Source organism: Strongylocentrotus purpuratus, unplaced genomic scaffold, assembly GCF_000002235.5.
Source record: "Strongylocentrotus purpuratus isolate Spur 01 unplaced genomic scaffold, Spur_5.0 spur5_scaffold_5, whole genome shotgun sequence".
Lineage (NCBI taxonomy): Eukaryota > Metazoa > Echinodermata > Echinoidea > Camarodonta > Strongylocentrotidae > Strongylocentrotus > Strongylocentrotus purpuratus.
This window is the reverse complement of record NW_022145611.1, coordinates 35,604,949-35,665,896: the sequence shown is the minus strand read 5'-3', so window position 1 is coordinate 35,665,896 and position 60,948 is coordinate 35,604,949. Positions and strand designations below refer to the sequence as shown.

Genomic DNA, 60,948 nt, shown 5'->3' with positions numbered 1-60,948 from the left:
ATTTTCTTTGAAGTATCTTTCAATTTGAACACAGACCGATTTTTCTAGAATCTTTGATGCTACGCTTAAAACACTAATAGGTCTATAGTTGCTAACATCAGTTTTATCTTTCTTTTTATAAAGTGGAGTCACTTTTGCTATTTTCATATCCTCTGGAAAAGTACTCGTCAAGATAGATAGGTTCATTAAGTAACTTAGAGGCTTAAATAAAACCTTCGCACCATCTTTTAGAAATTTAGCTGGAATCAAGTCTAACCCAGTACTTTTTGATACATTCAACTTACGTAACTCTTTGAAAACAAATTGTTCACTGATTGGTAATAACTCGAAGCTGTTTTCACGTACACCTTTTCTTTCGTAAAAGTCACGAATACAATCATTGTCTGCGCTGAAAAAGTCTTTGGAAGGGGGGAGTTTGTCTACTAATTTGGCAGCCACATATTTTGTGAAATGAGAATTGAATTCATCAGCGATGGCCATCTTATTATGACATAATTCCCATCAATTTTAATGACAGATTCTTGTTCTTTTCGCTTCTTATTTTTCAATCCTAAGCTTTTTAGATTCTGCCAAAGTTTTTTCGAATCTTGTTTATTTTCTTCTATCTTGTTTTGTAAGTAAACGAGTTTAGCCTTTTTCACCTCTCTTTGGACCATATTTCTTAATACTCTGTATCTTTTATAGAGCTTCTCATCTTTTGCTCTTTTCCTCCATTTTTTGTATACTATATTTCTCTCTTGAATTAGGGAAAGAATATCTTTAGTCACCCAAGTTTCTGATCTTTGTTTTATTCTTATCCGTTTCAGTGGCGCTATCATATTCAAATTTGAGATAAAAACATGTTGAAATATTGACCATGCCTCATTTACATCTGTACAGTCAGTTATTCGTGACCAATCAACAACAGATAGTTGAAGATTGAAAGACTCTTCTGTATATTTTTTCATGGATCTGATATCATTAGTCCTGTGATGACCTATAGCCAGTCTAACATTTTTCCGTGTACAGAAAGTAAAATAATGGTCGCTAATACCTAGATCAATGACACCACTTTGACTTATTTTCTTTCTTTGGTACAACCAACATGATCCAATAGAGAAGAACATGTAGGTGTAACGCGTGTTGCCTCTTTAATGAGTTGACTAAACCCATGAAGACTCAACAAGTCAATATATTTTTTAGCCAGTGGCGATTTGCGAAGAAGACAAATATTCATGTCTCCTAAAAGAATTATTTCGTCATCCTTCTTTAATGTATCAAGAATATTGGACAATTTCTCGATAAACAAATTGTTTTTCGGAGATTCGCCCCTGGTATGTTGGGTTGTATGTACCGGGCGTGTGTATGTATGAATATGGAAGGAAGTAAGAAAGTCTTTTATGAAATAAATTTATTTCTCGGTCTTTTAGCTTCATTTTCGTTGATTTCTAAAATTATTCATTATCGCGTGAAGTCAGGTCATTTCCCTCAAAATTGCTCTTCAAGGTGTGCCCTTTGAGATTTGTGTACCGTACGTCCCCCGACCGTCCCCCAAAGTTGTTTCGTCTGTTAATCACAAACAAAGAAGCTACCGGAAGATCACCAAGACTCCCTTTTCTTAAGTAAATCGCTGATGCTGATATAGCGCCTCCAACTGTTACAACAAGACATCGTATACTGTCCAATTTATTCGTTCTAAGATGTAGAAATAATGAATATGTAGACCTCTACGTTTTTTTTTTTTTAATTCTTTTTTTCTTATACGATTTGCCTTAACAAGGTACCATAATAATTTGTTGACAAAAATTCAGTCAAGAGAAATGGCGAATAAAGACGTGAAACCGGTATCTATGGATCAAGAAATAGAACAACTCACAGGTATTTAAAGCGAATTATCCATAAATTACTGCTAAGCTTATGAAATGAAATTTGATGAACGATATAAGGTGCAAATATAGATCTAAGTTAAACAATTGTACTGACTCGGCTAGCAGTAGCAGCTCGGCCTCGGCTCAATTTTGTTTCTTGTGTGTCGTATTGACTGTGACCTGTGTGTGTGTTTCGTGTTACCACCGCACTGTAGGCCTATTCGGCAAACCATCAAGCGCAAGCCAGGAATTGAACGATCCTGCCATTCGTTTCTGCTGATGTCGAAATTACAGAGAATAAGACAGGGCGCTAGTTCAGATGTCTATCCAGTCTTTGACCCGGAATTCCGACGTGGAGATACCCTAGTCCCTACTAGACCTACTAAAACATATCGAAAATCGAGAGAGGACAGTTGGCTCAGTCGGTAAAACTAAAGGGTCTGCCCCGGCCCCCCCCACTCAGAGGTCGGAATGACCGCATGCGTGTTGCCAAAATGTCCGGTAAAGGGGTACTTTTCGTGCGACAAAGACCGGCCCGAGAATTGTAAAAAAAGCGTGTATTTGACTTTTCACCCGGAGATTTCTTTAAAAAGGTTTTTTTTTTTTCTTTTTTCTCTCATCTCTTTGGACTCCTGAGAAATTATTCCGAATTTAGGGGGGTACAAAGAGCATTTTTCCTGATTGAGGGGGGTCTCCAAGGCAGGAAAAGCCTGCGAAAAGGGGGGTTCGAAAATGTTGGCAGTCCTCAGATAGGGGGTGCTTTCAAAAAGAGGGAACAAGCATATGCATACCCTAAATAACACTGAGTGGGGGGGGGGGGGGGGGGCGGGGGGTCTGCCTGTCGAACCAAAGATCTCGGGTTCATATCCCACCTAGGCGGATGACTGAAGCCTGTGTCGTGTGCGAACATGCCCCCCCCCCCTTGTTCATAGACGCAGGCTATGTTAAGTGGAAAACACTTCATCCCTCGGATAGGATGTTAAATGGAGGCCCGTGTAGAGAAGAGTCACTACCTTTGCATGTTAAGAACCCACTGCACTATTTGTATTAGAGTAGGGGGTTTGGGCCGGGAACGCCGGTGTAGTGGCCCACCAGCACACACCGCAGTATAGTACGATAATACTCTGTAAAGAGGTATGTACTCAAAATGGAAGAAGAAGAAGAAGACTAAACCTTCATCAATTGTTCAAATAATGGTCATGATTTAAAAGTTGTTATGTTTCTTACCTGTTTCGTGTCAATTTTCTTTTTTTCTAAAAACAAAGACTTATTATATACACGGGATTCACGGCAAACTACTGCACAATACAATCTCATACCATACTGACGATGGGGTACGGGCGGCGCGGGCTCGCGCGTGTGTTAAGTGAGCAACCATCATGATGAATTGCTTAGATTGCAGTTGCTAACCTAACACACGCGCCTGCATGGCCAGCTATAATTAGCATGGCAGCCATCTTGGAAAAAACATTGCAAAAATATTAAATTCCTGCCTCCTCCTTTTCTTTTCTTTAAAAGTCTGGATGAGAAACACGCTATTTTTGTATATTTGGCCTTATCATTTTTAAATATCTAGACAAAGGATTTGAAACCTTTGAAATTTTTTCCTGAATGAATCCTATTGTAGTTAGTATGTGTCATTTCTTTTCTCTCATTTGTGAATTTGAAGATAAAGAAAGTCATCATCAAGTAAGTTTGTAATATACACATTTCATTTTTCCTTTAGGCATGGCAAGGGATGAGGCAATATTGGCACATCAAGATAAAATTGAAAAAGAGGTATGTATCAAATTTATACATTTAATATTTACTGTGCTACCATGTTTACAAATGATGATAAATTATATATATTTATTTCATGGGACACGTTTTTGATAATGTTCCTCCTATTTCTTGTTGTTCTGGTTATTTTCTTTTATATTCATGATCTGTTTTCAAATCGAGGAAGAGCGAAAGATATTTTGATATAAGAAATAAAATTATTATAGGAATAAGGGCAATAATTTGCCTTCAGAACTGAATGGATTAAGCATCTACATGTACATTATATACACACCGAATTGCAGAATTACATGGATTTTGTAGTCATGAAATTGGAGTACCAGCAGTCCAGTAAAGCCTTTACTTCTTAGTATTCTTGAAGTGTGATAATTTTATTTTTTATTTTTGCAGTAAAATTGAAACCATTATTGACTCTAAGGTGATTTTTTTTTGTGTATTTGTGATTTCTCCTCTTCATCATAGATAAAAGAGTCCACCCAACTTGTTAGTGAGAAAATGCCACTTTCTGTTCTTGCAGATGAATTCAAAAGTGATCCTGTTTACTGTCAGAAAATAGATGTAAGTATTCATGTGCTATTGATTCTTCTTATCTTTGCCCGTCATCATTATCTACTTTTTTTCCTCCTCCTTTTCCTTCTTCTTCTTCTTCTTCTCTTCATCTTCTTCATCTTCTTCTATCTCTTCTTCTATCTTGTGCAAATGCAAAGAAATTTCTCAATCTCAACTCATTATGATTTTATGGAATGTGTTTCTTTTCATGATCATCAGGACCTTTTGACAACACACAGATTTATCAGGAAAACTAGAGGAGATGGAAACTGTTTCTTTCGTGCTTTTGGATTTGCCTACTTTGAAACTCTCCTAACAGACAAAGTGGAGCTACACAGGTGAGATAGTTCATGACTTTGTTGCATCATAGTAAGATATATCTGTATTTTGTAGACAAGAACCAGTGATATCTGTATCAAGAAAGTTTCGGGTACTGCAAAACATAAATAATATTTGCATTTTTTGAAAATTGTAAATGTCATTCTTGAGAATTTTTTTTTATTTTTTAAATAAACCATTTTATTCCTGTTGAAATTACATGTTATTTACCATGAGGTGGGAAGGGGTCAAATTATTCCCCTCAAGCAGGTGTGTAAGCCTAACATGGTTTTTCAGTCCATACTACCTTTATCCAAACAGTACCCTTTAAAATATGTTAGCTATTGGGAAGATATACACCAAACAACTTTTGGTTTAGGTCTCACTCTCTCTTTCTCCCTCTCTCTCTCTCTCTCTCTGTCTCTCTCTGTCTCTCTTTCTCTTTCTCTTTCTCCTTCGCCCTCCCTCTCTTTATCTCTCCCTCTCTTGTAATGGTTTGTTGAAAGTGGCAAATAAAAACTATGCAACCATGATAGTTTTATACTGGAAGCTGCTAATATGTTTAGGAATTTAGTACCAATAGGCCTAGTCGTTTTGCGCTTTAAGTGCCAGAACCTGGGTCAGTTGGTTGAATATTATTTTCTTTTTTCCCGTCAAAACAGCGACCGATGCCCCAAAAATCAAAACCGGGAACATAGCCCAAATCTCACTGGTTTTTAGCTGGTGCACTGCATTGTATATACAAATACACAAGGCCGGGGTCTACCTGTAATTGTTTACGCTAGCAGGATTTTAAAACTAGGGCAGAATGAGAAGAGTGACGAGTGAGAGTTTGGGAATAATTAAAAGATTTTATGCATTTATGTCTCGTTTAAACAAACAAAATACATATTTTTTTTATTCATTTTCTAAAAAATGGTTTTAAAAAAAGAAAGGGCAATATAATATTATTTTTGAACGCCTTATAGTAGCATATAATAAGTATCATTAATTCCAGATTTATTGATTTTTTTTACCCCCATATCTTGGACAGGTTTATTGGCATTGCAAAGAAAAGCAAAGAGGAGCTGATTTTATTAGGCTTTCCTGCCTTCACATTAGAGGACTTTCATGACACAGTGAGTGATACAGTGTTAGTTTGATAACCATAATTGAATTTATTAAATCAAGAACATTTATTTATCAATATTTAGTTACATTAATCATCCTCTTTTAACAATCATATTCACCAAATTAATCAAATCAAATTATAATTTACATTTTATGATGCAACGTTTTTTTATTTTTTTCTGTACTGTAACATAATCAGCATGTAGTGGCTCTGAAGATCACATTAGGATACTATACATGAATAACAGTATATAGCTCTGAATTTTGGAAGTTATGTGAATATATATTGAAGCTGCTTAAATATGTCAGAGATACACATCATGATAACAGGATGAAACAATAGTGTACTTGTGCAGCTTTATCAATACTTCACAAGTTCACACTTGGATAATTGCGATTGTTCTACATATTAAAAAACACATTCAGGAAAGTAATGTTACTTGTGTTATATAACAGTTTATGGAAGCAGTGCGGTCAATCCAGGACAAACCAAGTCTAGAGAATCTAGTTGAGACGTATTGTGATCAGGGTATATCAGACTACCTTGTGGTCTACTTCAGACTTCTAACCTCCGGAGAGCTGCAGAAGAGAGCAGATTTCTATCAGGACTTCATTGAAGGGGGGAGGACGGTCAAAGAGTTCTGTAGCCAGGTAAGCAGTCCTTCTAAAAGTTTAACATGATGCTCACTCATCAAGCATGATTGCCACCATCAAAGAGGAGTAATCATCCATCTTAAAGATAAACTTGAATTCTGGTAAAAAGAGAAAATGAATTCTCACAGAATCAAACAAAACTTACACTGAATGTTCAAGATTACAAATGAATGTCATTTGCCAAACAATTTTGGTAGAAAATGTATACTGGCTGAGTAATGAGCATAGAAAGATAAGGAATCAAGGTACGTAGGCCCGACACCATTTGTGTAGTCCCATATACATCTTTCTGTGTACAGTGTTTGTCACTTTACCAAGACTGGGCTAAATGTATTATGATTTTGATGACTCCAGAACCTTGCAGTACACACCAATACTTACATGCTACATGGTCAACTTTTTCTGATCCATTCCACACCTTTTCTTTCACAATGCAATCGCATGACCAGAACTCAACTTTATCTTTAATTTTCTAAATAGTTGTTTTGATGGTAATTGTCCTTGTGGTGTAGTTTTCCTAATTGATCTGTCAGAAAGATATTTGATAAGGAGGGGGGGGGGGGGGGGGGGGGGGGGGGAGGGATTTTAGTTGATGTCTATGGAGACAGGGAATGGTTAGTAGATTGTGCAGAGGGCTAGTTTTCTGAGTGGTAATTTCACTAGGAATTGAATCAGAGAAATAGCCGTATGAGGGGGTGGGGGTAGTTAAAGAGGTATTTGTGTGGGTACAGATGTTTTGATGTGGTTACTAAAGCATTCACTGAACTGTATATATCCTGACCTTGGACAGAATACTGTTTTGGCAATAAGGTAAACATGTATTCCCCTTTGTGGTTTTGTAATGTGCAAGTAGCCACTGTGTTCATTTACAGTGAATTGTACCAGGAAGACATGGCCTTGTGAATAGACTTTCAAGAGGGAAATATGAAAACCAACTGGCTTGATACAAAACAATATGCCTTTATTTTGTCCTGTATGCTGTAGACTTTCAGTGAAAAATCACAATAACTATGGTGTACAATACCCATATTTTCTTGTCATTATCGTTTTGTACAGGAAGTGGAACCCATGTCCAAAGAAAGTGACCACATCCACATCATCGCACTGACCAATGCACTGGAAGTGGGCATCAGGGTAGCTTATCTTGACCGAGGTGAAGGGGGAAAGGTCAACTGCCATGACTTCTACGAAGGCTGCATACCTCAAACCACCCTCCTCTACAGACCAGGCCACTATGATATACTCTACTCGTAGTCACTTGTCAATGCTCTCTCGGCAGAGCTAGTCGTGGAACAGGAATAAACTCTTACAAGGAACAGCTTCATGTGACTGTTGCAAGCTTTGTGTAACCGACCCTGATGCATTGCTCTACCATGGGTCTACCAAGCCAATGAATGATATAGCATTGGATTTGGAGAATGTAATCTGGATGCATGTTCTCAACAAGTATTGTTAGAAAAGAAAGATTATTTCAGACTTGGAAGGAAGTTAATATATATTTATATGCCAAGTTGCTTACATGAGGGTTCAGTGACACAAAGACATAACTCCATATTTGCCAAAATGAGTATTTGATATCAAAATGTTCCCAAACATGTGGGCTTTCCAGGAAACACAAAGCCTAACTCCACCCAACATCCCATTGAAGTTAATAGCTAGTGAAACATAGACTTAACTCCGGGCCCAATTGGTCAGTGACACATAAACCATTTTTTCTCAAAATGGCCAAAATGGAGTTACGTCTTTGTGTCACTGACCCCTCGAACAGCTTCTTAAAAAAATGTGTAGAGCATTGAACTGAGATTTTGAATGGCATTCATCGTAATTTGATTAAATGAAACAGAGATTTTGATTGATGATTGACTTCTCCATAGATATGGAGATTCACTTGTTAGTATGAGCACTGAGCTAGATTAATTGTTTCATTATTATTTCCTTTTTGTAATTTAATAATTGCCTGTTACCATCAATGTAGTATAGATTACGGAGTTGTTTAAACACTCACAACCTTCAACTTTTCAATACACTGTTACTTTAAGTTTGGCAAGTGGTCGATTTCAAAACAAGTCCTTTTTCTGTGTAGTGACACTTAAGAGAGTGTGGTGAAGAAATGTAATTCGTCTTTGAAGATGACAAAACCAAGTTTGTTTGTTGAGACCATGATTGCAATGTTAAGGTAGTGCCATTGGAACCTTAAATCTTACATTAACATCAAGGTGACATGTACATGTGATGCACTTAAAGGTAAAGACCAGTATTGGAAACGCCCCAATTTAAAAAAATGAAATGGAAGCTCTCATTACCAATCATGTGAAAGAATATGTTTTGACTAATACATGATGATAACAAATTTGCCGGGAAACCGCCTACTAATTCATATATTTGGTAAATTTGTTTCTCTCATGGTCTGTGAGAGATATAGGGTAGTCCCATATACATCTTTCTGTGTATAGTGCTTGTAACTTTACGAAGAATGGGCCAAATTTCTTATCATTTTGATGATTCCAGAACCTTGCAGATGCTAGATGATTAACCTTTTCTGATCGATCTGATCGATTCCACAACGTTTCTTTCACAATGCAATCGCATGACCATAACTGGTCTTTACCTTTAAACTTGCACAAGATAAGCCTTTGAATTTTATTGTCAATTGTGTCTCATATATTTTAATAAAATCAGTCTGCCATGGTAATTTTGTATGACCCAAATGTCTTGTGATAATTGCTTCTTGGTTGATTTCTTCCTCCAATGGAATATCTAACTTTAACCATGGACCAAACATTACACCTGACCCAGACCCTAATCTTAGACCTAACCATATGATAATCCTCTGATGAAAAAAAAATTAAAAAACAAAAAACTGTACAATAGCTCATTTAAGAAAACAAGCATTTTTTTTTCTCTGTCTAAGATTTAAGATGCAGAATTTTGAATTTCGGCAGTAAAACTTTATGTGCCACTTGAGGGGTTAAAGGAAATATGACACAATAGTATCATTCAGTTGAGGTTAGTAAGTTGATCATGAAAACCTGCTCCAATTATGACCAATAGTTTGAAGGTCATTTAATATGCTAACCAAAGGTTAAAAAGCTGGTATTACATTGGATTCAGTGATACTCTGATGCTCAACATGACGAGAATGAAGAGTGATATTCCATTGGTATAGCAAAGACTCTTGAAAGTCTTGAAAGTTGTGTTTCTTCAATGTACATGTCAATGGGATCAGTACAACTATACTGGGTGGATGTGTGAATGGTGCATATTATTTGATGCTCGGGAGGGCATTAACTTTCTCAAGACTATGATGGAGTGTGCAAGTTCGTCTGCCTTTGAATTAACAACATAGTATATAGGAACATGACTCTTAATGTTTGCTATTCATGACTTAGAGAGAGGAAGCTTGTAAAAGAAAATTTCCTTTTATTCTAGTTTGTGTTTTTTTTCTTCAATGTATTAAGTAACATATTGTATGTGTATTGATTCTTTCAAATTGTTTGTTATTATCTTTTCAAAGCCAGAATGGCATCAACTCTGTGTGAAGGCCCTTCTGGCTCCAAAAAGACAATATGTTCTAAAAATATAGTGGCATTTGTCCCCGCTTCATAGATTGACTCCTCCCCCCTCCCCCCCCCCCCCCAAAAAAAGAAAGAAAATAGAAAAGTTCTTTTATCTATAAAAGAATTCTCTTCAGGCAAAAAAAATGTTTAACAAAATGAAGTTTCCCTTAAGTGGCTTATAATGAATGAATATTGCTTTTGGTGCTATGTCAGAATGCTCCAGGGTCATCATGAACAATCCTTGAAAGTAGATTCATATTTTGCCATAGCTATTGAAGATAGGGTCCAAAGTCTTTGGTTCTCAGATTGCTTTTAAAACTTTTCTCTGACATCCTTTGCAAGTAAGGCTCAGTAAAGTAGTTTAAGGTATAGACCAGTTCTGGTCATGCGATTGCATTGTGAAAGAAACGTGGAATCGATCAGAAAAGGTTGATCATCTAGCATATCAGTATTGGTGTGTACTGCAATGTTCTGGAATCATCAAAATGAAAAGAAATTTGGCCCAGTCTTGGTAAAGTTACAAACACTGTACACAGAAAGATGTTTATGGGACTACGTGATATCTATCCAGTCCGAATAGATATAATAATTTACAAAATATATCAATTAATAGGCGGTTTCCCGGCAAAATTTGTATTACGTATTAGTCATAACATATTCTTTCACATTATTGGTAATAAGAGCTTTCATTTCATTTTTTGAGAGGGGGCGTTCCCAAAACTGGTCTTTAAACAATAGTAATGAGAGAAGCATAATGTACCTAAAATTGCAATATTTGCCCATTATTTCAGATATGTACTAGAAAGATATTTAGGACAAATTCATTGAATAATTTACCCGAGCATGCACGAAATTGCAACTAAGTCAAAGACCAATTCGGAGTAAAAAAAAAATCAACTTGTTTGATTTAAGCTAGTAATAGTAGTATCAGTACGTTTATTGATTTATAGCCAATTGTTTTCAGAAGTCGGGAAAGTGTTGTTTAGAAAACATTTTTTTTCTTTTTCAGGAGGCCCGTACTTGTGTTAAAATAATCCTAGCCTTTAGCCACAATTATAAGAGCAGATACACAGACAGACAGATAAGGTGAATGTAATTTTCATTTTACAACCTTGCACACAGAAAGTATGGTAAAACCAAAAACTTTCACAAATTCCATGAGTGGTTCAAATGCATGAGAGTTTCATTTCTTGAAACGTTTGAATTACCAATGTGAATTTTTGAAGTTTCCGTACAAGTTCATATTCTTGAAATTCTTGTTTTACCATAAATTGTATATGATTTAAATGGTTTCTTCCAGATTGCTAGAGCTATGAATCTTGATTGCATTTCATTCATTCTTTTCATATGCTTGAAATATGTTTGTCACTGTTGAAAACCGAACGTTGTGCCATTCCTTGGTAGAACTAAGGTTGTAAAATGATTGTAAACGGGGAAAACACTTTCCAATGTCACTGATCTGCTTTTGTGTACATGTCTTGTATTGTCCTTATCGTAGACGTTGCCATGTATTTGAGTATCAAGCAACTTTAACATTAAAAAAAAATTGTACTTTCATGAAAAGAAACAAATTAAGCTCTGTTATCTGTAATATTGTACATTTGTTGCTACATTAGCCTGTGTCTCCCCCTTCTTTCTCTCTCTCTCTCTCTCTCTCTCGCTCTCTCTCACTCTACCTCTCTCCTTTCATGAACAAGCATTGAATAATGTACAATGACTCCATTTCCCCAATGCATCCACCACTGCAGAGATCATGGGTTATGCACAGGGGCGTCTCTAAAGGGGGGGGGGGGGGTGCGGGACCCCACCTGTCAGGATATTGTCGGTGAAAATTTCGCTGCCGTCGGGAAAAAAGAGAAAAGAGAGGGAAAGGGAAAGAAAAGAAGAAGAAAAAAAGAAAAGGAAAAGGAAGGAAAGGGAGGAGAGGAAAGAAAGAAAAAGAAAGAAAAGGAGAAAAAGAAGAAAAACGAGAATAAGGAAACAAAAGAGGAGAGGAAAGAAAGAAAAAGAAAGAAAAGGAGAAAAAGAAGAAAAACGAGAATAAGGAAACAAAAGAAACGGGGATGCAAGAGAGGAGAGAGAGCGGGAGGTAAGAGACTGAGAGAGGAGGGGTGGGAGTAAATGAGAAAGGGGGTTGTTGGGTAGAGTCGTCTCGTCGAGCGAGCAAGAAAGACGCGCATAAATATGTTGCTGTTTCGGATCAGCTGTGTCGGTATTCTTGCTCGATCCTCGTGTACTATATCAATGCAGAAGTTTGAAGTCGATGAGATGTATAATGTCGGTGGGTTTTACTTTCCTAGAATATCAGCTAAAGAAATCAGATGTTTAACATTTTCGGGGAGACTTAATTCAAACAAGGTTTAAGAGTCAAGAACGGTACAACGTATTGTCTTCTTTCTCTAATATTTTAATGAAACGCCAAAGCTTCCGCGCTTCGCGCGGGAGGGGGGGGGGGGGGGAAACTGAATTCAGACAAGGATTAAGAGTCGAGAACGGTACAACGAATCGTCTTTTTTCTGTAATGATTTCATGAAACATCAAACCTTCCGCGCTTCGCGCAGGAGGGGAAAAACTTAATTCAGACAAGGATTAAGAGTCGAGAACGGTCGAACGAATCGTCTTCTTTCCCTAATAATTTAATGAAACGTCTAAGCTTCCGCGCTTTGCGCGGAAGGCTCTTCACCCACCCCAAGGGAGCGCGCTTCGCGCACTCTTCAAGTGATTTGCTTGCTCACTACCTCCCTACAATAAGTTCCTAGCTACGCTCTTGTATTTAAATATATAGCTATGATGCTGAATGAGTTGACGAAACAATTCGTATATTTATGTCGTCTAGGAAAATGACCATTTGCGCATACGCAAGTACTATAGATATGTGTGCCCATGCCTTGAGCCATAATGCATTGCCGTCCAGAGGATTTTTTTATGTTGGGGACCGGGGTAAAATGCAATAAATTATTGAAAATTTATTGCATTTTCTGTGTTTTTTTTTAAATTTATGGAAACTGCCCCCTACCCTAGCCCCCGCTGCGTACAGTCATGGTTCAGTGACAAAGCAATGGCCTCGTAACTGTGAGGCCCCAGGATCAAAACCGTGTCGATGTGCTATATTAGTGCCCTTTTGTGGGGCATTAATCCTCATTACTGTCATTTATGACTTGAGAGCGTAGGTCCCCTAGTTAATAAGCATAGTAGCATACACATGCTTTAGCAGTTCCGCAAAACACACATTGGCAAGTTATTATTCAATAAAATCTGAGAATGTATACTATTATCTATATCTATTGTTTTTAAATAATTTTTAAAATAATTCCATAAATTGGGGTAAAACTAAAATATTCCACCTTCATGAGCGACAGTGTACTTTCACTCAGGATAAGAAGAAAAGAAAATGATGATGGTGATGCTGAAGGCTGAGTACGATAATTTAAATTTGCCGATAAAGCCTAGTAAGGTATTTGCAAATCTATCGACAACAGTCATGAATTTGCTGGCAGGATCACCCCTCTCACTACAGACATAGCTATAGTAAACCTTTGACATCGTGACACGTCGGTCCATCACAGCTTAATCCCGTCTCCATCGCCCGTCTTTATTTTCATAAATCTACACTCACGTCAATCTTAATTTGGTAAGTTGATTAAGGTGCGTTGTTAGTTCATAGTTTGTGAGTTGTATTTGTTTGAAAAGATGTGAATTTGAGAATGATTTCATTTCTTAACGTATGATATGTATTATCATTTCGCTGATGAATAGCAAGGGCTGTCTACAGTAAACCCGAATCCACTATCGGTGAAACTAAAGATACATAATGGAAACCTTCTTTGAACGAAGAAACTAACCTTTTGACAACGGTGTTTCCTTATCTTTATATCTTTATAAAAAACGAAACTTCATAGTCCTTTCCAACTATCTGAAAGAGCATTAAAGCCTCCAAGTATTATGTTTTATGCCACAAAAAGACTACTTCAGCGCTCTGATATGAGGGGTTTTAATCTATAACAAAACTTATTTGATGACGATGATAATGTTAGTGATGATTATGTTGGTGATGATTAACATAAGGCCTAAACAAACGATATTGTATTGCCCGTTAGGTGCCAAAACATGGGTCGTTCGGTTGGAAATCTTTTTTGGGGGAATTATAATTTTTTTTTTTTTGGGGGGGGGGGTATCCCTCTTTGGGCTGATATTTTTCAGTTTTGAATGCTTTTAATACATTTTATTCTAAAAAACGGGTTTTAGAAAAATAATTAAAAAGCCGACCGTATAGATTTCAAGATTTTGGGGTCGGTCGCAAAGGGCAACAGCCACCAACATCTTTTTTGTTATGCCTAATTTATATAATGCCATGTTTCTTTTGAAAACATTCAAATGCGCAGACATCAATAAAATGATTTAAAGTCGAACTTTTCGAATTATTCTAAGCAATTTTTTGGGGGGCGTCACCTGTACCTGAGAGGCGAAATTCGAACTGAATCACTAAACCCTTGGGTCTCTCCTGCCGGTATAACTGAACCGAGATGTGCAGGTCAGCGTGACCAGTGAACAAATACAATTATGCTATTGGAGCAGCAAAATTATGCCAAACCCCCAGACATCCAATTTTTTAGGAAATATTTAGCGGCGGCCTAGAAAAACAATATAGAAAAGTGGAATGATTTACCATCATAACTACATGTACTTGAAAAATGTATTAAAATTATGCCAGAATTTTGCTAAAAACAGCCTACTGCCAGATGCTAAAGGGGTCAAAATTATACCAGAAAGCATAATTACGCCAGATCTTGCAACGTTGGTGCAGGTGGACAAGTACACTGGGGTTTCCCCTTACATACGAAAAGTGCAGTGGGTTCTTAATGTGTAAAAGTGGTGACTCTCCGCGATTAGCGGAAATTGTTTCTGAATAGTTGATACACATCACTATTTCTACATTATTATCTACTTGCTCTTTCTCAGCACTGCTTTCATCACTCTATGATCATCTACTTATCCTATTCATATTAGAATTAAATTCGGTTTTCACCAATTATAGTAATAGCGGTGTTCATGCCATGCCGGATGCCGTGTCGTGCACGATTCATTGCACTTCTGGTCGCCATGGCTTTCATTCTTTATCATCTCGTTTCTATTTATTACTAATGCTGAGAAATAATGATTCAGTGAAAAATTCCCTTTTTAACTGTTCTTATTTGGGGGGGGGGGGGTGTAGCTATAAGCAAAACAAATTAATATTATTTGTGAAAGATAGTGGATTCAGTGGAAAGGATTCAAAATTTAATACTTTAAAGGTTATACATGTACATAATTTCGATTTACACTGTTTGCCAAAATGTGTGATATAATAAATCCCGGGACATAATGTCGGTAATAAAAATACAATGGTGAGTATTAACCAAACTCTCTTTATCGCTAGTTTGTATTTCTTTTAGAGTGTATTTTCGGTATTTACATTTCCAAAGTTCTTTACAGGAAGCCATTAGAAATTTATCGAATATGAACCCATAAGCACACAAAACAAACTTTCGACTAAGTTCCTCTTTAGTAACCTTCTTCCAATCGCATAGTATTGAATTGAATTGAATTGAATTGATCTTTATTTAATTCATCATAAAAATATCATAACAAACATATATAATACAAAACATAGCGTACAAGTTAAAATAACATAAATGAATGTGGAGACAGCTAGGAAAGCCAAAGGCTATATTGGTGCTGCCACCAAAACAGTAATAAAGTATTATACACTATCAGTGGCGGATCCAGGGGGGGCCGAAACGGCCGCGGCCCCCCCCCCCCTATTGGCGGCGCAAAAAAAGAAAAAAAGAGAAAGAAAAGAAGAGAAAAAAGAAAGAAGAGAAGAAAAAAAAGGAGAAGAGAAAAGAAAGGAGAAGAGAAAAGAAAAGAAAAGAGAAAAGAAAGAAGAGAAAAGAAGCAGAAAGAGAGAAAAAAGGAGAAAAGAAAAAGAAGAAAGGCCCCCCCCCCCCTCCTCCCTCCCTCCCACTCCGGGAATCTCCGATAAAGGGTAACTTTTCACGCAACAAAGTCCGGCCCGTAATACACAAAATCCGGCCCGTACTGACTTTACACACAGCTCTCATTTAACATAAGAAAAAGAGGATCATGGGGGACCAGCAGACGCCGATTGGGGAAGTTTTCTATATAGAGGGAGCAAGTAGCTACAAGTAGGACAGTGTGCCTTTAAGAGTCGAGAATGGAACAACCAATCATCTTCTTCCTCTAACAATATCATTAAACTATGAAAAGTCAAAGCTGCCGCGCTTCGCGCGGGAAGGGGAAAGACTGAATTCAAACAAGGATTAAGAGTCGAGAATGGTACAACGAATGGTCTTCTTTCTCTCATAATTTAATGAAGCGTCTGAAAATTACGCGCTACGCGCGAGCGGGGGAAAACTGAATTCAGACAAGGATTATTTTAGAGTCGAGAATATAACAACGAATCATCTTCTTTCTCTAATAATTTAATTAAACTTTTGTCATGAAAGAGGCTTTAACCCCCCCCCCCCCGATGAAAATGTCAAAAATTGTACCGGTATGGTGCTTCTAATATGACCTTGTCAGTATTGGTATGTTGAGTTGAAAAAATGGTCTGCACACTTTCCAAATTTCCGGCTCCCCTATTGGAAAATCCTAGATCCGCGCCTGCCTTAGGTACTGGTCGTACAATCAAGCTTTGTTTTAAATTGCCGTATAGTTTGGAAATTAAGAGGCAAACATCCGCCTGCAAGATTGTGTCATATTGCCAGGAGAAAAAGACATGATAGATAAGAGTGCGAGAGAGAAAGAGACAGACAGAAAGAAAGAGTCAGAGGGGAGGGTAAGGGCAGGGGAGTGGGATGGGAGTGGGATGGGGAGGGGGAGCTTAAAGGAAACCTAAACCCAAAGAATAAGTGTAGGTATTCTGAAAAATGAGATGTATTCCTGCCCTTTGATGTACAATATTCCTTACGAAAATGTACAAGATATATATAAATGACGATATTCCTGGCATGATGTGATGCCTGTCAGCATGACATGGGCGCAGCCATTTTCTTAAAAATGTGACGTATCTGTTGAAGTTGTACATGTATAATGCACCAAGCTTTAGTTGGAAAGAATTTTTAAATCAATAATGAAACCTTTACTTTTCAATGAAAAAAAAAAACAACTGAGATGATAGAAATTATATAAGGTGAAAAATAAATAAAAGGGGCACAATTGTAACAAATTTATTTATAAATACTACACTATAGCAGTTGACAAATCTATTTCATTTATGAGAAACCTTCAACCCAGAAGAGCACTAACTAATTTATGCAATTTGCGTTCTGGCAATTATAGTACAAAGGATAATAGCAGGTGAATGAAATGCTTCATCACCACACACGTCTGGGAAAGAAGCATCCATAAATTTGAATACATTTACTTGATAACCGACTTCGCATAATACGTCACATTATCAAGAAAATGGCGATGCCCATGTCGTGCTGAGAAAGTGTACTTTATTTTTGCTTTATACCTCTCTCATAAACTTTGGTGGGGAATCTTTTAGATGTATGGGTAATAACATAATAAATCTCTCGGAATAAGTAACGTTATTACTTGGGGTTCGGTTTCCTTTAAGAAAGATAAAGAGAGAGGGAGAGGGCGAGAAGGCGAGAGGGCGAGAAGAAGAAAGATCGCGGAGACTATTAAAAAAAAAATCAATTTAAGGCACTTTCAAAAGCTTAAAGCATCACAAATTGAAATATAGAAACATTACAATTGCATGATGACCTTCAATACCCCCCTCCCCCTTTGGATCTTCCATCGAGCTAGGTTCTTACGCCGGATCATCTCTATACTAGATAATCCACTGTTTAGCACGGATACATACAGTGTGAGTCAAAAAAAAAAGTTTACACCTAGATAGTTGCTAATTATTTCAAAAATCATCTATGAACAGTATATTATCATACATCTTATGAAAGATTGTTTTATCCCATATCATTTAGTATCATTTTTGTGTGGTATGTGTTCACGCTTGGATGAACAGGAGGCATTGTTTGCGAGAGTGCAAAAATCGACTTAAATGCGCCAAAGTTTCTTATGGGATGTTTGAATAAAACAATTGGGATTTGGGTATTAATTCGTTCTTTGCAGATCCAAATAACACCCGTAACAAAATAAATCATGCCACACAATATCAAATATCAAATGTATGTGTGTGTCACTTTGCTTCTGCAAAAAGCCTATGCAATGCATCTTATTTGATACATTTAATTCATCCTCTATTACTCTAATACATCACATAAGCAACTTTGGCGCAAGTCGATTTTTGCACCCTTGCAAACAATGCCTCCTGTGAACACATACCACACAAAAAGATACCAAATGATTTGGGATATAACACTCTTTCATAAGATGTATAATAATTTACTGTCCATAGATGATCTTTAAAATAATTAGCCATTTTCTAGGTGTAAACTTTTTTTTTGACTCACACGGTTTAGAGCTAAGGTGCTGTGGTCTAGTGGATAAATCACCAGACTATAGATCACAAGCTACAGGGTTCAGGATCGACAAGTGGACATGAATTTTCCTCGCCCTTCCCTCTTTGTTTTCTGCACTTTTTCTCGTAAAGTTGGAATAAGTTTGTCCTTCGCCTTTTCATGAAATGGTTCCGCCAATATGGTTTGTATAAAGTTAATATCTTCTCCGAACTTTATTGATCAATCTAAAAAGGTAAAATATTGATCTATAAGGTTATGAGAAGTCACAAACTTATAAATCATATTGTCGGAGGTTTATTCAGGATGAGAGGTAAGAACATGTATTCCAACTTCATATGCAACTGTATATTGTCAATACTACGGATAAAAATAAAACGTACCAAAAAATTATTCTTGCTGGCTGTATGTCGTTCAAACAATATTGAGTGATTGATTTAAAAAATGAAACGGATTTCATATTTTCTTTGTTTGTCATGAGAATTCATAGTATCACGTGGCACTTATTGATGTATTTTCTTTTAACGTCCTGTTGCATGCATCACATCTACAAAAGGTATTAGAAATGGTACCCTGCATGTCTGCAAATGATGAATTTGATTTTAAAAGTACAGGTACATTCATATCCTGTTTACAGATATTCGTTTGATTTCGTCGATAGATTTACCATATATCTTACATTAAAAGAGGATTATGAATGGGCCTTGGCCTTGGCCTTGGCGGGGGAGACCCGAGGATCTGGCGCGGGCGGGTGAGTTCGCGCGTCTCTGGTTTCTCTGGGAGCGGACATGTGCAGATTTTGATGCACTTTGTTGATGGTCCATTATTTGATTTATACTGGGAATCTCGCTCAACAAACCTAGCTTTTCTGAGGTTCCCCTTTTCCCCCTCTCAGTTAAGTCAAGCAATATAAAATATTTTCTCTTATTCTCAAACTTGAATGTACTCTGTAAACTTATTTGATTACGAACATACTTGTCAGTATTTCGTTACTTCTATAATTCATTTGTTCTATTATATATTGTATTATTGTATGGTTTATATATGTCATTTAATTTGTGGATATTTGAGTGAAAAATAAATCAAATCAAATCCAAAAAAAAAAATTAAAAAATGATGAAACTTGTAAAACAATCTTCCAACTTGAATCTGTAGATATTTATGTCTTCAACCATATTCAATAACTGTCATTAGAAATTGCCGTCATTACTATTTCGTCTCGTCATTTACACTTTAATAGACGGTGGCTGCGACCTTGTGTAAAATAAACTAATATAGATGGAGACTATGTAGTTTGATTATTGGATAAATAAACGCACTATTAACAAAGAGTTAAATATTAGGGTTCGAACCCCTGCCACAGCGCGAATGTCCTTCGGCAAAACATCAATCTACATTTGCCATCCTTCACCCAGGTGAAATAAATGGGTACCCGGTAGGAAGAGATAGATTGCTTCAATGCTTATCATGGCCGCAGGGCTAAAAGCCGGTGTTATAATGTGATCGAGAGTAGTATACATATTATTGAAAATATCCTGCGTATAACTATAAACCTCTTCAAACAAAAACTATTATAGACGTCTATCTCATTCGTTTTATTTGTATACGTCAGGAAGATGTGCGTGAAGCCAAGCTCAGACAATATGAGTTGGACAATACATGGGTATGTGGAAATACCCGTACCATTAAGCAGCATATAATAATAATAATAATAATAATAATAATAATAATAATAATAATAATAATAATAATAATAATAATAATAATAATAATAATAATAATAATAATAATAATAATAATAATAATAATAATAATAATAATAATAATAAATAATAATAATAATAATAATAATAATAAATAATAATAATAATAATAATAATAATAATAATAATAATAATAATAATAATAATAATAATAATAATAATCTTTTATAGTCCATATTTTGTAATCTTTTATTAAGTTAAACCGAAAATGGAAATTCTTTTTGCCCAATTGATCGTGAGCCCGGCAGCCACTGAGCAGCGCCAGATCGACATTGCTCTATCCCTTATTGTTGAACGCCAAACAAGGTCTTTTAACGTCTTTTGATATGACGCAGCCGGGTTCGAACCCTCGACCTCCCGGTTGTGATGCGGACGCTCTACTGACTTAGCCAACACAGGTACATGGACAGGGGCAGGGGCGGCGATCCTGGGCCCGATAGGGGGACACGTCGCCCTGGAAATTTAAAAATACAGCTAGAAAGACATATAGCGGAAAGAATTATTGGGCTTAGGGATTTTCTAGAATGCATAATTTCAGCATTCAACATTGCAAAATCTCGCTTGGTCGCTACGCCCCGGCCCTCGCCCGATAACACAAAACTATTAAATGATATGATATGATATGACGCTCCCGGCCGTGATTTATCCATGGTTGGTGTAATAGATATTTTTTTCCTTTCGTTTCTACTAACCTAATTGTGTGCTATCACAATCATGATTGCTTCATGTTCCCTTTAAAGCAGGCGTGTAGCCAAGGGCGGTAGGGGCAGTAAGAGGACATAAGACAAAAAAGGAGCAGACAAAGAAATATTTTTGAAAATTCCGAAAACGGTACAACGAATCGTCTTATTTCTCTAATAATTTAATGACACGTTAAGCTTCTGTGCTTAGCGCGGGAGGGGGAGGGGACTGAATTCAGTGAAGGATTAAAGGCAGGCTTTACTACTTCAGCCAGAAGGGGTTAGACCACCAAGCGAGCCAGCAAGGTCACTGTGACAGGTGGCTATCTCATTAACTCAGCTCTCATTTAACGTAAGAAAAAGAGGATCATGGGGGAACAAAAGACACCGATTGGGGAAGTTTTCTATATAGAGGGAGCAGGTAGCTACAAGTAGGACAGTCGAGAATGGAACAACCAATCATCTTCTTCCTCTAACAATATCATTAAACTATGGAAAGTTAAAGCTTCCGCGCTTCGCGCGGGAAGGGGGGGGGGGGAGGAACTGAATTCAGACAAGGATCGAGATTCGAGAATGGTACAACGAATCCTCTCCTTTCTCTAATAATTTAATGAAACGTCAAAGCTGCCGCGCTTCGCGCGGGAAGGGGAAAGACTGAATTCAAACAAGGATTAAGAGTCGAGAATGGTACAACGAATGGTCTTCTTTCTCTCATAATTTAATAAAGCGTCCGAAAATTACGCGCTACGGGCGGGCGGGGAAAACTGAATTCAGACAAGGATTATTTTAGAGTCGAGAATATAACGAATCATCTTCTTTCTCTAATAATTTAATAAAACTTTTGTCATGAAAGAGGCTTTAGCCCCTCCCCCCCCCCCCCCCCCCCCGATGAAAATGTCAAAAATTGTACCGGTATGGTGCTTCTGATATGACCTTGTCAGTATTGGTATGTTGAGTTGTAAAAATGGTCTGCACACTTTCCAAATTTCCGGCCCCCCCTATTGGAAAATCCTGGATCCGCGCCTGCACTATTTTGTTTCAAGACATAATGCACAACCATCATAATGGATTTTTTTCCTTCTAGGTGTGACACATAAATTTTAATTTCATCTCACTTTAAGAAACAGCAAAGTAGAAATGAAAGCTATCTTGAACATTTACAGAACATTCTTCCATGTTATTAATTACTATGCTTCACAACTACTTATTTCCATACATGTATTACCGTAAGATATGTCAATGTTTGTAAAATGTATTATGCTTTGTTATTTTTGCATTGAATATGAATAAAGTCAACCAATTAATCACTCATTTGCAACAAAATGCAAATGTTTGAATTCGAAAAGACATATTTTCAAACGTCATGAAGTTTTGACCAATGCCGAGCATATAAAGGGCTGGAATATTCTGCAAAACCTGCAATGGAGTTAGATGTGACCATGGTGTAAGATACCCACTTTTCCATCACAATACTCTGTGGCGACAATATTATTGTAACGAATTTAGATATGTCTGTATCATGTGCACAGTTCATTATTATTTCGCTATATATTGTTGCTTGCTGTGCAAGTCAAACTAGTCCTTGAGTAGCTTTACGACGTTGTATTTCGTCCTCGAGTAATTCTTGCATTTCGATTGCGTAAGCCCAGGGCCACGCTCGTCTAGAGAATCTGTCCTCGTCTTACATAATGGCAAGGACAGATACTCAGTCGCGTGCGGCCCCCAACTGACCCCGAGCGGAGGCCAGACTATGTCCTCAGTTTGAGGACAGACTCTGCCATTTAGCTCGAGGTCGGGTTGTGTCCTTGCTTGAAGGTTGGCCTGCTACAAAATAGTAGAAATAAAGCTCCCTATATAAAGCCAGGGAATCTAAAATCGAGAGACTTGTTAGACCATCTTGAGACTTCTCCTCGGACTCCTTTCTGCCGCTTTCCAAACCTTATTGAAAGTAATAAACGACGAATAGAACCGAAACTCACGATCATACTACTCCATTTCTTCTGTCGCATTTGTTTTGCATACACGCATGAGTGAGAGAGATATTGAGCAAGAACTAAGAAGAGACAATTAAGAGTTCGAGAACGAGAGCGGTCTGAATTAAACACTTGTAATAAAATTTCGTTACATTATTTTAGGGGAACATATTTTTTATGGTGCTCGTACCTGGTCAATACAAAAGAAAAACATTGGGCACACCTACAGGGAGGTGATGTTTTGACCACGTCAAACACGTATAATCCAAAGAAAACAAATGAAAAGATGTAGCATTGATATTTGTGAAACTAATTTGTATCTTGGTCTTTTTTCTGCTTCTTCTTTTTTTCCTTTTCTTTTCATGGTCCTCATCTTATTGGAGGTCATTTTCTTTCATTTTTCCCCTCTGTTTTGGGGGTTGCATTTTAGCATTACATATTGGCGTCGAATGGCGGAAATTGTTTTTGAATAATTATTGATACACATCTGATGTGTATCAATTATTCAAAAACAATCATTGCCATATCGACGATTCCTACATTATTGTATACTTTCGTTTTCATTTGTACAGACAGACAGTTTTGCTTCTAAGAAAGCTTATCATCAATGATTGTTCCCATGTATTTGTACTCATGTACCTGCTCGATGACGTCTCCATGAATACGGAGTGGCTCATGTATTGTATTGCCTTTCCGGAAGTCAACGATAATTTCTTTGGTTTGACTGGTATTCAGTGACAGGTAATGGTTGTCACCCCCAAAAAAACTCTTCAACTTGGGAGATGTATTCATGAGTTTCATTGAACAGATAGCCTGTTATCATCATCATTCGGTTTTCAACAATTATACTAATAGCGGTGTCCATGTCATGGCTCATGAATTATGATGATTATGTTTATGTCGTGCACGATTGATCGCACTTCTGGTCGTCATGGCGTCATTCTTTCTCATCTCGTTTCTAATTTATTTTTATACCAATGCTGAGAAATAATGATTATATTTTGGCAGGCTTGCAGTTCTGTTAAAAATTCCCTTTTTAAAGGTATTTTATGTCTTCTTTTTTTTCTTACCGGGCTGGGGGTAGGGGAACTATTAGTATTTAAACATGGATGAATATTATTTGTGGAATATAGTGGATTTAGTGGAAAGGATTAGAATCCAATACTTTGACGGTTATACAATATTTCGATTTACACTGTTTGCCTAAATATGTTAAAGAATAAATCCCAGGCCACAATGTCGGTAATAAGAGTACATTGATGAGCACTAACCAAACTCTTTCTATCGCTAGGTTGTATTTCTTTAAAGTGTATTTTTGGTATTTACATTTCCAAAGTTCAGGAAGCCATTAGAAGTTCATCGAATAAAAAGCCATGAACCCATAATCAAACAATAAACTTTCGTTTAGAAAAAGTTCCTCTTTGCTATTTAAACCTTTTTCCAACGGCATAGCATTATTTGGTTTTAAGACAAAAAAATTAACATACCAGTAATCATATAATTAATAACCACTGATACCAAGTTATTTTATACTGCTGCTTGAATGTGCTTGTAAAATCACCAAGCTTGTTAATCCAGAACACATCTAGAGATTACGCTACTGATTGATGTACCTTAAGCTTCCTGGAGCTTTGAAAATAAAAAGTCAGGAAATGCTTAAACAATATTTAATCCTTTATCTCTCGGATATTCGATAATTATACAACACTAGCTGTATGCCTTTATTACACTCCCCTCTCCTCGGGCACACGTAGATATAGGCGGGCACATCTACAGAGAGGTGATTTTTCGACCATGTAAAACACGTACACTCGATCAAAGAAAATCAATGAAAATATTTATTTTTTTTGTGAAACTCATTTGTATCTTTATAATGAAGCTTTATTTCCTCCTTTGCAACTGTGATATTCAATATACAACACTAGATGTATAATATAAATTATAACCCTCCCCTCTCCTCGGACACATGTAGAGGTAGGCGTGCACATGCACCTATACTCTAAAAAAAAATATAAGAGTTTGCACCCTTTACATAAAAATGAACCCAATTGAAGGAAAAGGGGTTAAAAAAAGGGTGCAATATATGATTTTGCACACTTCCCACAAAAATGAACCCTATCGACCAAAAAAGGGTGCAAAATAAAAGTTTGCATATTGCTTGCATATTCATGATAACTTTACACGTGTTCACATAAAAATACATTTATCATGATTTGTTAAGCAAATTATGACAATGCACATCAATTTTGCGATTTGTATTTTCCTTTGGCAATCATTAACCAATAGATTATTTTCTCTAATCATGTTACACTTACATTCACGTTTTAGCAATAGATATATTGATAATATGATTACTAACCAAGAAACAACATGCAGTTTCAATATGTATTTGTGTACGAGCATGGTTCATGAGTATTCCTCGAGTATGGGTGCAAGATTGCACCTTACATAGGGTGCAGGATTGAACCATTAAAGGTAAAGACCAGTATTGGAAACGCCCCAATTTCAAAAAATGAAATGGAAGCTCTCATTACCAATCATGTGAAAGAATATGTTTTGACTAATACATGATGATACAAATTTTGGAACTCATGGAACTCTTCCTATAATTGTAAGGTTTCTCTTCCGCCAATAAATTGTCTACTATTCTCTTTATCTTTTCTAGTTTCGTTTCCCAATTTAATTTCACCACTAAATCTAGGTTAGTGTCTATATAAACTCCTAAGTATTTGATACAGCCATCTGTCCAATGAAGGCCAAAGGCTTAAAAGTTCCATTTATGCTTTGTAGGACCCAACCATTTCAAGATTGTTTTATCTTTATTGAGCACTGGACCAGCAACGCTTCCAAATCTGTCTAATTCTTCCAAAATATATTTCACAGATGATTCTTCTCTGAAAAATATAGAAGTGTCATCTGCATATTGCAGAATTTTCAACTCTTTCTGATTACCAGTATTTCCAAAGGGAATTCCAATCCTTTAATCCTGTTATTCTTTCTTATTCTATCTGCCAGTCTCTACTTCTAAGATAAACAACATGGCCGATAGAGGCTGCCCTCTATCGGCTGTGTATGATCGAATCTCTTTGTCTTATTCCTCTCCTTATCTCCAAATTTCTCGTTCTATTGAGCTTTCAACTTTATCATACATGAATTTAATCCAGTCAGACAATCTTCAATAAATTGAAATTCTACAGTATCGAATGCTTTTCAAAAATCGATCAGCATATATTCCAGAACATCTTGCGTGCGCCTAGTATGGAGCCCCTCATTCTACTTGATTTTCATGTATGATGTTCGCAGGGGCGTAAATCCGTACCGAGGAGTGGGGGGGGGGGGATGATCGGCGATAGCCATCACATACTAGCACGAGCACACGTCCACAGTAATATACGCAAGCGCGCGCGATCGCGCACGCACAAACAAACAACGCACACGCACACACAAACGCACACGCACACACACACGCACACACACACAAACGAACAAACAACAAACACTATTAGAGAAAGAAGACGATTCGTTGTACCGTTCTCGAAAATAATCTTCGTCTGAATTCATTTCCCCCCCCTTCCGCGCAAAGCGCGGGAGCTTTTACGTTTTATTAAATCATTAGAAAAAGAAGACGATTCGTTGTACCGTTCACGACTTTTAATCCTGATCTGAATTTAGTTTTTCCCTTCCCCGTCCGCGAGAAGCGCGGAAGCTTTTACGTTTCATTAAATCATTAGAGAAAGAAGACGATTCGTTGTACCGTTCTCGACTTTTAATCCTCATCTGAATTCAGTTTTTCCCTTCCCCTCCTGCGCGAAGCGCGGAAGCTTTTACGTTTCATTAAATCATTAGAGTAAGAACACGATTCGTTGTTCCGTTCTCGACTTTTAATCCTCATCTGAATTCAGTTTTTCCCTTCCCCCCCCCCCCTCCCGCGCGACGCGCGGAAGCTTTTACGTTTCATTAAATCGTTAGAGAAAGAAGACGATTCGTTGTACCGTTCTCGACTTTTAATCCTCATCTGAATTTAGTTTTTCCCTTCCCCCTCCTGCGCGAAGCGCGGAAGCTTTTACGTTTCATTAAATCATTAGAATAAGAAGACGATTCGTTGTACCTTTCTCGACTTTTAATCCTCATCTGAATTCATTTTTCCCCTTCCCCCCCCTCCCGCGCGAAGCTTTTACGTTTCATTAAATCATTAGAGAAAGAAGACGATTCGTTGTACCGTTCTCGCCTTTTAATCCTCATCTGAATTCAGTTTTTCCCTCCCCCCCCCCCTCCCTCCCGCGCGAAGTGCGGGAGCTACTAAGTTTTATTAAATCATTAGAGAAAGAAGACGATTCGTTGTACCGTTCTCGACTTTTAATCCTCATCTGAATTCAGTTTTTCCCTTCCCCGCCCGCGCGAAGCGCGGAAGCTTTTACGTTTCATTAAATCATTAGAGAAAGAAGACGATTCGTTGTATCATTCTCGACTCTTATTTTTTTTTAAAAGGGGGTGGGTTTTTTTCTCTCTCTCTCTCTCTTTGGACTCCTGAGAAATGTAAAAAGGAGGTTATAAAATATCTTGAATATCATAGAAAAATTGATCAAATCCCGGGATCAAATTCCTGAAATTACTGCTAGCTTTGAAAGCTCATTCAGGATTATTTCATTTTGAAAAGTTAATCATTGGCCCCCCAGTCCCCCTCGATCGACTAGAGCTCACCTGAAATGGGGGGGGGGGGGGGGGGTTGTGGTACATTTAGCAGTGTTCCGGATTTCGGGGGGGGGGGTCTCCAAGGCAGGAAAAGCCAGCGAAAAGCCGGCGAAAGGGGGATTCAGAAATGTTGGCAGTCCTGAGATAGGGTGGGGGGGGGAACGAGCATACGCGTACCCTAAATAACACTAAGTGGGGGGGGGGGGCGGGCATCTCCTGTATATGATTGCACTTTTTAAGCGCTCGCGCGCTGACGCACTATACGTCTGGGCTATAATAATACCTTGCAAAATAACGACAAATTATTCTGAAGTTTATGAAGTGCAATTGTTCGCGCACGTCGCGCAACTATTCTTAATGATAGTGACATACTGTATACGTGTAGGCTATACAGTTATACATACATTAAAAAATAACTAATTTCTCATGCATTATGCTGAAATTGAAACAATCACATTTTTTTCTTCTTCTTCTTCTTCCTTTTTTTCTCTCTTTTTGTTGTTGTAATATCAGGGGGGGGGGGATGTTTGTACAGGCCATCCCCCTACTTCAAGCCAGGGGGGATGCAGCCCCCCCCCCCATCCCCCCGGGATTTACGCCCCTGGATGTTCGGTATTACTTTATGTAGCCTATTTGCCATCACTGATGCCATTATTTTGTAATCGTAATTTAACAAAGTAATTGGTCTCCAATTATTTAAATCTTCCATCTCTTTCTTTTTGTGGATCAATGTAATAACTCCTAATCCTTGTGTTTTTGACATGATCTTATTAACACGAATACATTGACAAGCATAAACTCAATATCATTCCAGAATTCTTGGTAAAATTCTGTAGTCAAACCATCTCCATCCGGAGTCTTATTTGTAGGCATCTTAATTGCCGCTTTTCGACATTCTGTATTAGTCAACAAACCTTCATATAATTCTTTCTCTTTCTCAGTGAACCTGTTTACCGCGGTACATTCAAAATACTTTTTAACCTCATCTTTTGGTACATTTTTACTAGTATATAATTTTTCATAAAATAAAACAATCTCATGCAGAACATCAAATCGTTTCGTTACAATCTGTTTACCTTTTCGAAGTCTGGTAAGGGTTTGCTTTTCACCATTTTTATGTTCTAAGAGACACGTTATACTAGAGACATGTAAACAATTCTATTGCCGCGGGAGAAACGTGAACACTGTATATACCTGAGCTGAATAACTGGAAAAATATAAACGTCTGGGAAGCAGACTAGCATCATAAAAATGGGACTAGGTGTTGTGGCGTGCGCCTGTAATCCAGCCAACAGTGGAAGTTACAAACTGAATCAGCCGAGGACGCAGGTTCGAAACTCACGTCTTTTGGATGGCGACGTTTAAAGGTCGGTCCCCATGCAGACGTAAATAATCATATCTGGTTGATACACGTCTGTAAAAACCCAATATACACACACACACACACACACACACACGCACACACACACACACACACACGGACGATTTAATATTGTAGCAGACTTGAAGGTTTTACCCTAAAGGTTTTAATGCACGACAAGGAATCAGATTTCCAATAGGGATGTGCACAACTATTAACATTCATCTCCGGAAGAAACAACACGCAAAATTAGGCATTTTATACATTGTTTGTGATTGTATATGTTATGATAGTCGAAAAAGGTTATAAAATCAAATGTAAAACGGAAGCAATTTTTTTCTTCTTAATTGACCCATCGGGAATCGAACATTCGAACCTGGGACGATTGAATAGGAGGCAAATACTTTAACCAATGGACCAAAATATTTATCATAGACTTAACATGCAAAAGCTGACAAACCGACTTGGCATAGTCGCAATTTCAACTTTAAATTTAAAATTTAAACATGATCCCATCATCAGATCTAAAAACAAAAGGAACGTCCCCTATGGCCCATAGTCTCAGCTAAATTGTATCTAAATTCGGGAGAAAATGAAGCAAACATAAGCGAGATACTGCTCAAAGAACAATGTCATGTAGATTCATGATGTGAACGAAATTCACCTTCCGTAGGCATAACACGTAAATTAAGAAAGTTCTGACATGTCGTTTTTAATTGAAATGTTCACTATGATGACGTCATCAAAATGAAAAATGGTGGTGACTGATCTGGTAGTGTATTGTCTTGGCTACAACATGTCAAAAAAAGGTTGAAGAAAATCGATCAACATTTACAATCAATTTTCCATAAAAATGCTGACGTCATAATATGCAAATTCGTATTCTGAGTTCCAAGGCCATTATGAAAATGTCACGATGTACTTAAAGACCAAATGAGACATGAAATCATATTTCCGACTCATACTCATCCAAATATTTAAAAAAAAATTGGGTCCCGGTGCATCCCAAAGAACTATAATGGATTTTGTATAGGCATGTTTTTGCCTATATATGCTATGTATTACAAGAGCTCGCGCGTACGGACATTTATCTTGAACGGACGCTCATTCCGTTATTAATGGTCATAAAAAGATAAACATGGTATCAAATTGTTCGGAAAAATATGAGGAATATCCCCCTCCCCCCAAAAAAATAATAAATAAAATAAAATAAAAAAAATAGATTTGTAATACTTGTTTGGAACAAGTATAGGTGGGCTGATCCAACAAAAAATTGAGACAAAATAAAGGGTACATTTGAGCTTTTTGTCTCATCTACAACATACTCGTTCAGCGTAAACGAAGCTAAAACGACGTAGATATTGTTCGCGAAAGACGGGAATGTAGAATCGAGTTTTGAGAAAAAGTCATGTCCCATAGAGAATACACGCAAAATGTAAAAAATTGACATGCCTCCTTTAATAGCAAAAATACGCCATGATGCCTTTGTCAAAATGAAGGATAGTAGCAACTACATTTGTAGAAAACTGTCTCAGCTAGAACATATCAAAATTTGGAAGAAAATCGATCAATATTTACAGAGATACAATCAATTTTCCATAAATATGCTGACGTCATAATATGCAAATTGGAATTTTGAGTTCGTAGGCCATTATGATTACGTCATGAGTTAATTGAGGGTCAAATGAGACATGAAACAATATCATCGAATCATACTCTATTAAAATATGAAAAAAAAATTGGGGTCATCTTGCATCCTAAAGAGCTACAATGGATTTTGTATAGGCATGTTTTTGCCCATATATGCTATGTATTACAAGAGCTCGCACGCACGGAAATTTATGTTAAACGGTCGATCAATCCGTTTTTAATAGTCATAAAGAGACAAACGTGGTATCAATTTGTTTGTAAATATATGTGGAATATTATGAAAAAAAAAAAAAGGCAATTCTATGTTGTGCAATAGTTTTACGCGCGAAAACGCGCGCGCATGCGCGTGTGCGCGATTTTTTATAAAATGCTTAGAATGGCCTAAAAACGTATGCAAAATTATTTTGAGACGATTTTGAGCATTTCAAAACTTTTGCGCGCGCATTGACGCGCGGACGTACGCGCACGCGCGCGTTATTTGACCTGAAATTGACCGGACGGATATTGACCTTGATCATGATAAATATGAATGAGAAATACCTTTTGGTTATGAAGATATGATCATGAGTTGATTTTCGTAAAATTTTACAAAATGGCGCCTAGATGACGTCATCAGTGAAGGTCACTGTTGAAAACGTATTGTGCTTTGTACATATGCCTATACATATGTGTGCCAAATTTCAAGGCATTTGATTGAGCCATTTCCAAGTTATCTTGCCAACAAAAAAGTGGTTAGAAATAAGAAAAATATATAATAAACTAGACATAATACTTGTTTGGAACAAGTATAGGTGGGCTGGTCAACTTAAATTTGAAAACAAAATAGAGCAAAATTAAGCGAGATACTGCTTAAAAATTCTTAAAAAACACTATCACGTAGATTCATTACGTGAACGAAATTCACCTTCTATAGTCATAACACGCAAATTATGAAATTTCTGACATGAGGCCTTTAATCAAAATTTTCACTCTGGTGACGTCATCAAAATGAAAAAGGGTTATTATTGAACTTGTAGAGAATTATCTTAGCTACAACATATTGAAATTTTGAAGAAAATCAATCAATATATACAGAGATACAATCAATTTCCCATAAATATGCTGACGTCATAATATGCAAATTCGTATTTTGAGTTCCAAGGTCATTATGATGATGTCACGATACACTTAATGGCCAAATGAGACATGAAATCATATTTCTGACTCATACTCTTTTCAAATATTGAAACAGAATTGGGGTCCAGGTGCATCCCAAAGAGCTATAATGGATTGTGTATAGGCATTTTTTTGCCCATGTATGTTACGTATTACAAGAGCTCGCGCGCACTGACATTTATCTTGAATTTACGCTCATCTTGTTAATAATGGTCATAAAGAGATAAACATGGTATCAAATTCCTTGAAAAAATATGAGAAATATCATGAAAGAAAAAAAAATGGCGATTCTATGTTTTGTAATGGTGTTACGCGCGAAAACGCGCGCGCATGCTCGTACGCGCGATTTTTTATAAAATGCTTAAAATGACCTTAAACGTATGCAAAAATAATTTGAGACGATTTTGAGCATTTAAAAATTTTGCGCGCGCACTGACGCGCGGACGTACGCGCACGCGCGCGTTTTTTTGACCTGAAATTGACTGGACTGATATTGACCTTGATCATAATAAATATGAATGAGAAATAATTATTGGTTATGAAGATATGATCATGAGTTTATTTTCAGAAAATTTCACAAAATGGCGCCTAGATGACGTCATCAGTCAAGGTCAAGGTTGAAAACCTTACCGTGCTTTGTCCATATGCCTATACATATGTGTGTCAAATTTCATTTTATTTAATACAGCCATTTTTAAGTTATCTTGCTAACAAAAAAGTGGTAAGAATTAAGAAAAATAAACTAGATTTGTAATACTTGTTTGGAACAAGTATAGGTGGGCTGATCCAACAAAAGATTGAAACAAAATAAAGGGTACATTTGAGATAGCTTTTTGTCCCATCTACAACATACTCGAAGTTCAGCGTAAACGAAGCTAAAACGACGTAGATATTGCTCGCGAAAGACGGGAATGTAGAATCGAGTTTTGAGAAAAATTCATGTCCCATAGAGAATACACGCAAAATGTAAACAATTGACATGCCTCCTTTAACCGCAAAAATACGCCATGATGCCTTTGTCAAAATGAAGAATAATAGTAACTGCAATTGTAGAAAATTGTCTCAGCTAGAACATATCAAAATGTGGAAGAAAATCGATCATTATTTACAGAGATTCAATCAATTTTCCATAAATATGCTGACGTCATAATATGCAAATTGGAATTTTGAGTTCGGAGGCCATTATGATGACGTCATGAGTTAATTGAGGGTCAAATGAGACATGAAACAATATCTCCGAATCATACTCTATTAAAATATGAAAAAAAATTGGGGTCACCTTCCATCCTAAAGCGCGACAATGGATTTTGTAAAGGCATGTTTTTGCCCATGTATGCTATGTATTACAAGAGCTCGCACGCACGGAAATTATCTTAAACGGACGCTCAATCCGTTATTAATGGTCAGAAAAAGATGAACAAGGTATCAAAATGCTTGAAATAATGTGCCAAATATGATGACAGAGAAAGTTTGGCGATTCTATTTTGGAAAATACCAGTACGCGCGAAAACGCGCGCGCATAAGTGCTCTCGCGCAATTTTTGAAAATGCTTATAATGGCCTGAAACGTATGCAAAATTAATTTGAGACGATTTTGAGCATTTTTAAATTTTGCGCGCGCATTGACGCGCGGACGTACGCGCACGCGCGCGTTATTTGACCTGAAATTGACCGGACGGATATTGACCTCGATCATTATAAATATGAATGAGAAATACCTTTTGGTTATGAAGATATGATCATGAGTTGATTTTCGTAAAATTTTACAAAATGGCGCCTAGATGACGTCATCAGTGAAGGACAATGTTGAAAACGTTATTGTGCTTTGTACATATGCCTTTACATATGTGTGCCAAATTTCAAGGCATTTGATTGAGCCATTTTTAAGTTATCTTGCTAACAAAAAAGTGGTTAGAAATAAGAAAAATATTTAATAACTAGACATATAATACTTGTTTGGAACAAGTATAGGTGGGCTGCCATCTAAAATTTGAGACCAAATTGAGCAAAAATAAGCGACATACTGCTTAAATATTCTTAAAAAACAATATCATGTTGATTCATAACGTGAACTAAATTCACCTTCTATAGGCACAACACGCAAATTATGAAATTTTTAACATGAGGCCTTTAATCGAAATTTTCACTATGATGACGTCATCAAAATGAAAAATGGTGATAACTGAGCTTGTAGAGAATTGTCCTAGCTACAACATATCGAAATTTGGAAGAAAATCGATCAATATATACAGAGATACAATCAATTTTCCATAAATATGCTGACTTCATAATATGCAAATTCATATTTTTAGTTCCAAGGCCATTATAATGATGTCACGATACACCTAATGGCCAAATGAGACATAAAATCATATTTCCGACTCATACTCTATCCAAATATGAAAAAGAAATTGGGGTCTAGGTGCATTCCAAAGAGCTATAATGGATTATGTATAGGCATGTTTTTGCCCATATATGCTATGTATTACATAGGCTCGCGCGCACGGAACTTTATGTTAAACGGACGCTCATTCCGTTTTTAATAGTAAAAAAGAGATAAACATGGAATCAATCTGTTTGTAAAAAAATGTGGAATATCATGAAAGAAAAAAAATGGCGATTTTATGTTGTGTAATAGTTTTACGCGCGAAAACGCGCACGCATGCGCCCGGCGCGATTTTTTTATAAAATGCTTAAAATGGCCTAAAACGTATGCAAAATAATTTTGAGACTTTTTTGAGCATTTTGAAATTTTGCGCGCGCACTGACGCGCGAACGTACGCGCACGCGCGCGTTTTTTGACCCGAAATTGACCGGACTGATATTGACCTTAATCATGATAAATATGAATGAGAAATGACTTACCGTTATGAAAATATGATCATGAGTAAATTTTCAGAAAATTTCACAAAATGGCGCCTAGATGACGTCATCAGTCAAGGTCAAAGTTGAAAACCTTACCGTGTTTTTCTCCATATGCCTATACATATGTGTGTCAAATTTCAAGTTATTTTATTGAGCCATTTTCAACTTATCTTGTTAACAAAAAAGTGGTTAGAAATAAAATAAAGAAATAAAGGCAATTTTAACGAAAACATAAGGTGGTCTGTATTATATACAGCCCACCTGATAAATAAATAAAGGCAATTCTAACGAAATTATAAGGTGGTCTGTACGATATACAGCCCACCTGATAATAAAGAAATAAAGGCGATTTTAACAAAAATATAAGGTGGTCTGTATTAGATACAGCCCACCTGACTAGACATATAATACTTGTTTGGAACAAGTATAGGTGGGCTGGTCAACTAAAACTTGAGACAAAATAGAGCAAAAATAAGCGACATACTGCTTACATATTCTTAAAAAACAATATCATGTAGATTCATAACGTGAACTAAATTCACCTTCTACGTATAGGCATAACACGCAAATTATGAAGTTTTTGACATGAGGCCTTTAATCAAAATTTTCACTATGATGACGTCATCAAAATGAAAAATGCTTATTACTGCGCTTGTAGAGAATTGTCTTAGCTACAACATATCGAAATTTTGAAGAAAATTGATCAATGTTTACAGAGATACAATCAATTTTACATAAATATGCTGACGTCATAATATGCAAATTCGTATTTTGAGTTCCAAGGCCATTGTGATGATTTCACGATACACTTAATGGCCAAATGAGACATGGAATCATATTTCCGACTCATACTCTATCTAAATATGAAAAAAAATTGAGGATCCCGGTGCATTCCAAAGAGCTATAACGGATTTTGTATAGGCATGTTTTTGCCCATATATGCTATGTATTAAAATAGCTCGCGCGCACGGACATTTTTCTTGAATTGACGCTCATCTTGTTATTAATAATCATAAAGAGATAAACATGGTATCAAATTCCTTGAAAAAATATGAGAAATATCATGAAAGAAAAAAAATGGCGATTCTATGTTTTTTAATGGTGTTACGCGCGAAAACGCGCGCGCATGCTCGTACGCGCGATTTTTTATAAAATGCTTAAAATGACCTTAAACGTATGCAAAAAAAATTTGAGACGATTTTGAGCATTTAAAAATTTTGCGCGCGCATTGACGCGCGGACGTACGCGCACGTGCGCGTTTTTTGACCTGAAATTGACCGGACTGATATTGACCTTAATCATGATAAATATGATTGAAAAATCACTTTTGGTTATGAAGATATGATCAAGAGTTTATTTTCAGAAAATTTCACAAAATGGCGCCTAGATGACGTCATCAGTCAAGGTCAAGGTTGAAAACTTTACTGTATTTTGTCCATATGCCTATACATATGTGTGCCAAATTTCAAGGTATTTGATTCAACCATTTTCCAGTAATCTTGCTAACAAAAAAGTGGGTCGAAATAAGAAAAATAAACTAGACATATAATACTTGTTTGGAACAAGTATAGGTGGGCTGGTCAACAAACATTTGAGACAAAATAAGGCAAAAATAAGCGACATACTGCTTACAAATTCTTAAAAGACAATATCATGTAGATTCATAACGTGAACTAAATTCACCTTCTATAGGCATAACACGCAAATTATGAAGTTTTTGACATGAGGCCTTTAATCAAAATTTTCACTATGATGACGTCATCAAAATGAAAAATGGTTATTACTGCGCTTGTAGAGAATTGTCTTAGCTACAACATATCGAAATTTTGAAGAAAATTGATCAATATTTACAGAGATACAATCAATTTTACATAAATATGCTGACGTCATAATATGCAAATTCGTATTTTGAGTTCCAAGGCCATTGTGATGATGTCACGATACACTTAATGGCCAAAAGAGACATGGAATCATATTTCCGACTCATACTCTATCTTAATATGAAAAAAAATTGAGGATCCTGGTGCATTCCAAAGAGCTATAACGGATTTTGTATAGGCATGTTTTTGCCCATATATGCTATGTATTAAAAGAGCTCGCGCGCACTGACATTTATCTTGAATTTACGCTCATCTTGTTAATAATGGTCATAAAGAGATAAACATGGAATCAAATTCCTTGAAAAAATATGAGAAATATCATGAAAGAAAAAAAAATGGCGATTCTATGTTTTTTAATGGTGTTACGCGCGAAAACGCGCGCGCATGCTCGTACGCGCGATTTTTTATAAAATGCTTAAAATGACCTGAAACGTATGCAAAATAAATTTGAGACGATTTTAAGCATTTAAAAATTTTGCGCGCGCATTGACGCGCGGACGTACGCGCACGCGCGCGTTTTTTGACCTGAAATTGACTGGACTGATATTGACCTTGATCATGATAAATATGAATGAGAAATGACATACCGTTATGAAAATATGATCATGAGTAAATTTTCAGAAAATTTCAAAAAATGGCGCCTAGATGACGTCATCAGTCAAGGTCAAGGTTGAAAACCTTACCGTGTTTTCTCCATATGCCTATACATATGTGTGCCAAATTTCAAGTTATTTGATTGAGCCATTTTCAACTTATCTTGCTAACAAAAAAGTGGTAAGAATTAAGAAAAATAAATAATAAAGAAAGGCGATTTTAACAAAAATATAAGGTGGTCTGTATTAGATACAGCCCACCTGATAATAAAGAAATAAAGGCGATTTTAACAAAAATATAAGGTGGTCTGTATTAGATACAGCCCACCTGATAAATAAATAAATAAATAAATAATAAAGGCAATTCTAACGAAATTATAAGGTGGTCTGTACGTTATACAGCCCACCTGATAAAATTATAATATTTACTATATTGAAAAAGGGAGAAGTTATATAGACATGTAAACAATGATGATCATGACACACACTTAATTGGTTTACAAGTTATCTGTATGAGAGATACAAAAAAACCACAGTCCATGGTATATCATCTGAGTCTTTACCTATTCAATCTGGAATTCCACAAGGGTCCATCCTTGGACCTCTTCTCTTTATTATGCACATCAACGATTTACCCTTGATACTAAAAAATTGCAAAATAAATATGTATGCTGATGACACTATTTTATATTATGCTAGTAATGACTTTTCTGAACTGGAAAACAAGGTAAACAAAGATTTTAAATGTGAAAAAATGGCTTGATGTCAATAAGTTAAGTTTAATATAAATAAAACAGAATACATTGTACTAGGAACAAAAAATCGTCTAAAACTAGCTAGTAATACAAATTTGAATATTAACATAGATGGAACCCCTCTGAAAAGAGTTACTACGTGCAAGCATTTGGAGTGATTGTGGATGAAACTCTATCATGGACAGACCATATTAAATCTGTACGAAAGAAATGTAGTAGTGGATTGTTTATGTTAAAATCAATACGTAATATTGTTGGTAAAGATACATTGAAATTAGTATATAATGCATTGATTTTATCCCACCTCTCCTATATGGGGAAACTGTGGAAAGTGCCTACAAAATGATCTCCAAAAAATTCAAAATCGGGCAGCTCGAATAATAAATGATACCCCTTGGGATTCATCGGGACACTTCAACCTTAATAAACTTGGATGGGATACGCTTGAACAGAAAAGGAAAGAAAATATCGCTTAAATGACTTTCAAAATACTTAATAAAAAAGCCCCTTCTTATCTAATTGATAAATTTTCGTTCAGAGAAAGACCATATAATACGAGAAGTGGCAATCTATGTGTTAAGACAATCCAGCCTAAAACGGATATTACCAAACGCACATTTGTGTACAGAGGCGCTTGCCTATAGAACTCACTACCACACGAATTGCAAGCTGCACAAACCAAGTACAGTTTCACAACAGGACTTAAACGAATAACCAATTTATAATCATATACAGTATACTATGCTCAAATATGTCTATGAACTTTCGAATGTTTCCTTCTTATTTTTGATGTGTCCATTTGTGTGTCGTTTGAATTTAAATTGTTGTGTATATATCTGCTCGGGTATTTTTAAATTTCCATATGATGTAATATAGTTTCATTTCATTTTATCCGAAAATGATTAGATAATAGAGTTTTATCTGCTGTGCTTGTTATTTCAATTCACTTTCAAGTGTTCTTTTACTGACTTAAATAAATAAAATTGTAATCATATCCATAATTGTAATAATACCGTATCTTAACCAGCCACATTTTACTTTTTTATGTTTTGTTTATATCATTTCTGGCAGTTTATATGCACTAGTAACAATTCGTATTACCTATTTTAATTTGAAGTATATATACAGTACTTTTGTTTGGACACTCATGATTATTGTTATTCATATTAATATACGTTCTCGGCAGTACTATTCTATCGTTATCTTTTTAGATATTTATCTTGATTATTTCTTGTTTGTTTTAAATATGTCATTTGATGTACCATTATCATTTCTATGTTCATTCGATGTATTTACATTGTTTCACACGGCCCCAATGGAAATCAGTCTTGTAACTGTTTGGGCTTTTTTAACCGTGTATAAATAAAGATATCAATGATCATGATCATGATGATGATGATCTTGATAGTAATGGTGATGACGATGATGATGATGATGATGTTGATGATCATCATCAACAGACCATGATGACACCTGATTGAAAAAATGAGGGGACATTTAGATAGCATATAGTCTCAGCTACAACATACTCCAAAATCAACAAAAACCAAGCGGAAATAACGGCGATATTGCTCGCAAAAGACAGGAATGTAGAATCCAGATTTGAGAAAAAGTCATCTCCCATAGGGACTACACGCAAAAAGTGATGGATCAAGTGATAATAGGGTAATACTAAAGTAAATATGGTTGTTTATAACATTATTTGCGATTCTACGTGTTTTAATATTCAAAGGAACGGTACAGTGAAAGGTCAAAAAGACAAAAAAAAGTGAAGAAAAAAATTGTTGGGTGACTTCCGGACTCGAACCAGGGACCTCGAGGTCGGAAGTCAAGTGCGTTACCGATATACCAAAACATTTCCCATAGCAATTACACGTAAACGGAAAATGAAATTCTCAAAATGTAGGCATGTTTTTGCCTATATATGCTATGTATTACAAGAGCTCGCGCGTACGGACATTATCTTAAACGGACGCTCATTCCGTTATTAATGGGCAGAAAAAGATGAACAAGGTATCAAAATGCTTGAAAAAAATGTTTTAAATATGATGACAGTGAAAATTTAGCGATTCTATGTTGCAAAATGCCATTACGCGCGTGTGCGCGTTTTTTTCTTGAAATGCTTAAAATGGCCTAAAACGTACGCAAAATGAATATGAGACGATTTGGAGCATTTTTATTTTTTGCGCGCTCGCTGACGCGCGGACGTACGCATATGCGCGCTTTTATTGACCTGAAATTGACCGGACGGATATTGACCTTAATCGTAATAAATATGAATGAGAAATGAATTAGGAAAATTCTGACATGTCGCCTTTAATTGAAATTTTCACTATGATGACGTCATCAAAATGAAAAATGGTGGTGACTGATCTTGTAGTGTATTGTCTTGGCTACAACATCGAAAAAAGGTCGAAGAAAATCGATCAACATTTACAGAGATACAATCAATTTTCCATAAAAATGCTGACGTCATAATATGCAAATTCGGAGTGTTGGCACAGTCAGCAGAGCGTCCGCCTCACAACCTGGAGGTCGTGGGTTCGAACCCCGGCCGCGTCATACCAAAAGACGTTAAAAGATGGGAGTTGTTGCTACCTTGTTTGGTGTTCAACAATCAGGGATAGAGCAACGTCGATCTGGCGCTGCTCAGTGGCTGCCGGGCTCACGATCAATTGGGCGAAAAGAATTTCCGTTTCGGTTTAATAAAATTATTATTATTATTATATTTATTCGTATTTTGAGTTGATGTAAGGGAACACATTTCAGCATAAAAGCGGTTGTGTAGCAGGGGCGTACGCAGGGGGGGTGTTTTGGGGGTTCAAACCCCCCCCCTTTGGTATTTTAATGTATGTAAACCCCCCTAAAAAACCTAAACCCCCCCCCCCCTTATACCCACGGCTAACCTAAATAAGGTGACCTTACCCCCCCCCCATACGTAAAAAAATGTCAAATTTTGAAATTTTGAGACAAAAAAGAAAGAAAAAAGTGTCCTCTTACCCCCCCCTAACCTAACCTAAATAAGGTGACCTTACCCCCCCCCCCATACGTAAAAAAATGTCAAATTTTGAAATTTTGAGACAAAAAAAAAGAAAAAAGTGTCCTCTTACCCCCCCCCCCCCCCCCCCCCCCCCCCCCCCCCACTGAGCGACTTTTCTGCCGGCTGAGTCGTTGCGATTTTTTTTGGCCTCCAAAAAAAAAAAAAAAAAGTGTCCGCTTACCCCCCCCCCCCCCCCCTCCCCCCCACTGAGCGACTTTTCGGCCGGCGCGATTTTCAAATTTTTAAAACCCCCCCCCCCCCCTTGAAAAAATCCTGCGTACGCCCCTGTTGTGTAGTATACAAATGATGCAGAGGTTTGAGTGCGTCGGTAGGGATTGTGTGCACAAAGTACCTTTGAATGGTTTGAACCCACGAGGCGCAGCCGAGTGGGGTTTAGACCAAATTCAAAGGTACCGCGTGCACACAATTCCACCGACCCACGAATTGAACATGTGCATCATCTGTTTTATAAGATGGGGCCCAAAAAATTGTCAAAAATACACAATTTTGTTATTTTACAGATTTACCGGATGCATGGCAAAATCATGCGTCCAGTAATTTTTTTTTACCGGACGCATGATTTTAACTTTAAAAAAAAAATTGTCATTGCACATTAAACTGTAAACTTAGAAGAAGAAGAAAGAAAAAAATTACAGAATTTTTTTTTTTTTAAACAGATTATAATTATCAAAAAACACGAAAAACAAATAATTATCACCCCAAAAAAAAATTATCAAAAAAATCATTAAAAAAAAATGATATAAAAAACAAATTATTAAAAAAAAAAAAAAAAAAAAAAAAAAACAGAATTATTTAAAAAAAAAGTATATCGGTGGTATCGATCGCCGATATCGCGTGCATCCAGTAAAAATAATTACATGGTAATTGACCAATCAGATTGCAGGGATTCTTCTACCCATCTTATAATACGTGCTGCTACATTAATTTTGAACACGACACATGAAACTATCGCATTTTATCTTTTATTCAATATTCTGTCTTATTTTATTTTCTAAGAAGGTGTGTTATTAGGTGGTGTGTCATCGACATACCACCTATTGATTTCGTCAGAATTTTCTTTCTTTATTTCTTTATTATGTGGGATGAGTTCGTCAGAATTTTCTTTCTTCCCTCTTTCTATATTTTATTCCTTATCCTTTTTTTTGTGTGCTGGGAACTAACTCAAGATTAGTTCAGCCAAATACTTTCAATTTTAGCACAGTCAGAGGTCATTGTCATGAGACTAGACAGCAACCTTTTCAAGGTTATCAGGTCTTCATGACGTCATCCAGGCGCCATTTTGTGATTTTTTCGATGACATTCAACTCATGATCATATCTTCAATACGGAAAATCATTTTTCATTCATATTTATCACGATTAAGATCAATATCCGTCCGGTCAATTTCAGGTCAATAAACGCGCGCATACGCGTACGTCCGCGCGTCAGTGCGGGCGCAAAATGTCTAAATGCTCAAAATCGTCTTAAAATATATTTTTCTTTAACTTTCCCTAGAGCTCGCTCGCTATGCACGCTCGCATTGATAGTTATAATCATTTTGTTACTTATATAAAAAAAACTCTTTAGTCTTTTCTCATTAGCTTGTGCTTGAAAATCATCAGGATTTGTTTTTTGTCCTCTTTATAAAATGTAATTTTTTGCACTGCGACCTCATAAATCTTTAAATTTTTGCTCGCTCGCTTAGCTCTTTCGAAAATTCAGACCACCACACCCAGCTGCAAATGTGTTGCCTAAGCAGTATCTTGTACCACGTAAATAGAAAAACAAATATTGATGTCATCCCTGGTAGTGTTATCACCACTACTGGTTATCACAATCATGGCGATGTAGGGGTATACACCAATGTCTAAACATTGTGAATGTTCACTTTGAGGTTTCCCTTTGTAGGTGCCCCTTTTTTTGTTGGTGCCCCCCCCCCCCCCCCTCTGCCGACCCTGATTCAATCTTTGTGTAACTTTTGTCTTTTATACCAAATCGAGATGTCTTTCTAATCTATGAAAATTCTCACGACCTATCTGCAGATTATGGATCCTGAAGAGTCTACCCAATTCAACAACAACAACAACAGGACCCCTGTCTTCTCTTCAGAAGATAGTAACCTGCCACTTTCGGCATTGATTCCAGTCGTAGCTATCTACGGTATCCTCATTGCGACCACTATCATTGGAAATCTGTTCGTCATCATTTCATACTTACAAGACAGAAAGTTACGTCAACGACCTGTTAACCTGATCATACTCAATCTTGCCTTTGCTGATTTTATCGTTGGACTCGTGTCGTTAACGGTCAATCTGACGACCATTGTAAGTGGGCGTTGGTTGTTCGGCGAGTACGTATGTAAATTATACAGCGTTATCGACTATGTAGCCGTCTACGTATCGGTCGTGATGATCGTGTTCATCAGTATCGAAAGATATTTGTTAGTTACGAAGCCAATCAAACACCGATTATTCGTGACACGAAAATGTGTTCGATACGCAATCATATCAGCTTGGATAACCTACTTTACAGTTGTGTTCCTACTTTCTTTCGGATGGACGACTTTTGGCGGAAGAAAGGAGACGGTGGATTATTCGCACGAGTGTCTCATGGAGTTCCTTGGGAATCCATCCGTAACATTGACTCTTAGTCTTATTGGATTCTTCATACCATTTTCGAGTGTTGCTTTCTTAAATCTTCTTATTTTTTTTAACATTAAGAGGCAGTTGGATAAATTTCCAGTTACCACAATCAATCGAAGCTTTGTATGTCGTACAAACATGTATGCTGTAAAAGGAGACAAGGATAATCATCAAACGATTTCGTTCCGTCTGTCTGCTTCACAGCGAGCGAATACATCTATAAGCATCCAAACTGTTTCACAAGCAATCCACATGAACGCGGTACCAAATACAAATTTGATCAGTTTACCAGCGTGAGACTGCAAAAGAATACAATACTTGCTAAGAAGCTAGCCCTCGTTGTCATGGTGTTTGGCGTGTGTTGTCTTCCATATGAAATCTGCACCATTGCGAATGCTTTCTGCGAAGAAACATGCATCAGTAACCTGGCTTGGGATATAACTGAGAATATTCAATGGGCTAACTCTGGGATAAATCCGATCCTTTATGCTTTCATGAATGTCCAATTTAGGCGAAATTTTGTGAGACTACTTCGATGTCGATCGAAATAAATGTAAAATGTGCGGGGTGAAAAAACACGAAAATTATCGATCATTTAAGTTGAACAAAATTCTAAAAGCAAACAAATTCTTGGTGAACATCAAGACGGTTTAGACATGGCCATAGCATCAAACTTTTATTACTAAATTTGATAAATCAATTAACGCAATCCACTGATAAAGGTGTTGTGGTCGAGTGGATACGTCGCCGGACTGTCGATCACAAGGTCCGCGGTTCGAGTCCCGCCGCTGCACTAATGTCCTTTGGCAAGACATTGATCTACATTTGCCACACTCCACCCAGGTGAAGTAAATGGGTACCTGGTAGGAATTTATTCCTTGAAACGCAGCGCGCGTAACAGCTGCACTGCTAAAGCCAGGGTAATTATGCTGCATTATTGTAGAGCGCTTAGAGACTTCTGACAAAGTAAGTGTTAGGCGCTATATAAGCACTGTAATTATTATTATAAGGAAAGAGTCAGTGAGTCACTGTCGGATTTGTTACATATTTTCAAAGGCCTTTGACACGATTGACCATACTGTACTTAAAAATGAACTAAACCACTATAGCATACGATAATTAATATTGGACTGGTTTAAAAATTACCTATAGAACAGGTGTAAATTTGGGTATTGGATAGAAGAAAAAAACTGAAGTACGAGGTATCCAAGAGCTCCGGTTTAGGACCAACTCTTTTTTCTGATATATATATATTATATATATATAATGTTCACCGAACTCTTCATCATATAACAAAAGGGAAAATAGAATACACCTAGGAGAAGTAAGTCTGTAGCGTATCTAGGGAGGGACACGTGCCCCAGGCGACACTATTTTGACGGGGGCAAAAGAAGAGAAAGAGAGAGAGAGAGAGAGAGAGAGAGAGAATGAAAAAGGGGAGAAAAGAAAGAAAGGTCATAGTCATTAAGGTCTATGCGCTCCCTCTCCAATATAAAGAGTAAATTGTATAAAATATAAAGTTTTGAGAATTTAATAAGATGCACACAAATTCTATACTCGGTCGCTTTGCTCCCTCGCATTTGTTGCTTCAGAATTCCGTTATTTCATGATCTAATTTAAGTTAAAGTTTACAAATAACGTTTTTAAAAGTTTGGACAAATTTGTAATTCTCGTTGCTTTGCTCAATACTTTTGAATTTGATTATTGTATCTGAAATGTATTGCCTCAGTTGTAATTTTGACGGCTTTTATACTCACATTTGTAGTATACCTCGTAATTTATTGATTTGTTTTGCGCCTCGGGTGCTATTCTAGGCAAATATGTGCGCTACAAAACTAATCTACAGTTATTCATATTATTAGTACTATTATCATTATACTGTAGTGTAAAAGTGATATTTTGGAAAGTTAAGCATTCGAAACAAATTTGCACTTTGATGATACAAAAAAAAGACTCACGCGTATTATTTCATTTAATGTAGCAATCACCGTTCATCTCCTCTGTTTTATGAGTAAAAAATATTAGATGTATTTAAACAATGTCGTCTTATTGTTGCAACCTTTATCCATGATCTATTAAATAACAAACTCCCTCACTGTTTTAAAGCTTATTTTACATTTGTAAAGCATGCTCATGAAACAAGAACCAATGAATATCATAATATATCAATCTCATAAAAGTACAAAACAAACATCCGAAAACAGCCTGAATCATGTAATTAAAATGCTCTGTCTAATAAGATTTAAAAAATGTTCATTACGAAAAAGCTTTAGACAAAATATATTTAAAACAGATCTTCTTGAAGAATATAATTTGTTTACGTTTAATTAATGGCGCATTTGGATGTGTCGTGGTCTAGCAGATACGTCGGCGGACTGTGGATCACTTGGTGCGCGGTTCGAGTCCCGCCACGGCACTAATGTTTTTTTGACGAGACATTAATCTACATTTGCCTAACTCGATTCAGGTGAGGGGAACGGGTACCTGGCCGGAATTAATTCATTGAAATGCTGGAGCACCGGAATGGCAGCCATGCTCAAGCCGGACGAATAATTTATTGTGGAGCGCCAGAAGTGTCAAGTCTGACAGACATGAGCGCTATACAAGATCCCACTGTTACTATTATTTGTTGTAAATGATGTACAATATTAATAGAACTACTACAAAATATTTAGAACATATAGTGTAAATAGATTAATCTATATTAGTGTTTACAATTATGTTTGAGTTATACATTTATTCCATGTATGTATTTCATAACAACGGAATTGTTTTATCGTTAGTGCAAACCTAAAATACTTCTTTATGATTCAATGTTTACTCTTCATGATTGATTTATTGTCATAAATTATGGTGAATTAAACGGGGCCAACCTTGCTATGTGTTGGCTCCATTAACCAATTGTATAATTATTGTCAGCTGAAAAACAAAGTAACTTGAGTTTAGGTAATACATGTAAATGAATGTATGAATGAATGATAAATGGGTAGTGTGAGATTATTGAAGAGATATCATCAGAAGAGCATGAATTGTTATTCTTTCTTTTCATTGCGAGGGCTTTCTACGAACAAAACATATTCATGCGTTTACCCTCCTACCTCCCCCAGCCTCCCCCACCTAGTAGACTAATCGAAGCCTTTAATAGCATGTAGACTCAATAAAGTAAACAATAATGTAAATTCTGATAATAATATTATGTTATTATATACTTCAAGAAGCACAAAATATTATTCAACAGCTTATTATTTTCCCCGTCAAATTAGTTCTTTAATTGTAAAGCTTGACATCTCCACATCCATAATAAATATGGTAATACGCGTGAACGTAAAGTAAATCGAGGCTAACCCAAACTACCATTTTCATTTGCCAAATGTGTTTATTGTTTTTAAACACATTTGGCAAATGTGTTTATTTGTTTTTATTGTAGGCCTTTAATGTGATTAAATTCCTGATCTAAATTTCGTCATGCATACAGTGGTTAAACCACTTCACATGATGAATCTGGAATAAAAGAGCAACGCCTGATCTAATTATTATTTGTCATTCCGAATTATTGTATTCTAGAATATCATTAAAGTGATTCAGAACCTTATCCCGTTAATAATGATCTCAGAGTATACACATCCAACGTCTTTGTGTGAGAATTGATTATGTTGTTTTGCCTGTTTATGACAGAATCGTTGTTCAAAATGATCCCCTGGCACAAGTTTCGCATAAATGTAAATCGAATCTAAACCAAATGCTTAAAAGGTAAAACGAATCTTGTATCATTCCAATTGTAAATTTTAATCAACGCTTTAATCGTGTTAATAAAAATATAAAACATCAATGGGCAATGGACGATGGAAAAGAAACTCTTTGAAGGTAAAATCTTAAGTAAATACTTATCGGTTTATTTGTGTATACATCTTCTCTTCCCTACACCCTTGTCTTTTCTTTTCTTTTTCTTTTTTCTTTCGTTTCCGTTCTTTAATTTTTTTTCCAGTTTTCTTTTTAATCAATTTTTTTTATTTTTTATAAAAATATGCCTCTACTTTTATCCCCTTTAAATAACATTTAACTAAAAACTTAAGCCCAGTGACTGAACCAGGTATAGGGGGCACAGGGCACGTATCTCGCCCCATAAAACCAAATTTGGCATATACATGTACCTGTGAATAGTCTCCACCGAAAATGAAAAGATGAGGACCCCCAGAAATTTGTTTGTTGCTAGTTATGGTGTTTTTAACTTTTGTTTATTTGTTTGTTTATCTCCTGCTTGTCAGAGATTATCAGAGTTGTCTCTCCTTCACATCCTGCAAAAGTATCCTGGATCTGCTGCTGGGGCGGGGAAGTAGTAAAATGATATCAATTTAAAAAACTTTTGAAATATTCAACACAAAAAGGGCAAAAGAACCGAATTTCTAACCTCAGTTTTTGGAGCTTCTTTCAGCCAAATCGGAATCACGTAATTTGTTGAGTTCATATTACTTCAACACTTTTTATGCAGACCGCCCTTCACTCAATAAAAACTGACGTGAGACATGAAGCAGATACATCGTCTAATCACAGGAGGAGAACCAACAAAAAGTGACTTAAATATAAAGAACAGAGAGAGAGAGTGAGAGATGGAGAGAGAGAGAGATGAAAAGAGAGAGAGGGAGAGAGAGAGAGAGAGCATGAACAAAGAAATGTGAACATAGGTAAAATTAAAATGCTACAATTGCAATTCGCCTGTGGAATATAACATTTTTTGTTAAAAATTTCCAATGAAAGAAAAAGGTATTCGACCCTGTGACTCTAATTTGCACATGAAAGGAGGCATTGTCCCCATTAAGAGTGGTGCGGGCACGGATCTTTCTAGGGGTAGAATAACTTCGAGGAACCAAAGCGACTAAGAGGGGAGGGACGTGAGAGGGGCCTTTTCGTCTAGTCCTCATGTTTCCTTTTACCGATATAGGCCCTCGCTCATAAGCTGTTGTGCCGTGGACTACATTGCAATTGTTATCTTTATTTATAACAAGTTTTGAATCTCTTGGTCACGGAGGGGACTCGGTAGGGAGGGAGCGTGGCGTGGGATACGCTGGATTCATCGTTTATCACTTTATGAATACGCCACTATAAGGAAGAGTCAACTATGCCCATGAAATGTGCATTTCTCTTCAATTAAATGAACAGGTCGCTCAGTGGCCTAGCTCTATATATAATTAACAAACAAATATAAACAATAGAAATATCACGCGACGGTTGTTTTTTGTTTGTTTTGGTTGTTTTTTGTTTGATTGTTTTTCTTTGCAAATTGTATATTTAAAACAATGTGCCATTCGGGTGAGATCTTGTCCTTTGAAAATTGTGCCCTTTGTTTTTATTTTTTTAGGCAAGGTATATCTGATTTTGTTTTCTCTACTATTTCTCTTTTTCTGTAAAGATTTGATTGTCTTTAGACGTACTGTAGTAATATTTCCACATATCTTTATTTCTTCCATTCCCCCATGAGGGTTCAAGAAATACGATTCATTGTCATTGTCATTGGGTTCACACGAGCACCCCCCCCCCCCTCCCCCCCCCCCCTCCCCCACGAGGTAACCTAGGAGGAAAAAAATACAACTTCTGGATACGCGTTTGCGGGCAACTGTTCCCTTGTATACTCTTTATCCCCTCTATTCGATGCCACTGCGTCATTTTATTTCCCTTTTTTATTTTTTTTTATTTGTCTACCTTTATTTTTCTCGGTAACAGCCAGAGTTTGAGAAATGAGATGTACATAGACTCAAGATGGCGTACTTCCATATATGAGAAAAGCAAGAAGTCGAAGAAAAAAACTTTTTCTTTTCTTCAGGAGGTCCGTACTTGTGTTTAAATAATCATAGCCTTTAGTCACAATTAAAGGAGTAGATATACAGACAGATAAGGTGAATGTAATCTTCATGATACACAGAAGGTATTGTAAAACTAGAAACTTTCACAAATTCCATGAGCGGTCCAAATTCATGAGAGTTTCATTTCTTGAAATGATTGGATTACCATTGTGAATTTAAAAGTTTCCGTACAAGTTCAAATCCCCTAAAATTCTTGTTTTACCACACTGTAACTTATATATTTTGTAATGGTTTTGATCTTCTAATACTCATCCAGATTGATAGAGAAATGAATTTTAATTGCATTTCATTCATTCTTTTTATAATTATGCTTGAAATATGTTTGTCTCTGATGAAAACCGAATGTTGTGCCATTCCTTGTCAGAATTAAGGTTGAAAATGATTGTTAAACGGGAAAACACTTTCCAATGTTACTTATCTGCTTTTGTGTACATGTCTTGTATTTTCCTTATCTTAGACGTTGACATGTAATGGATTATTAAATAACTTTAAGATTAAAAAAAAGAATTGTACTTTCATGAAAAGAAAAATATTAAAATCTGTTGATACTGAATATTGGTTGCTACTTTTGCCTGTTTCTTTCTCCTCCCCCTGTCTCTCTCCTTCTCTCTCCCCCTCTTTCTCTTTCTCTCACACACACACACACACACACACGTACATGCGCACACTCCTCCCTCCTCTCTCTCTCTTTCTCCCTCCCTCTCTCTCTCTCTCTCTCTCTCCCTTACACACACACACACACTTTAAAAAGAAAACAATTTTGTTTTATTTCTCCAAATGTGTAATTCAAACCATAACATACAATTGAATAAAATAAACGTGTTCAATATTGATTGCTTTTACATAAACATAATTAAACAAAAACTCATTTGCAGTATATATATAACTTAGCAAGACAAAGTAAACGTAAAAGTACCTCTACATAATATATATGTCAATTGTAAATGTTATTCACTTAATATATAACAAAACAACTTAAACAAATCTGGAGGTAATTTTACTGGAACAATGCCTGCTCCTCCCTGCCCTCTCCCTTACACAAACACCCCACCCACCAAACCACACACATGCTCACCCACCTTTTTTTTTTGGGGGGGGGGGGTTAACAGGGGGGGTGCAAATTTTTAAATTTTCGAGGACCAACAAAAAAAATAGTGCTCACTTACTGATTATGCAGCAAACGTACGATTTTTCGGTGAACATGGGGACAAACAAAAATCGTACAGAGATTGTAGACTCGTGGGGCATTCGCACGGCCATTGCACATCTATCGCAAGGTTGTTGCTCGCTGCCCGTGCACTATCCGTGAAATAGAGCATTCAAATTGCACGATTTCCGTACAATCTCCGAGCAGCCTCTGTACGGATTTGCCCCGGCCTGCCACCGAGGGCCAATACAATAAAGGGCACGATGCTCGTAGATAATGTAAACACAAACATCGTAGCCCGTAGCCTCCTACGATATCTACGAAAAATCGTAGACTAATTTATCGTACGGCGTCCGGGGCAAATGTTATCCAGGCATAACTTCTCGCGAAACAAAATCGTAAAGGCTGCGGAGCCCGTGAATCCGTACGAAAATCTAACGGCCGCTTCCTGCCTCCGCACAGAGGCCGCACGGAAAAGGGGATACGGGTAGGATACGGGCTCTGTAGACTAATCGCAGGCCAAATGTAATCCAGGCATAAGTTATCCAGGCTGCAAAATAGAGTTACACTTTTAACAGGCTCATGGTGGAGAAGAAAACAAATCTTAATTAATCTTAAGCTGCTCCCACTTTAAGAAATGTGATTCCGGCTTTCCCATTCGCACACACACACACACACACACGCGCGCACACACATCCTCACACACTCTCTCTCTCTTTCTCACACACACTCTTGTCATGCGAGGTACGAGGTCGAAGTCAGATCGAAGGCATAGCTGTAAACCTCCGACATTGTGACGCATCCCGTCTCTATCGCCCGTCTTTATTTGTATAAATTAACACTCACATCAAGCTTCATTTGGTAAGTTAATTAGATGCATTCTCCGTTAATAGTTTGTGAGTTGTATTTTTGGGGAAAATGTGAATTCGAGAATAACTTTATTATTTAACGTTTATATGTATTATCATTTCGCCGATGAATAGCAAAGGCTATGTACACCCGAATCCACTATTGGCGAACTTCATTATTTTGTCGGTCTCCCCCGCAACTGACGATATACATGATGGAAAGCTTCAATCTTTGAATGAAGAATCTAACAAAGGTGTTTCCTTATCTTTATATTTAAAAAGACTCCGAAACTTGAGATTACTTTCCAATTACATGTATCTGAAATAGTATTGAGCCTGGGAGTATAACTCGTGTTTCATGCCACAAAAAGACTACTTCAGTGCTCTTTGATGAGGGTTTTGGATTTATAACAAAAATTATTTGATGACGATGATAATATTAGTGATTATGATATTGGTGATGATTCGCATAACTGTTATGAAGCCATATTTCTTTTAAAAACATTCAAAGGCGCAGACTCCATCAATCAATCAAATGATTTGAAGTCAAACTATGCGAATTATTCTAGGCAATTTTTCTGCAATTAAAGCCCCAAAAATTCGATGGAAAAATGTCACTTAAATTGTATCATAATGTGAAAGAAGATGTCATTTAAGACACATTTCTGCATTTTTTTCTTCCAAACAGTAATGTTTAAAGTCGAATATTGAAAAAAGAATACCAAATTTTATTTTTCTGCATGCGTACAACACAAAACCCGCGTACAACACAAAACCCAAATTCAGTATTCTTTTACCAATACATGTATTTGTCTTCAAACACATTTTGGGGGGAAATGTATGCAAAAGTGCGTCTTAGATGCTATCTTGTTTCACACTATGATACAATTTAAGTGAAATTTTGTCATAATTTCTTTGGCGAATTGTGGGGCTCCCGTCGCGACGCGTCGCCAACAATAATTTATTGGTCAAATACTACCAATTTATCTATCATATCATGTCTATTCCTTTTTGGAGAGGGGGAGACTGAGGGGCACACCCAAGCCGGATACGCCACTGTAACTGATGTACTTTACAATTACGATATTACTGTTCTGATTGAGGGCTGTCACATTGTAAACTCATTTCTCACATGGTTTCTTGTAATTACTTTCTGATTTTGCTATAGATAACATTTTCTGACCCTGGCCTTTTAGTATACCGTGTGAGTAAAAAAAAAAGTTAAAACTCAGAAAATTGTCATTTCTTTTAAAAGTCAGTTATGAACGAAAGGTTATCATACATGTTATGAAAGAGTGTTATATGCTGAATCGTTTGGTATCATTTTTGTGTGGTATTTGTTCACTTGTTCGCTTGGATGAACAGGAGGCATTGTTTGCGAGAGTGCAAATATAGACTTGCGCCAAAGTATCAAAGTGAGAGAATATATTGAATGTATTAAATGAAATGCATTGCGTTTGCTTTTTGCAGAGACAAAATCACACACACACACACACACACGCGCGCGCGCACAAATGTCCTTTGATATTTGATATTTGATATGTGTTGCATGATTAATTCTGTTAGGGAATTTATTTGAATCTGCAAAGACCTAATTAATAACCAAATCCCAATTGTTTTATTCAAACATCACATGTATTATTTTGGCGCAAGTCGATTTTTGCACTCTCTTAAACAATGTCTTCTGTTCATCCAAGCGTGAACGTATACCACATTAATGTTACCAAATGATTTGAGATAAAACACTCTTTTATAAGATATATAATAACTTACTGTTCACTGATGATTAAAAAAAAAAAAAAAATTCTAGGTGTAAATTTTTTTTGACTCACACTGTAGATACTTAATGTGTGTCACACTCTATAATCTAGTTGGGCATCTCTCATCCAATACAGGAGAGTAGTAAATTGAAGAAAATGGCGACATTAGTGTTTGTAAAGAGGAAGGAAAGACGAATGACAACATAACAAACTTTCTTAGAAAATATAACAACGCAAGAGGGAAAAGACATATATGCTGCAGATTCATGTGTCGTGATCAAGCTTAGTTTAGCAGCACGCACTGCACATCCGCTTTTGAATCGTTTTGTTTGATGAAAAGTGTTCCCATACATCAATCATGGGGTGTAAATTGGATTGCATTCAAGTTGGGGACCGAATCGTCCACGACCCCCTCCCTTTAGTGGCCTAAAAGAAAAGAAAATAGGGAAATAAAGAGCAACGGAAGAGATAGGAGGAAAGAAAGAGAAAAAAAGTCCAAAAAAAGAAAGAAAAAGGGACAGAAAACCTATTGGGTGGGATGGAAGCCCCACCGAAACCTTTTTTCTATAAAATTGCCCTTAAGGAAAGAGAGAGAGAGAGAGAGAGACAGAGAGAGTCGGGTGGAGAGAGACAAAGGGAGAGAGAGAGAGAGAGAGGAGCGATAGGGAGAGGGAGGGGGGAAGAGAATTTATGTGTGCGTGTGTGTGTTTGTATGTGTGTGTGAGTAGGTGCACCGCATTGTTGTCATCACCTATTTTTTTACATTCCTAGTATGTGTGTCAAATTGCCAAAATCTATACTTTTAAATGATTAATGTGCCCTGTTCTTTCAAATAAATGTATGGACGTTTATCAATGGCGCCTTTTATTAATTATAATTTTCTATTCACTTGGATTTGGGGCAAGTTTCCGTTCCCTTCCCCGTTGCAAAAGGTGTGGATTATAGTCTAACAGTGTAGCGCGTTTTAGTTCAGATTATGCATAAAAGGGGAAAGTAAGCTGATCATGGGGGGGGGGGGGGGGGGGGGGGGGGGAAGGGGGTGTTTCACATATCCTTAGTCGAACTTATCTCTAAATTTGACTTGAAATTATGGAAAGCCATTTGTAGCCTTAAAAGAAAATATGTTTAAAAGCGAGAAAATCAAGTATTTCGTATATTATATATTATTACAGCACATTCGTGTATCATCTACAGTGCGTCCCAGAAAAAACGAAACCGAGAACTATCGATGTTTTATCATAACTTAGTCATATTTATGATTACTAAATGACACATATTTGGAAAGCTTAGATCCTTCTCTTTCGTATGATGCAACTAACATGATGTATATTTCACGCATGAGTGATTAAAATGAATTTGAAGAGAGGAAACCAAAAAGTCATTTGGCGGACGGTATCTGAATTTCAAAGAGAAAATCACATTTCTAGACAGTTGAGGTTCTGCCCTTCCATATGACACCTCAATCAGGGAAAATGAGGCAGGAATAACAAAGTTTTGTTTGTTTAAAGTAGTGCTTGCATTTCCATTATTTTATCAAACGAATTCGTTTTCACTGGCTGCCTGCCATAACAACATGCAGAATTGATAACAGACTTAACTCCGTTTCGTTCAAGGGCGGATCCACGTAGCGATTTTTCCGGCCCGGCCCCCCCCCCCCCATCCCCCCAAAACGATAAAAAAAATAGGATAATAACGTAAAGTTAACCTTTATAAAACAAAAAAACAAAAGCCCCCCTCCCCCCGCTTATTCGCCGGCCGGCTGAGACGGCACTAAATTTTGTATTTTTTGGCTCCCCCCCCCCTTGACGCCGGCTGGATCCTCTGCAGGTGTGGATCCACGGGGGGGGGGGGGGAGCTGACGGTCAACAACAAAAAAAGAATTAAAAAAAAAAAAATCTCACGAATTAAGTCCAAAAAAAATAGCGGTCTTACCCCCCCCCCCCCCCCCCCCCCCCGCTTATTCACCGGCTGACTGAGTCGGCGCAAAATATTTCCTGAAAAATTGTACCAAAAAAGTGCCTCCTACCCCCCCCCCCCCCCCCCCCCGCTTATTCACCGACGGCTGAGTCGCAACTAATATTTTCTCACGGATTGGCCCCCTCTTCCCGCCTGCTGGATCCGCCACTGGTTTCGTTGACAATAAGCCATGCATGAAGTCTTTCGTCTACGTCTAATAATGGACAGAAGTGACATAAATTTCAAGCTCCGATCCGTCTGCTTTCAAATAGCAATCTCCCCCGAAAGAGGACAATACACATGAGAAATTATAACATGAATCTCTATATACCCCATATCATGGTGACAACAAATGTGTCAATTTCGAGACCTTTTATCTTTGAACAATAAGCCTTCTCATACAATAAACCTTTTTATGAAACCGTTAATTTCCTGCACTTAGGCCTATATCGAGCTGATTGACAAATGACAAATCGTTATTAGATTCATCAAACTACTTCGTCTCAAATACAATATCTAATTCGCAAATACAAGTCAATCTCTTGCAGAAGTTCCTACGTCACTTCGTGATATTACAGTCACGGTGTAGAAAATATCGAATTTGTCATAATTACTACACCATCACTCCATTTGTATTGGATTAAAGAGGAAGTTGAGTTTTGGGGGAAATGTGAGCTTTTTCATCTTTTATTTTATTATGTGGAAGAATAATACAGTAGAAATAAAAATCGTATACAATTTGATTTTTGAAATGCCTTTCTATTTCATGTATGACTAGAAAAACTTGCCACATGTATAGATTAAGTTCAAAATTCCCACATCTGTGTGCATTGATTTTCAACGTATGGGATTTCCAGCGAGATTGTGACATTTCTTTTAAATCTTTCTGATGATTCTGATTATTTCAATATAACTTTCTAGACAGGTTTTTTTTCGCAATGGTAAGTAATCAACTTTATCTTTAAAGGGGAATTCTATCCTAATAAATGGCTGGTATTGATAAAAGCAGAAAAACAAATTAGTGAAATTTTGAGCAATACCCGATTAAAAACAGGAAAATTATGATTATAAAAGTTGTCATTAGTGAAATATAAAATGGTTACACCGTTACGTATCTAGCGAGGTTCTCTCATATTTGCTCTGTATACAGACATTAATTTCATAAACTTTCATTTTCTTAGATAATGATGCGGAATAGATTTGTTTCATACAGGGGTTGTAAAAGGAAAACTTATTTGCAATAATTATATTTAGGGTAAATGTATGATTGAACATTTTCTTTAGGTAAAAAAGAAATTTCTGATTTTTAAAAAAATAGTTAAGTACAGAGTGAATGGGAGGGAACCTCACAAGATACGTCGCGGAGTTACCAATTTGTGTTTGATTGATCGCAACTTCAGGGTGAACTTCCCCTTTAAAAGAGGCCTTTACTCCATAGCTGTCAAGCGGCAACGGATATCAGACCCATATTGAATGGATAGTTAAGTGCTAAACTAACAGAATGGTAATGTAGTACGTCAAACCCTCAGCGTCATTTTCTAATAATGAAGATACGTGTATGCGTGCGTGCGTGCGTGCGTGCGTGTGTGTGTGTGTGTGTGAGTGCGTGCGTGTGTATGGATGTGTGTGCAAGAGAGAGACAAACCAGTATGGGCAGTGCAAATTTCAAAGGTTGGATTAAAAGTCTATCGACCAAGACGGCTATCTTGAATGTTCTAAATCGCTAAAACTCGAGAGCGTCCAAAAGCTCCGCCCCTGGAATGCACTTGCACCCCGAAAGATGCCACAAGCCCCCCCCCCCCCGACCACATCTGTAAAGATAGAAGTGGTTCCCAAAATAAATCTTTTTTTTTTATGATACAGTACTTAATAGAGATTGTGTATTTTTATCGCCCAAGACGGCTTTCTTGAAGGTTTGCGAGAGAGAGAGAGAGAGAGAGAGAAAGAGATTCTGCCCCAACCCCCCCCCCCCCACCCCTTCCGGCAAATGCTCCACTCCTGAACCTCATCCAGAAAGGGTGGGGTCGTGATAGACGGAAAAGTGCCGTGTCAAACTGAAATATTTTTAGACTTACAACGCTTGTGGAGGTTTGATTATCTCTCCCACCCCACCTCATCTCTTTCTTCTATGTTTGGAATTTAAAAAAATATATATATCCCCCCCCCCCCCTCCTATAGGCGCGAGAACTTGGATCCGTTCTAATTCACGGGGAATAGTTCGGGATCTTTGTCTTTTTGTCTTTTTTCGCATTTTTTTTTTATACCAATTTGAGAGGCTTTTCTATTCAATTCTCATGACCTGTCTGCAGATTATGGATCCTGAAGAGTCTACCCAATTCAACAACAGGACACCTGTCTTATCTTCAGAAGATAGTAACCTACCACTTTCGACATCGATTCCAGCCGTAGTTATCTACGGTATCCTCATTGCGACCACTGTTATCGGAAATCTTTTCGTCATCATTTCATACTTTCAAGACCGAAAGTTACGTCAACGACCGGCTAACCTGATCATTCTCAATCTTGCCTTTGCTGATTTGATCGTCGGACTCGTGCCGTTAACGGTCAATCTGACGATCATTGTAAGTGGGCGTTGGTTGTTCGGCGAGTACTTCTGTAGATTATACCGCGTTATCGACTACTTAGCCGTCTACGTATCGGTCGTAATGATCGTGTTCATCAGTATCGATAGATATTTGTTAGTTACGAAGCCAATCAAACACCGATTACTCGTGACACGAAAACGTGTTCGATATGCAATCATGTCAGCTTGGATAACCTACTTCACAGTTTTTGTCCTACTTTCTTTCGGATGGACGACTTTTGGCGGACAAAAGGAAACGATGGATTATTCGCACGAGTGTCTCATGGAGTACCTGGGGAATCCGTTCGTAACATTGACTGTTAGTCTAATTGGATTCTTCATACCATTTTCGAGTGTTGCTTTTTTAAATGTTCTTATTTTTGTTAACATTAAGAGGCAGTTTGATAAATTTCAAGTTATCACAATCAACCGAAACGTTGATGAAAAAACAGAATACCGGGTGAATCAAGAATGTCCTGCAAACATGTATGATGTAAAAGGAGACAAAGATGATAATAATCATCAAAGAAGGTCGTTTCGTCTGTCTTCTACTTCACAGCGAGACAATACATCTATGAACACCCAAACTGTTTCACAAGCAATCTACATGAACGCGACACCAAATACCAAATTTGATCAGTTTACCAGCGTGAGACTTCAAAAGAATATAATAATTGCCAAAAAGCTAGCACTCGTTGTCATGGTGTTTGGCGTGTGTTGTCTTCCATATGAAATCTGCACCATTGCGAATGCTATCTGCAAAGAAAAATGCACTAGTAACCTGGCTTGGGATATAACTGAGAATATTCAATGGGCTAACTCTGGGATAAATCCAATCCTTTATGCTTTCACGATTGTCCAATTTAAGAAAAATTTCGTGAGACTCTTTCGATGTCGATCAAATTAATTGAAAAATGTTCGGGGTGAAAAAGAAATTATCAACCATTTTAATTGAACAAGTTTCTGAATGCAAACAACATTCTTGGTGACATTAAGGTTTCTGACATGGCTATAGCACCAAACTTACATTACTAAATTTGATAGATCAATAAACGCAATTCACTGATGAGGGTAGAGTCACTGTCAGAATGTTGTTCTCCAGATTTTGCAAATTAAGGCCCTTGACACAAGTGACCATACTGTACCACTATAGCTTAAGAAGATTATCGTTGGACTGGGTTAAAATCATCTATAGATCAGGTATCTATTTCGGTAGTAAATCTAAAGAAGAAAAAAATTGACCCGCGGGGTAACCCATGAATCCGTATGGGACCAATCCATTTCCTGATATAAAACACTGTCGCTCATATAGTTGGAATATTTTTTTTTTACCCCAATTTATGGAATTATTTTGAGAATGATTTATTCTTAATAGATCTAGATTATAGTATACATTCTCCGATTTTATTGAACAATAATTTGCCAGTGTTTGTTTTGCGTGACTGCTTTTGCCGGTTTTTTTAAAAATTTTACTCAGTAACTTTTGTATTACCTTGTAATTTATTATTTTGTTTGCGCCTCGGGTACCATTCTATAGACAGATGTAATGCGCTACAAATCTACAATTATTATAATTGTCGTTATTATCTTAATCATTATACTGCAGTGTAAAAAGAATGCTAATGAAATTAGAAAAAAAGTTCATCGCGAAAAAGCTTTATAGAAATATTCAAAGCGGACCTTCTTGAAGAATGAAATTTAACTACTTCTTATTGGCACATTTAGTGTAAATAATGTACATTACGCATAGAATTACCATGAAATATTTCAACGATATTGTGTAAATATTTAAATTCTATATTAGTGTACATATATGTTTGAGTGATATTACCATATCGTGTATATATTTCTAAACAAATTGAAAATTATTTTAATGCTAGTGCAAACTGTTACTTCTTCATGATTCAACGTTTATTCTTAATTTGTTGTCATAACTGATAGTGTATCAAATGGGGCCAACTTAGATCAGCTATTGCTATTTGTTGGCTCCATTTACCAATTATAAAATTATTGTCAGCTGAAAAACAATGTACCCTGAATTTAGGTAATAAATTAATGAATAAATGAAAAACGGTTTGTATGAGATAATTGAAGAGATAACTTTAAAACAGCAATAATTGTTATTTTTCACTGCGAGAGCTTTCTATGAAAACAAAATTATATTAATGCGTTTGCCCCTCTCCTCCCTCCAATTAAACCTGTAGAAGAATCGACAACGTTGCACGTAGACTCTAGTTATCAACATTACAGTAGATTAACACAATATTTTTTTTATAAGGAAGGAAAACAAATTATTCATCAGCTTATTTTTTCCCTAAAATTGGTTGTTCAATTGTAAAGATATCTATAATATTGATGTGATATGCAAGTTTAATGTTTAAACTCTTCACATACATACTATAGATATATTAGTACGTGTGAACTTGAAGTAAATCGAGGTTAACCTAAATTAAACAAATTCTCTTGACGTTAGTCCTTCTAACCGAAAGTGAATATATGTTTTTGATCTATATATCAATGACACGCCATGTTCAACCCAAAATTTTCGTTACATTTTATTTGCAGACGATACCAGTGTATTTTGTAAAAATCCTACAGCTTTATTTCATTTCGTAAATACTCAATTAAGCAATTTAAGTAAGTGGATGAAATCCAATGAGTTAATATTAAATACTAATAAAACTAATTATATTATGTTTGGAACTAAAACCCAAATTCCAATGGATTGAAATATATTCTATTTAAATAAAAAGATAACTCGGTTGTCAAGTACAACATTTTTAGGAGCAATTGTAGATGAAAAACTATCTTGGAACCACCATTTAAATCATCTTTGGAACACTTTATCTAAAAATATTGGTGTCATATTCAGATTGAATTTCTTACCCTCAGACTGTTTTGAAAAAAAAAAAATATTATACCATGTCCTCATTTCTTCCCATTTAAATAATTGTAATATTGTTTGGGGTTTCACTTCTAAAAGAAATATTGAACGAATTAATACATTACAGAAACGTGGGATTCGCCTTGTTACATACTTTTTTTTATCTGTCTCACACTCTACCATTATTTTTAAAATACAAATCCTATCTATCCATGATTTATTAACCTTAGATACTACAATTTTTATGTTTCAACTTTTGAATAAACTTCTTTAAAAAATTTATGATGATTATTTTACTTTGTATTGTTCCATTTATAATGACAATACTAGAAATGCTCAAAATATCCATCTCCTTTTAAACCGCATATCAATAAATCAGAATTCAATTTTTTACAACGGACAAATTATTTGGAATTACCTTATCTCAAGAATAGTAAGACCGTAAAACAGGTCAAACGATGAGTTAAACAACACCTCCTGAACTCATAAATGATGAATATTTTGTTGATGTTTCCTATCTTTTCTTCCTAATTGATATTTTAATATTTTAATTTTGAT

At 36.6% G+C, this 60,948-nt stretch overlaps 2 protein-coding genes across 2 annotated transcripts; both read left to right on the top strand.

Annotated features, from left to right (window-relative positions):
* Window positions 1-1,730: 1,730 nt before the first annotated feature.
* On the top strand, window positions 1,731-7,563 carry LOC586627 (ubiquitin thioesterase OTUB1). The gene is made up of 7 exons (XM_786400.5): window positions 1,731-1,857; window positions 3,574-3,626; window positions 4,092-4,187; window positions 4,398-4,516; window positions 5,530-5,614; window positions 6,063-6,257; window positions 7,317-7,563. The coding sequence occupies exons 1-7, from the start codon at window positions 1,800-1,802 to the stop codon at window positions 7,512-7,514; spliced, it is 804 nt and encodes a 267-aa protein (XP_791493.1). The 5' UTR covers window positions 1,731-1,799; the 3' UTR covers window positions 7,515-7,563.
* A 49,671-nt stretch (window positions 7,564-57,234) lies between these two features.
* LOC105447216 (histamine H3 receptor-like) lies at window positions 57,235-58,413 on the top strand. Its single transcript, XM_030999186.1, has one exon. The coding sequence runs from the start codon at window positions 57,235-57,237 to the stop codon at window positions 58,411-58,413; it is 1,179 nt and encodes a 392-aa protein (XP_030855046.1).
* Window positions 58,414-60,948: the final 2,535 nt, after the last annotated feature.

Coding starts and splice junctions, on each gene's coding strand:
- LOC586627 (XM_786400.5), top strand. CDS start 1,800: ATGGCGAATAAAGACGTGAAACCGGTATCTATGGATCAAGAAATAGAA. Junction 3,627..4,091: donor AAGATAAAATTGAAAAAGAG/GTATGTATCAAA, acceptor TCTTCATCATAG/ATAAAAGAGTCCACCCAACT. Junction 4,517..5,529: donor GACAAAGTGGAGCTACACAG/GTGAGATAGTTC, acceptor TATCTTGGACAG/GTTTATTGGCATTGCAAAGA.
- LOC105447216 (XM_030999186.1), top strand. CDS start 57,235: ATGGATCCTGAAGAGTCTACCCAATTCAACAACAGGACACCTGTCTTA.